The sequence below is a fragment of the Coturnix japonica genome, chromosome 2 (assembly GCF_001577835.2).
Source record: "Coturnix japonica isolate 7356 chromosome 2, Coturnix japonica 2.1, whole genome shotgun sequence".
In the NCBI taxonomy this organism is placed as follows: domain Eukaryota; kingdom Metazoa; phylum Chordata; class Aves; order Galliformes; family Phasianidae; genus Coturnix; species Coturnix japonica.
The window spans coordinates 122,202,453-122,274,541 of NC_029517.1; the positions used below are offsets into that span (position 1 = coordinate 122,202,453).

Consider the following 72,089-nt stretch of genomic DNA (forward strand, 5'->3'; position numbering starts at 1 on the left):
AGTAACACTCCCTGGATGATGGAGGAAAAGAAGGCTATGAAGCGCCTGCAGGCACCCAGCTCATGCCTTTATTCTGGTACTGGGCTCACCCCTGAGAGTACAGCCTGAATTTTCTGAGGCACTGCAGAGGTCATACTAACGTGCCTTCAGGTTGCATACCAGTATTTTTAATTCGGTGAACAGTGGAAGTGCCACGCACCAGCCGTATAGACATGACCCTTGGAAAGCAGCAGCACTATCTCTTCCACACCATTACTTTTTATTGCATTCACTGCTATATCTCTGCAAAACAGGGAGACAAAATGCCTGCAGAGCTATTTCCATTTTTCGAAAGAACCAGTCTGCTGCACCTCATGTGTGTGACATGGAGAACATCAGTCATTTAGAGCCAAACTGCAGCTGAAAAGGTCACAGTCACAGTGTCAGGTAAATGAAATGTTTAATTCAAGTAGAACATCAGTTACATTTGCAGTGGTGCTCAAAGTCACTCGTGTTTCCCTTCCTTTTTTCTTCCCTAAAGCCCAGCACAGAGTGGTGCAGCGTCAGCTGAATGCACTGTCACATTACACAGCCCCTCCAGAAGGTGCTTTGATTACTTTGGTTTTATTTTAAAGACTGTTAAACCAAATGCAGCCGTCTGCATCATGCTGTCTATGCTCTGAGAGAAAGGAGTCTGCATTCATGCTGCTTGTATGGAGAGCTAATATTGGGTGGGGTTTCATCTCATGTTTTTTGGTGTTTTTTTTTCAGTGAATGTGAGTATTCCAAGAAGATCTTTTAAACACAACCACTCAAAATGAGTGGTAAAGACAATGAAGAGGATGCATGAGACAGGCACAGCCCAGTGGCTCCATGGGTTGTTTATGGGGAGACAGAGAATTCTTTGCTCTGTGCTGACAGATAAAACTCAGCACCGTGACCCATAGACCCAGACTGCATTCAACCTTCTAGTTTCCTTTCAGTGTCCAAAGAGGAGCTGTAAGAAAGAAGGGGACAGACTCTTTAACAGGTCTGTTGTGACAGGACAAGGGAAAATGGTTTCACACTAAAAGGGTGAAGATCTAGGCTGGAATAAGGAAAAGTAATGTAGCGAGGCACAGGAACAGTGAGGAAGTACGGATGCTCTGTCTCTGTAGACATTCAGGGCCAGGCTGGACAGAGTTCTGAGCACCCTGATCAAGCTGTAGGAGTCCCTGTTCATTGCAGGGTAGTAGATGGCCTTTAAAGATCCCTTCCAACTCAAACTGTTCTGTGGTTCTGTGACTCTATGATTCAGTCGTGTACTTAACACTACTGTGGGCTCCAAGCTGAGAATCGATAAAATGAAAACATCCCCAGTACTGATAAGATCTGAATGGGGTGGTAAGAAATGGAATGCTGCCAGAGTGTGCAGGACAGCAGTGACCTGCAAAGCACCCAGCCCCTTCTGACACACTCACAGCCCCCAGGTTCCGCCCTCCTGGGTGACTGCAGAGGAGACGGCTCTATCACCCTCAGCTCCCCAGTTTTCTCAGGTTGGCTTTGCAGCTCAGCATAAACTTATGCCATCTTGTCACTGGCTGGTGAGCTGTGCTGCTTTCTTTGACACTCTAAGGCTGTGTGTTTCCTAGAAAAAAAAAAAAAAAAAAAAGAAAAAGGAAAAAGGCTGAGGAAAGAAGAACTGTAGCAGGGATTTGAAGGTTTAGTGATCCGCACACAAAAGCGCTCTTCTCTCAGGCATGCTTGCCAAGTTCCCAGTTTCAGCCTCTGATGCCTTTTACTATTAAATTACAGCCACTGGAGCGGATCCTAAATTGGTGCCCCTAAAGACAACAGCAGTTGCTTCACTGAATGGCAGGAGTCCTAATAGCAGCCGCAGCAATCACAGGAACAGCAAGATCTCTCTGCTGTCTCTTTGTGGATGTCATCTTGATTTAGGCTCCAAATGTCACTGCTGTGAAGGGTTCTTCCTTTGGTGTTTCTCCCTGCTAATGTACCCATAAAATCATCTTCTTTCCTTTCCCTTCATACTTCATCTATTTCACAACACTCCCCTCGTAGTTCCTCTTTGTATGTGTGCAGTATTTATGTGTTGCTGCTGCATAGGACGTGTGTTGGCTCAGGTAGAAAGACAGATCTGCTGCAATTGTGAATGTTCAGTGTGTATTTTGCATGGGACCACTCAGAGCAGAGAATCTATGTGCAGAAATTGAGGGCTTGGGTGATGAAGCTCTGATGTAAGAGTGCTCTAGAAGCCAGAAGGATCTTGCAATTAAAGAGGATGGGGAAATCATTGGAGTGGAGGAGGGCAGACTTCAACTGAGCACTTCTGGTGACCTGAAGGGCATTTCCATGTGAAATATGACCAGCGGTCATTGACTCCTGTACTCCTGCAGGGCATATCTTGGTCAGCTGCATTGTGTCAATGAAAACACTTTTGGAAATCCCTGTTGCTGTTTGGCTGCTTTTGCTCCTTTTCCCAGGCACTGTAAGAATCACTGAATAACAGAATGACTAGGGTTGGAAGGGACCTTAAGCCCATAAAGTTGCTGTGAGCAGGTTGCCACTCACCAGAGCAGGCTGCCCAGGGCCCCATCCAACCTGGCGCCATGGATGGGGCACCACAGCTTCTCTGGGCAAAATCTCTTTTATTACATACTCATGGGACACATTGCTGCTCCAGTTCACCTTTGGATTTAGGAAAGCATCACCTCCTCTACCAGCTTCCTGCATGTACTTAGTTGCAGCTGATCATCTCAAGGAATGGTCTCTAGGGCTTTTATCCATAAATACAAACCAAGATAAATATGATTAAGCATTTGTTTCTTTTGATGTGGCACACTCGGAAATGTTCATCATCCTGCTGATCCTGTACAACATAAAATGAAGTGGCTCCAAATTGCAACTATAAATACAGCTGCAAGAAATGCCCTAGAGTGAAGGCCATGTTAATGTGGCACATACATTTGAAAGAAGGTTTTCTGACTTCCATTCAACCTCTCTGAGCTGTTGTCCCACAGAATTGGTATAGGTCCCTCTTGTCCTGTAGAAAAGCACTAGCAATCCTGCCCATACCAGCAACCTCACAGCCTTCAGTCTGGGCAAAGTACATTATGAGTAACAGCAACAGAGAAAGCAGGAAGAAGACTCTGTGTGGTGGATGTGTCCAAGCTGTCTGTCTTCTAGTCTTGCATCAGGAAAGTCTCTGACTCAGTAGGAGGCCAGAGCTTTGTAATAGTGAAAAAGATATGAGTGTTGAACCTAGAGCCTGGGGTTCAGGCTCTGAAGATCTAGTTTATAGACTTAGGGAAGCTGAGTGCAGTAGACAAAAATTTTTCTTACCAGATAGCAGATCCACAGTCTTTATGGTGATAGCCTGGAGTTAATGGCATCGTATTAACATGACATTAGCATGACATTTCTGTCTTTTGGGATTGTATGCAATTTCCTTCCATAGAGCAGGAACTTCACTGTGTACCTAGGTAAAACATGTCTTCAGGGTGACAAGTAGTGACGCTGTTTGCCTTCAGCAAAACATCATCCTCAACAGAGTTTTGACTTTCCTTAAAACTGAAAAGCTTCTCTGAAAGTAATTTCTCCTATTTTATTTTGTTGGCCCAGGACATCAGACCTGGATGTTGGTAATACAGAAGTAGATGTCGAATCTTTCTGCCTGTATTCCACTACATTTTGTTGCCGTGTGACAGATGGTAGCAGAGGGGCAGTCTGACAGTATGGGGACAGTCATGGAAGTGCAGATGAAGCAAAAATGTGTCACTGAATTCATAACTAAATACTTAATTTCCTTAGTAAATTATTTACTTACATTCCTGGTTTCACCAAGAAATAGGATAAAATTGATTTTTACCGTCTTATTGCTGCAGCTTAGATCTATAGCAGATTGTGGCTAAAGGGCATTAGGGCACTCTTACTGCCGGGACGAGGAGCTGAAATTAAGCTAACAGGTTGCATTAGTCCTGGCATTACCACTGCAGGGTTCCAAGGCAGGTTACTCACCCCCACTAGTCTGGACCCTGGCCATTCCGTTAATGACTCTACAAAAACTTAGGCCAGATAAGAAGTTTGACCAAAACTGCAACTCTAACCCAGTGAGGTTGCTATCAATTGTTAGTGTTCCAATTGGCAGGGTCAGGCTTTGTAAGTAAGAACCAGCTGATGGATCACTTCTTCAATTGGAAAATGCAGTTGTGTTAAATTTGGGGAGTAGAGTTTGATTGCATTTTTCGAAAGGGAAAAAGTCCAGCTGGCCTGTTTTGACAGTGTCAAAATGCTCGTTATTTTCCATTTTTATTCAATAAATGAAAGACTGTGCACAGTAGGAAACATTTTTTTCTTTTTCTTTTTTCTTATGCATGATATTATCATAGTGAAAAGATTTTGTTGTTTTGAATCAGTCTGTCTATCTGGACTTCCACTGACTGGCAAGTTTCTCCATGTTTGCTCTAATATTTTGTTTAAAATTGAGGATAGTGCCTGGAAAGTTACCATTTCCTAGAGAACAACGCACAGGCTTTTTTTTTTAGTCTACGTCTACTACTGACAAGGATTGGAGACAGAAATTGAGAGAAAATGGAAAAGATTTGGAAAAACTAGATAATATTCTCTAAAGAACAATATTTATGACATATTTCTATTATTATGAAGGCTCTTCCTGCTCTGTCAGAGGCTGGGTGGATAATTTACCAGAAAGTTGCTACGTAGTAGTGAATAAATTTGTTTATCTAGTATTATACATATGTTTTCATCCTCATTTTCTATTGTAAGGTTTATATAAAATTTCAGAGCAATTTAATTGCCTGAACTTATCCTCGTATCTGAGCAATAACTACAGAAATCAAACCCAAAGGTGAATTCCCTACTGGAATTCAGATTTGGTATTCTGCCCATCAGGATTTTCTTTTATTCAACACTGGCATTGGCATCCAAAAGTTAAACAACCAAGACCAACCTACTTATTGTCAGTGGAGACAAACAGGCTCGAAGGGTCTACCAAGTGTGGACAATTAGTGCCGCCTTCTATCAGGAAGATTAAGTAAAAACATCTGAAATGTTCTGTTTTCCTGAGGAAAAGACAGGTTGTTTCAAAAGTAATGCCTCAAAATGGCAACAAAAATGTAATGCTATATTGTTGGGAAGGTTCAACCTCTACTGCCACGCCACCACAAACAGTCTCTGACATCATGGGCCAACATTCTGAAATAGGGGGCACTGAATATGAGGTTATGAGAAATACTGGAGCAGTCCTCATACCTTCTTTCTTGGAGGACACTTCAGTGATTTTTGCTTTCCTCAAACCTCATACAATGTACCTCCATTGCTTGTTTGATTTTGCCTTCTTTTATGCCTAACATTTTTTGACAGATTAAAGAAAATCTTTGGAGAATGATGTTTTACTCATAAAAGGGTATAAGCCATTTTTACACTTACACCCATTTCCAAACCTAACATAGAGCTTAACATAGCAGCTCCCCCAAAAAAGACCCACCCAAATTTACCATGAATTCCACCACACTCAGTGCTCTCTGCCTTCCTTCTCTGATTGAAGACTGATCTTCTCCTGCCCAGAATGTGTAAAGAACTCATTGCTCCTGCATCTTCACTCAGCAAGCTCCTCCTGCAAAGACATGACAGGTCAATGTCCTTGTGCTGTTAATCCACTGAACTAACAACTGAAACCTGGGAGGCTTTTTATCTAATTATAAATAAGCAAGTTATTAATGATTACAGTTACTCAGGCATGACTTTGCATTCCTCCCTTCCACCCTGCTACCTCTTTGGATAATGTTATCATCAAAAAGAAAAATCCTGATCTTGAAATGTTCTTGTACTCACAGACTTCAGCAGAAAGCTAACAGAAAATCTAATGCATGGTGACTCTCTCTTACAAAGAAGTTGAATTGTTTTTAGAGCAACTTAGTACCTGATAAACAATCCTCGCCTGAAATAAGAGCAGAGCCTTGCTTTATTATTCTCCAACATGCTGTCACAGACACAGGGAAAATGAAATTCGAATCCTCAAAGGTGAACAAGCACATCAAGGTCAAGGGGTTTTACTTGAATTTCTCATCTGGAGAAATATAACTGCTGTTCCCTGCACTGCTGCAGACACCTTTGTACAGTGACCAGATCAACCCTGTCTAAGTGCTGGGTCATTCACAGTGTGATGTGACCCGAGCAATGCTTTTCTAACCTCTGAGCATGGTACACTGACCAGAAGGATACACCATTGAGGGCCTGATGTTCTGCTAATCTTCTCAGGCATTTCATGCTTTTTCAAAGGTCACAAAGCCTGAACAGCTTCACAGTCATTTTACCTATCATTTAAGCACATGGTCTTATTTCACAGTGAATTAAGTTTTAGCTTTTTCTAGCAAAAGGGAAACAGCAATCATATGTGATCTTCCAGCATCTATTCCAGCACGTAATAGCTGAAGTGTGCTAGAAAGGTCTCAGTGAATGTGAGGAGTTTTCAGAGACCTTACCTAAGTTGCATGATTGGTCTGTGGGCTCCTCAGGTGATCAAGACAAAGAGCATCTGGAGAGCAATTCAGAGCAGGAACCTAAATTGGACCAAATTTAAGGTATCCATTCCTCTTACACTCCCACTGGCAGCCTAGTTCCTGAGTTGAAATTGCTTAAAATTGATAGCCTAGCTCTAACTTGAAAATCTCCCCATCAACATTTTCTTCCTCAGACAGTCCCTGCAGTTTTTTCTCACCTTGTCCATAACTCTGGATGGACGAGAGGATTTGCGCTGCAAATGATTCCTAATCTTTTTGAGATACTATGAAGATGCCATGTAAAGCAACCCAAGGACAAAGATGTCGCTACCAAGCAGCTCCCAGTCATTTATGCTTTCTCCTCATTGTTCAAGACAGAAGGTGGAAATGAGCAGCACAGTTTCTCACTACTTACTTCTTGTTGGCTCTGCAAACAATTTCACAAAATCTACCCTCATCATGCAGGAAATGGTGGTCCTGGTGTTTCATTTGTATGACAGAAATCAAAATCAAGAGCAAGCTCAAAGCCTTTATGTCATATTTTATCAGTGGCAGAACCAAACCAAGCAGAACTGTGGGGAAGCACCTGCCTTTTTGGCTGTACATATACCGATGTGTCACGTAAGAAAATCTGCTAAGTAGTTTCTGCAAAAGGTTGTTTCAAATAAGATATTTTAATGAAATGCCATAGAAAGTGGTAGAAGTAATTCTTAATGCATGGATCTCTTTTGTTCTATTATGCATTGATGAGGGAATTTGCATGATCATTAGGGGATGACTGAAGTTTGGAATCTTTTTAATGAATATTACATTCTCATCTATTAATGGGAGGAATGACAGTAAATTTTTCTTGTAGCAAATTTCTGCCATCTGTGTAACTTTTCCCTAGAGCATTACTAGGAACTTAGTCAAAGAAGGCACCTAAATAGTACAAGGGATGAAATTTCAGCAGAGTACAAAATGAAATCTAGCCAGCTTTCCATGCGTTTGATGTAACTGGTATTGCCTCTCTTTTCTACTTTCCTTTGTCCTATCTTTATTCTTTTCCTTTCTATCTCTTTCTCTCTATTATTTTTTCCTTAATTACACTACACTCCATAAAATTCTACAGTTAACTGACCCGTGGTTCTTGTTCCTGCCTTTGAGAAATGTCATCAAACATGTAACCTTCTTCAGTTATATTCACTGAAGTATACTTGACAGAAGAGTTAGCATGGATAAGCATATAAACTAAACTCAGTCAATTCTGCAATAATTTTCTACTTCCTAGGCTCTACAACTTTCCAGTCTTTTTTACAGTTTAATTAAAGGAAGGCCAGATGGACCATTCACCTCATTTTCAAGAGCATGATTATATTTCAACAAGAATTTCACATATATGAGAGAAATACCAGTCTGTTTCTTAATTGAAATCCATGTTTTAAAAAGATAACTGGTCTTGATTGAGAAAGGACTGAGCACCAAGTACTTAATCACAGTAAGTACCAAATAGAACTGTTTAAAAAATGTTTCCCTCCCCTTTAATTACTCTGAATTCTGAAATCAGTGTAATCTCTTTTCAGAATGCTTCTGAAAGCGACTCCCAACACAGGAGTTGTGATTTGCTTGAATTCACTGTAATTAAATCTCCTTAATTTAAGTCTCTCTTGTTATACTACTCTCTCCCTCATTGAAAATCTGTACTCATTATGAGACCTTCTGTAAAAAGAAGCATAATGAAAGAAGTAATCTTCAGGGTAACAGGGCAACACAGTGGTAAGCAGAATCATAAAGGCACCAGACAGTATATTTGAGCTGAAAATTATTAGTCTTCAGCTGAAAACTGAGGAACTTTTGGATTATCAGTATTAGATGATTCTTGTTAGAAAACCTTAACGTTTTCACAGAGAAAACCCCTTTTCCCTTAAATTCATTTATTCAGAAAACAAATGGAATCCATCTATTTTCAGTTATTTTAACTGTCAGTTTAATTAATTCTCAAATTTATTTTCAAACTTCAGTCTCCATCCATTTGATATTATTGTTACAGAGCTGCCTGTAATTTCAGTAGAAAGTTTATTATTTGGTGTCTTTCTTTTGTAGATGTTTTTAACTGTTCTGCAATATTCTTTGGCTTTCAAACATTAAATAGGATCATATTGTTTGGTTTCCTCCCTCTAGGTCACAAACCCTTCCTACAGTTTCCTTCTGAAATCTTTTTAACTTCTGAATTTCTTTATGGACTATTTTCTGTGAGGATTTTTCCAGACTTACTATCACTGTCAAGCACACTTCACTCTCTTCGAGTGCAGGAATACTTCTAACTGCTTGTCTACAGTGGCTTACTACTCTGTTATACACTGGAAACAACTCTCCTCCTCAGGTCTGTTCACAAAACTTTGTCAATCCTCCCTGCCTATTAAAATGGCTAAAATTCCAAATTCTCAGAGGACTGGAGCTAAGCAGGTGTGCGGTGCCTCAGCTATCCATGCCAATGGAGAGCTTGGTTGACTGCACGCGTTTAGCTCCAATGGAGAAAAGAGCGACCGTCATTACCCCTGCAACTACAGCTGGGCTAAGACTGGGAGCTCCACTGGTTTACCAAGGTTTACAATAGAGCTAAAAAATATACATTGATCTTAAGATGAGAATCAGATAGTGTTAAGAATGGTGTAACAATTCAATAAATCCATTGTATTTCTGTCAGTCTGAGCCAAGACCCAGAAGAGACGAGGTACTGAGTTGTACTGCTAGAATGTTTGCTAATCAGAGGAATTATCTATCTTGCCACTTCCAGGAATCCCAGACATGGCTGCTTCTTGTTTCCATAGTAGCACATTTAATGCAAAAGACTGAAGATAACAAAATATTTGATCTATGCTGAAGTGAAGTACCCAAATCCGTATGTAGCCCATCAAGATCATGATCTAATTTTCAGACACTCTCATAATCTCTCAGTTCCTGTGGGAAATGGAAGACTGGTTTGGAACGTGAATAGAATTTTCCTATTTTACTTGTCTTGCTCCAGTAAGACTTTATTTATTAAGAATACTTGTGCTGTTATCTGTTAATTATTTTGCTAGCGCTAGTCTGCTAAGGGTGGTCTGGAAAGCCGTATTCCTACTTATTGACTCACACATTTCATTTTTTCCTCACTTTTTAAAGACTATTTGATATAGCTATGACACTGATATTTTGTCTCATGTTAACAGAAATGGTCAACATGCTCATTTGCTTGAGCAGATGACACTGCAGATTGTCATTCTCATTCCCTAGTTCTGCAAATAGTTTTCTTTAGGCACTTAAGCTCAATGGCAGTGCTTTCCGTATGGAAAGATTAACTATCCATGAAGATTATCCCCAGAATCTGGTGCTGCAGAGGGAGTTCCTGCCCCCCTCTGAGCAGCATATGATGCTTGCAGGCTTTAATCAGTGATTAAAGTTAACGGAGAATCAAAAATCCTTTGTATTCAGTACAGCCATTCAGATCAAAACCGAGATACCTAAATTAAAGTGTCACATAAGAACTTGATCCAAGTACCTAAATATAGGTGCTTAGAGCTTTCTGAGATGTCTTTGTGGTCCTCTGGAAATGCTCATTTGGCCTTCAGCTGCAAATACCAAAAAGTAAAGTTCTGTTATAGGTCCTGTACTGTATCTTCCATCAGTGTACTGTATTTGCCAGATATCATAGGTCACCTTAAATGGCACTGGCCACCTATGTTTGTGAATTGAATGGAACCTGAATTGTTATTTGGGAGAGGAAAATATAGTTTATACAATCAGTAGAGGGATTTAGTTCCCACTATGTTGTTAGCTGGATCACCCTAAGTTCCACTGAGAATACTGTAAGAGCACTCTAGGAACCGACTTCAGAAACGGAAGTTTACTGGCAGATACCTAATTTTTAGGCAGCTCTTTCTTGAAGTGAGACTGACCCGCGGAGTCTTTGCTGTAACAAAGATGGATTCAGAAATGGAAGGCATTACCTGTGAAAATGGGAAGAATCCTCTTTAAGTCTTTGTCAGGAACTCAACAAATGATGCAAATATTTGACCCTCCCCCAGATGAGCTGGGCAGTAAGAAACCAGATGAGGTTTAACAAAAGCAAGTGTAGAGTCTTTCACCTGGTGAAATAATGCATGCACCAGTACAGGCTGGGGAAGACCTGCTGGAGAGGAGCTCTTGCAGAGAGGACCTGGGCGTCCTGGTGGACGACAGATTGACACATGAGCCAGCAGTGTGCCCTTGTAGCCAAAAAGACCAATGCATACTGGGGTGATATTAAAAGAGGCGTGTCCAGCAGGTGAAGGAGGTGATCCCCCCTCTACTCTGCCCTGGTGAGGCCTCATTCTGGAATACTGTGTCCAGTTCTGGCTCCCCAGTACGAAAAAGACAGGATCTCTTGGAAAGAGTCCAGTGGAGGCCACTAAGATGGTGAAGGGCCTGGAGCATCCCCTATGAGGAGAGACTTAGGGAACTGGGTCTGTTTAGCCTTGAAGAAAAGAAGGCTGAGAGGGACTTGATTCAGGTTTATAAATAGCTGAGGTGTGGGAGCCATAGTGGTGAGGCTGGTCTATTTTCAGTAGTGTATGGGACAGGACTAGGGGTAATGGGATGAAAGTACAGCATAGGAAGTTCTGCACAAATGTGCGCAAGAACTTCTTTACAGTGAGGGTGACGGAGCACTGGAACAGGCTGCCCAGGGAGGTGGTGGAGTCTCCTTCTCTGGAGATATTTAAGACCCGTCTGGACACCTACCTGTGTGACGTGGTATAGGGAGCCTGCTTTGGCAGGGGGGTTGGACTTGATGATCTCTAGGGGTCCCTTCCAACCCCTACAATTCTGTGATTCTGTGATTCTGTGATATTTAAATGGTCACCATGTCTACAGCACAGGTGATCATGAAAGGGCAACTTTCTCTTTTTTACCTTTGTGCCTCTGCTTTGGAAGTTCCCACACTTTTATCAGTGAGCAGTTGTAGAACAGAAATGATCACAGTTTTACCAAAGCTATCCTGTTCTTCTATTAACACAATTGGCTTAAACACTCATCACTGAATTAAAAATAATACGAACTTGATTGTGTCCTTCTGCTTCAATCGGGAATATTTTCCATACACTTGACAGAAAAGGACAATATTTAGTGGTAGAATATTTGATATGTTTCCAAAATTCACCTTCGAACTTCTTACACTATTAAAATCAGCTCTCTCCTGCTGCTCAATACAATTTGCATGAGGTGCTTAGGAGAAAATAACCTTGAATTGTCTTATTACTTCCATTCTGATATATCTCAAGGTGAGAGCAAATATGGATATAAGCCTCTCTTATAGCCATGTTACTGAATGACATTTCACTCAGAGATGTTCTTTATATTCTCCACTGTACAAAATACACAGAATTTTATTGGCAGCATCTCTTTGACAGATGTCACAACTGCCCCTGTTTAAACCAGCATTAAGACCTTAAACACAACATGAGAGAAAACAGCTGTTACCTCATTTTGTATTTAATGAAATACTAAAGTGAAGAACCAGAAACTAAAAATGAATTCTGAAGTGACTAAAATACAAATTCTGCATTACAGATGTGTAGTGTGGGGTAGTGAGTTCCAGAGAGTTATCCAAATGGGTGTAAAACTGAATAGTTTTCAAAATCAGCCAAGGATGTTCCAACCATTTGGGCCAAGACCCTACTTGTTCTCCTAACACCTCATTGAGTTTAACTGGTTTAATGACTGCTTTTTACACTGCTGTTTAGAAAAACAGCTAACTGTTTAGGAGCAGCTTTCCAAGGCAGCACCGTACTGATAACATGAAATGTCACTAAATAACTCCTTCCTAAGAACAGTAGTCCCTGAAACTGATGAGACTCTTATTTCTAGGAGCAGAAAATGGTGCCCTCTCTGACCTGTTATCTTTATCTTCATCAAGATAATTATCACAAATTGTTCTGCACTGTAGAACAAGAATCCCAAATGTTCCCAGGTACATGTGGCCATCCAAGCATTATTCTTTGCCCCTCAGATTCTTCCTTTCTGCACCAATTCCTCCCATGACATCCTAAATGAGAATTTCTGTAGCAGCGTGTTGGGTCCCTCAGAAGACTGATCATAGCGTTCTGTGACATCAGCCTGCAATCAAGACCTCCCACGCAGCTAATTGCACCAGCAGCAAGATTGTGAGCAAGTAGAGAGAAGTTTTCAATATTTCTTTGGAGCTGGTGCTGTGAAACTTGCTGCTAAGAAAGATAACAGCCTTCTACAAATCAGCAGGTTAGTGACCTGAATGGAAATAGCCTGGATATAACAGACCCAGTTCTTGCCTTATCTGATCTGATGGAGAAAAGGCAGTGGAGCTGTGCAGTCTGACAGGAGCCACATGTGGTCATGAAGCTGGGTCTCAGTATTCATTTTTGTCATTTATAATGCTTTTAATAACATTGAATTCCAACAGGGAACATTGCAAGCATAGACATATGCTTATGTAGCATACATTATAAGCTTATAGCTCATTCAGTATTGACATGCTTAGCTGTTATTAACGTAAACACATCAAGTGAATGGACCTGTCTAGTCATTCAAGAAAAACGCCTCAGAGAATATCTATTGTTGTTTCACAGAATGTGAAAAATGTCTGAAGTCAGCTTTGCAGGATGGGGAAAATGTTGCCTGCACAAATCTAATTACTATCACTATAAAATCTCCTGTTTAAAGATTGTCCTTTTATATTTATAGCTCCTGGGATAGTACAACCTATTTTTTTTTCTTGTGTGTTATCTGTACATGTAATCATCAGAATTAAAAGTCTACGCTAAGCATGATCTTGCCTGTGGTTTGCCACTTTTTATTTTCGTTTGTTATTTATTTCACAGGGCGTTGTCAGTGATTTCAGCTGAGCTTAGATGACTGTGATTTTTTTACTGTCATTGGTAAGCTATACACATTTTCAGGTTCTTCTGTACTTTTACAAGCTTACATTTAGTGACTGTAAGCATTCTGGCCTCTGCCATCCCAGCAGGATGAAAGGGAACAGCATCAAGTTGCACCAGGAAAAGCTCAGGTTTGATATAAGGAAAAGATTCCTCTCCAAAGGGATATAGGCACTGGAACAGACTGCCCAGGGAGGTGGTGCAGTCGCTGTCCTTGGAGGTGTTCAAGGGACATGGAGATATTGTACTAAGGGATATGGTTTAATGGTCAATATGAGTGGTAGGCTGGAGCTGATGATCTTTTCCAACCTTCATGACTGTGTTATACTTGATTCTGTGAGGTATTCCTTAAGTCTGTATTAAAGAATAACTGAGAAAACAAAATCAGTCTAGCTCTCTTACCAAGAAATAATTTTCCTGACACTGAATTAAGTACTCATAGATAAACAACTTCCAAGACAGTAAGAGTCAGAGAGCCACTGCTTCCATCTGTAACCCCTTAGCAGCAGTTAGAACACAATAGAAAGGGACATCTTCCTGTTTCAGACTGTGATAGCTGACAAGAATAACTAAGGGTAAAAATTGGAGGAATGTGGAAGGTATTAGAAATCCAAATTCAGTGAATTAATGCAAGCAGTATGAGCACAAACTCTAAAAGTCACTAAACTTTGACAAGCTTTGTGAAGCAACACAGTTCTGAAAGTAGAAAAATGTGTGTGAAGTGTGAAATAGCCCATAAGTTAATAGCTGAAATACTGCCTAATCTTTTCCAAGTTCCTTTACTAGGTCTAAACTGTCAGCAGCAGTGAGTGTAAATACAGCAGTTTCCTACAGCACCTGCGTTACTACCCTGATGTCAAGTGAGTGGAATTTCAGTAGGAAGAGTAAAATGTGGCCTATAACAAGAAAGCAAGGTACAGAGGAAATGACATTTAACAAAATATGGCAGAGAAATAGCACTGAGTGATTTTACTACAGCTCACAAATTCAGGCAGGAGGGAATTGCAGGGGAGTGGGACAGGCTCTTCTCCAGCATAACATAATTCACATAATCTCTATACTGAATTTAGGTCCCTTCTTACTTGGAATCATTTGCAATGATTCAGGCTAATTTAGACACTCAGCCATAAGTACGTGGGTCCCCTTGCATGCAACTTTCATGCATGAAGTGGCCAAAATCCTCTCTTGGAAATTCACTTGCTGTCCATTGGAAGGGTTTAGAAAATCTGATCTCTGGGGAAAACAACCTTTTCTGCTATGAAAATATAAACACTGGTATTTTGCACATCTTCTTACAAGAATCTAGCAGTTTTCTCTGTGCAGAAAAACTGGACTTCTAAACATGGAGTCCACAATACTCTGAAAGTCAGCAAAAGCGACAGCTGATGAATATAGCTCAAAAAGTGTGACACTGCAGACTCTATCCCTCTGCTGAGACCACCCATCCTGTGCTGAAAGGCTGAAATGCTCCAGCCTGTATGGCTGGAAAAACATTATTACCTTCAAGCACTTTTCATGCAGCTCATCAGCAAGTTACTCTGCCTGCCCATGTTGGAATCAATCATGTACCAGTTGTACACTGAGGCTATAGCATCAAATAAGTCCTGTATACAGATTTTTTTGTTCATAGTGCTATGTAAAGCAGTGTACCTTCATTGTTCGCCAAAATAGCAGTATAGCAAAAGAGGGATCAGCTTCAGTTCAGTCTTTGTCCCTCAAGTCTGATTGAGAGGCCATAGAAGTAGCTGGAGTGGGTACAGTCATTTCCAGAGGGCTCGGAGCACTCTTCTGGCTGTGTCTGGGAAGCCCTGAGTGGGCAGCAAGTAGTGCTTGCAGGGCTCTTTGTATTTATGGTTATAAACATAATCCTTCTTTCAGATGCTGCGATGTTGAAAGCAGTATAAATCCCCTCAGCTCCTATAAAGAGTGAGGCTGTTCTGTAAAAAGGGTTTGTGGTTTTTTTCCTTCCTGAAATACTGCAAAACATGCTTTGTTTTAAAGCAGTTTTTCAGCAGTTAATGGGTATTTATATTGACAGACTATCTATTGAGTATTGCAACTTCATGATTCCCAATTGTTTTTTCTCCTACAATGATATCGAGTTCCTTTTATTTCAGAATGCTTTCCAGAGAAGGCCAGTGTCATTATTCTGCTTTAACAGCTATAGAACCTGAAATCCTCAGAACTTCATCTCCATGGGCTATCCCTGGCTCGTCTATATTTCAGTTTGAATAGGTCTTAGCTTACAGCCTTGTCTCACAGCACTTCCCGGTGGATGTATATTAAATAATTCCTTTAGGTGCTTTATCTCTTCAGACAAGCTGCAGCAGATGTCTTAGGTGATGTGATATTCCACCTCAAACTCTTAATCTGTTTGCTGCATAGTAGAGGGAGTAGTATCTTCATTGGTAAGTGAAAAATGAATTCCAGGAAAGTCATAGTTACTATTCAGCTTACTGCCTAAATAGGAGAAAATGTTGCACAAGTTAGTTAGAAATTTAGTTATTTGATGTCCAAAGAGCTTTACTTGATCAAAGATAAATGTCCTCAATGTGAATTTTGCTCAGTGCGAATCTCTTTCATCTCTTCAGAGCTTCTGCTCTGTGTCTAGTCAAGAACTGGAAGAGGAGGTGATCACAGACCCAAAGATCTATCAGTTCCTCCAGAGTGAGAGTCCTTGGAATAGGCATTTTTATATTTGCTCATACAGTGAGTACATTTCTTCTCTCCTCCTCCTGGAATACCTGCCATCTTATTTTTTCTCCCATCAAAACCTCCAAAACAACTTGGGACCATTTATTTCAAAATTCCCAGTCAAAATATGCAACTATTTCATGCATATGTGAATAAATGGGTTTCTCTTAATGCTGAGAGAGGTATCAAGGTCTTGTGAGGGCTGTTGAGGTTGCAAAGCAGGAGCTTCAATGTTTGAACAGAATTTTGTTCTATATTGTGTTCTCTACACTAAATATGAAGGAAAATTCATGAGGAAAAAGCCTTCAGTAGTGCAGAAAAATGTACAGTTCCCCATTCTGGGAAATGCATGTGAGGACTAATTATGTTCAGATTTGTGTATGTATTGGTGACAGCCATTACTGATGGGTCAGGAAGTTTAGTTTACATTTCAGAGATGAAGAGTCTTATATGCCAACCCTGAAACAGTCATTTAAAATGCATCTCTATTAGTGCCTGATGCACTCAGGCCGTAATTAATTTGCTATCTCAACAGGTTTATGTGCTTCTAAATTAGTCCAGCAAGTGAAGCTTTCAAAGGAGAGCTTCAGTTCTACAGTGAAAAGCAGTGGAGTCTAGAGGATGGAATCTTTTGAGAAGGAGTAAAATTACTACCATGGAAACTAATAGGGCAATAACTAGTACAGACACTGTTCAGCTAATAGGGACTCCACTCTGGAGCTTAGCAAAAGCTGTGTATTTTCAGTTGTGAGATCAGTGGTTGAAGCTCAAGTAGTTCTCAAGCTGTAGTTGTGGTGTAGCTGGCAATAGGGGCTGTGCCTGTGTGGCTGGCCCTCAATTCCCAAGGGTGCCAGAGCAGCGGTCTGGAGATTCTCATCAGGTCCAGATGAAGATGCTGCTGCAAGGACCCTCTCAACAGAGACACCCTCTGCCACGTGGGCAGTAACCAAGGATGTTGTTTAAAGGATCTGAACATTACCTTATGCAAAGACCCTCAATCATTTTGTTTTTATTAAGTGCTCTGTCTGTGAGTGCCTGCTACTGAAGCAATGCTCCTGGGGCACTGACAGCATGTGCACAGCAGCCACCAAAGAAACAGGTTCACCCTCCTTCACTGTAGAGAGCAAACAGATCCTCTCACTTTTGAAACTCCTAGTATGGACTTCAGCTCTAATGCTAATGCATCTTTTATTATATTACTGAAAGTTAAGTGTCTTTAACAGAGACCTTCTGCCACCTTCTAGATATAATCTGGTGATTGACAGTGTCTTGACAGGAAGAAATGAATAAATTCTCTTTATGAATAGTTAAACTTGGATACTTTATATCCTAGGGGTCTATTGTAAGTACTCTATTTTGAGCAAGACCTCCCATGACCTCCTCAGCCATGTTGCTTCAGACTCTCCTCTCCTACTTCTAGGGGTCTACCTAAGAGACAGTAACTCAAGGCTCCCTCTTCAGAGAGCATTATGAAGGACAAATACATATCTATTTTAAACAGTTTGAAAGACCTTTGGTGACTGAGGTTACATGTTGCTAAGAAATTGATTAAATGTTCTTCAAACTAGACAGTTTTCTTTCCCAGCTTTATCCTCTGTCACACGTTGCCCTTATTCAGTTCTTGTCCTTGTCTTCTACCCCTCTGTACAACCTCTGTGATACCACCTTCCTTTTGCCTTCCTGTCAGTTCTCTTAGCTGAGTCAAACCCGCTTGATTTAGTCATCCCCTACAGAAAATGTCACTTTTCTTAATACCAAGGAAAACATCTTCCTCTCTATGAATATGAAACATCTAAATGAGGACTCTCTGTCAAACTGAAGAAGTATTGATGAGAGGAGAACTACTGAGCACTTTCCAGAATAACAGCCACCTTTCTGCCAACAGTACGACATCAATTACATCGTATTTAGATTATGATTCCCTATAATATTCTCTCATCCTTCTCCTGTACAGCTCTTTTTCATTTTTAAAATATATTTCTCTTTTCAAGTGTAACACATTTTCTGCTCACCTGTGATGTGTTTCATCTTCTTGATTTCAAATATTTTCTCCAATTTATTGCTTTAAATTCTAATGCTCCACCGTGCTTTCACTCCCCCTTTGCTCATTATTTTCACGTTTGAGGATCTTCATCCTGTTCTATTATTCAGGTCATTAGCGGGGATATTGAACAGCACATGTAATTCTGTAGGACAAAGCCTGTTACTGATAACAGAGTGCAATCTTAAAACAATTTGTACATTTATCTTTTAATCCATTCACTTAATGCTTATTTCATAAACTTCATTAAAACACAGTGGCCAGGTGGTTAAAATCAAGATGTGGTCGTGAGAATCTGGACTGCCAAAGTACCCGTTTAGGCAGATTTTCAGCAATAAAACAGCAAACAAGCTTTTTCTAGAAATCTCCTAAAATCTTTGGCAGAACCTTAAGTTGCAGTGATGGAAAACCTGTGGCAAAATAGGACTGACCTCCTTGGGCTTTACGTACCGATCTTTGTGCCCAAGCCTCCGTTACTCAGAATCATTGCTAAGGTTTTAGTTTGAGCTCTCCAGAATGTCTTTTTGTTTATTTTCACGAGATCTACTACAAATGAGCATCTCTCTGGGCATCAGTGTAATAGAATAGAATGCTGGGCACATACCTGTGGGAAAGTTGGGCTCAGTGAAATCTGGGGCTCTGGCTGCTGTTAAAGTTATTGCTGGCTCAAGTTACTAAATTTTTTAACTCCTTGATAAGTCATTCGAAACATAAGCTTCTCAGACTGTTTCAGTTTATTACTCTTCTTAAGTGAACTGATCTAAATTGGAATCTCCAGGGATCAATAGCTCGTTTTTATCACAGAGCATTTGAACTGTATCATATAGACCAGATAAATCATCTTTCACTGCACTAGAAAGTTATAAAACTGCAAATCTGCAAGATAAAACTACTGTAGATTTGGTGCTAGGAAAATGATAAGTTATGACTATCTCTATCTACCTACAGATATTTCTGATGTCAGGCTCAAGCACAGCAATTATTTTAATTGTAGATGTTTCCTCATGCTGCATTATGCATTTATCTCTCTTAAAGCAGACTCTGTAATTCTGTGATTCTGTGTTTACTAATACAATACAACCAACATCTCCTCATTGGGTAACGTAGGTGCTGCTCAGCTTATTTACATTGTTTGAAACAGTGAATAATGTATGTGAAACATAGAATCATAGAATGTCTTGGACTGGAAGGGACCCCAAGGATCATCAAGTTCCAACCCCCCTGCCACAGGCAGAGCCACCAACCTCCAGGCTGCCCAGGGCCTCTACCAACCTGATCTTGAACATCTCCAGGAATGGGGCATCCACAGCTCCTCTGGGCAGCACCTCAACGCTCTTTCTGTAAAGAACTTCCCCCTCACATCCAATCTAAACCTTCCCTTGGAAAAGGGAAAACATTGCCTTGTCCTGTCACTGTCTACCCTTGTAAAAAGTTGATTCCCCTCCTTCTTATAGTCCCCTTTTATAAACTGGAAGGCTGCAATGGGGTCTCCTCACAGCCTTCTCTCCTCCAGGCTGAACAAGACCAGCTCCCTTAGCCTGTTTTCATAGGGGAAGTGCTCCAGCTCTCTGATCACCTTTGTGGCCCCTCCTCTGGACCCTCTCCAACAGCTCCACATTTTTCCTGTACTGGGAGTCCCAGACCTGGATTCAGTACTGCAGGTGGGGCCTCACAAAGTCAAAGTAGAGAGGGACTTGGATGTGGTGCTGAGGAATATGATTTAGCCTGGAAGTATTGGTAATGGTTGGACTAGATGATCTTCTAGGTCTTTTCCAACCTTGATAATTCTGTGATAATTCTGTGACTTCTCTGTCCGTGCTGGCCACCTGTCTCCTGATGGAGCCCATGATACCATTAGCCTTCCAAGCTGCAAGAGAACACTGCTGGCTCACGTTTAGTTTTTCATCCAACAGGATGAAACAGGTCCTTCTCCACAGGGCTACTTTCAAGAGGTTTTTATCCCAGAATACATGAGATCCAGACCTAAATGATTAAGTACCTCCAATATGGAAGTAATCTGGACTGATCCCAGAATCATTAGATAGTTTACGGTGGTCAGAATCTGCAGAGCTCTGTATTCCACCCCCCTACTCAAAGCAGGATCTGCACTGAGATCAGACTAGATTGCTCTAGTTCGTGTCTAAATGGGGCATTAAACCCTTCCAGGATGGAGACTGTACAGCCCTGGTAACCTGATCCAATATCTGACTGTCTTCATGGGGGAAAAATCTGATACATAGCCTCAGTTTTTTTCTTTTTTATTGTTATGTCCCACGCACAGCTGTGAAGAGCCTGGCTTCATCTGTGTGACTATCTCCTCGTGGCTATTGGGCTGCTGTCAGGTCCCCCAGTGCTGTCCCCTCCCCAGCTGAGCCAGCCCAGCCTGTGCATCTCCGTGTCCCTCAGCTGAACTCACTCCAGATAACAGATGCCTTTCCGGTGACATTTTGCCTTCCAAAGATGATTGCTCTTTGATTTTCATCCTGCTTTAGTTCATGTATTAAGCCATTATATGCTGTCGGCTGATCAAGAACTGCCACAGTTAAGGTCATTACAGGAATTTCAGAAGCAGATGACATTGAATAAAACCACTTCAATTTTCTTTTATTTTTTTTCTGAAACATCTCTTTTCTTTTTCCCCCTATGAAAAATAACCTTGCAAACAAAATGTGTGTTTTTGTTTTGTTTTTTTTTTTTTGGAGCAATGTTTCAATTTTTGTTTTTGTTCTTTTTTTCAACATAGAATGTTCTTAAGCATTTAGGGGAGATGTTTCCCCCTCATCTTGCCTAATTCACAATAAGTAAAAATAATCAATGGATTTTTAACGTCTGTTTAAGGTATAATCCTTTATAGAAAATGAGCCTTACTGCAAAAGGGGTAAGTATGCCATGTTTCAGTGCAGAACACCTGATGTACTGGGGCATCTGCAGAGCCACATGAGCAGGAACACATGTAGGGTACTGGTGGGGAACTGTAGCCACTGGAACCTACAGTAAACTCTGTCCATAAGTCTTCTTCACATGGCAAGCTTTCAGACAGCCATCAGATTCAGATTAGAAGTTTCCCTATGTTTTTAGGTTCAGGAGTTAAAGAAAACACTGATTTGCAGGATATTATCTATCATTCCTAGTCAAAGTGTGGTCCAAGAAAGCAGTTACACACCTAACGGAAAATAAGGACTAATTTGTCATGACAGCTTCCAAAGATTTTCACTGTGTTAGCATTGTTTCTGCCAGACTTGCAGCACCTCAGCATTTTAGATGCTGCCTTACAAGGCTACCTATCACCATCTCACTGCATTGCCATAGCTGTGGGTGGATAACCACTTCTGTGAGTTCAGTGTTAATTGTTTAATATCCACTGCAACTTGTATACTTTAAATCACTTTAATTCATTAGGTCAGTGTTCCACTGTGGTCCATTCTGCACCAGCATTATTCAGTGTTTGCATTATCACTACAGACAGTGGCATACAGAATATGTTTATTAACTTTTTAGATGACCTCCATCTGGAAAATGTTACCTGGATGACTGCAAAATGAGATTAGAATTCAGAATGCTTTTGACAAATTGGATAAAATATTTAAACAGAAAAAGAATATGCAATTCAATCAAGCCAACTGCAAGGTTTTTATACACAGGCAGAGATAATAATCTACTCAAATATATGACCACACACATCAGGTAAGAACCAGTCTAATAGGAGAAGATTTGACTTGGAAAGGGTACATTTAGTAAATCACAAGGTGAACCAAAGTCAATAAGATTGTACTGTTTCCAGACAGGTATCTACTGCTGTGAGTTGTATGAGCAGCATTTTGTCTATGAGACACATGGTGGGAGCCTTTCTCCTTGCAGTGCTGGCATGGTCTCAGCTGGAGCATGCACCCAGCCTGGCACGGTGCAGCTACTGGTGTGTGTCCAGGGGATGCAATGGGCCAGAACCACTGCCTGGAGGAACCTGAGCTGCCTGCTGAAAGGGAGAGAACATGGAGACAGAATCAGTGCCTCCAGCACATAGAAAATAGCTGTAGAGGGTGAAGGAATTAATTCTGCGTTATGAAATCATGGCTTAAATTACAGTGAGCTTTAAGTTAGACACTAGGAAAAGTTTTCTAATAGCAGGAGTAATTAAGCATGAAAATAGACTGCATGAGGAATATCCAGCACTTGAGGCTTTTAAGAAGAGGCAAGAAAAGTATGTGTGAGCTGTATAGGAATGGACAACCCAGCCACAGGACTGAGTAGCTCTGGTTTCAGTGCTAGTGAACAGAGAGGACTGGGTTTTTCTGTGTGTAAACACCATGGCTGTGATAAACTGTGATCTGTAGAGCACTAGCACACAGATGGCCTGGAGCAAGCACTCCATTTACTGACGTTTGCTAACCCCAATAAGAAGGCTTGTTTTGACAGATAACACACAAAAATAATAGGAACACAGAGGACGGGGCATTACAACAAACTTGATTCTCCCCTTGGTGTGAGTTTAGCCCAGAGGCAATGCAGAATTCTGTGCTCAGCTGAAGCCTCAGCGTGATGGTTTGCACCTATAGGAGGAAGCTCTGACCTAGTGAGTAAACACAACCAAACTTTGTAATAGCCAGCATACTCGGGTGCTTTCCTGGCAGGTTTTGCTTAGGCAAAATTTCTCATTCATATTTGATAACTCTGGGCAACGAAGAAGGGAGGAAGGAGTTAAAGAAGGAATACTTTTATAGCAGGAACACCGATATATATTTTAACCAGAACAGCTCATACATAGTTATCCCAAAGATATCTGCAGAACCCAGATCCTTTGAAAAGAGGAAAGTAGGTCCAAATTTATCAACAGATTTTAATACTAGAAAAAGCAAGCACCAGACTATTTACATGTCATATTAAATGCAAACTTATCAGTATTTACCATCCCTGGTAACATCAGGAAGCTCAGGGACTTGATTACAGTCATCATGACAATGCTGTAATAAAAGATTATGAATAGTTTCTTGCTGACTTGGGAGCAATCTAGGAATCTTGTGTCATAAAATTGGCATTCAGACTCTTTAACTTTATTATACTAAAAAAGTTATAAAAACTCTCTTTGTAATTTTTACTGTGCTCTATGCACAGGAGAGCCATTATTTAACTCTTCATTTAATTTCCAGATGCTGTGTATGCACCATATAAAAGGTATCCAGAGAACCTAAGCAGGAAACAGGCTTATGGTAGGCAGCTCAGAGGTAAGTGTGTGTGGAAAATGCCATTAAAATTATAGCTTATCTAGTGTGTTTTGCTTCCCTAAACTAGGAATATTTTGACAATTTCCATGGGTTGAGGGCTCTAGGGCTGACATCCCTGCATCCTGCCAAGTTGGCTGGGAGTCCAGGAGGACAGTGCCCTGGGGGATCATGTATGTGCTGCAATGTGAGGTGATGAATCCAGGACCCTCTGGTGTTGTCTGCCATGAAACTCAGATGATGTGTCACACTGGGAGCCCCTGCAAGGGTGCATCACTTCATGCCAGAGTATGAAGCAAGAGTGGCAGTCTTTGGTGTCACAGGACTCCTGCTGCTCTTGGCCTTTCATCCTCCACCAGAGACAAATGGAGCACCACATTTAGATCTTCCATTTGCTCTCCAAAGTGTCAGAATCAAGTTCAAAGCTTGTGTGACTGCCTTGGACATCGTCCTTATGTCTGTGGACACAGTTGCCTGATGCTCCTTGCGGCAAGTGTGGCAACCTCTCTGTGACCCACGGTACTGCCAGCCTGGCCGTCACTCCATGCCAGACTGCATGCCAGCTCTGCAGCTAAATCCCTGTAAAACCCATTGGTTGCAGTGGTAATAGCCTTCAGTTCACATTGAGTGTGGACAAGAGCAGCCTCTGGATCTCATGTTACATATTTTTTGCAAAGAAAAGTTCAGAAGTTCTCCAGGAAAGAAAAGTTCTGGAGTGGTGACCCGCATGGCGCAGGAAGGCAGGATGTGGGCACTGTTTGAACAGTGGCGCACTCAAGAATTCCTGGTTGCTTGGTAAGCCTTTATGTAAGATGTCCCTACAAATGCTTTTACCAGGTTGCTCTGTCCTTTCCCTAATTCAAACTGCAATTATAAGGATGATAAAAGGAAAAATAAAAATATGCAGGCAAAAGATGAGAAAAAAAAAACACAACACAACAATTAGTTTTGCACTGGTGAGAAACAATGCAGACCTCATTGTGTCCTTAACAATCTGGTTTTCAATATATATTGTAATGTATGCTCATGACCCAAATATACTTGGAAGAGCATGACAACAAAATCTATGTTTGCAAGTGTAATAAGGGAACAAGCACAGTAAAGTTCCTGTTTTTTATTAGCAGGAGAAAACAATTAAAATGATATCCAGGTAGTAACTTAGGAGCCAAATGTCATAGTGCTCTCTTTTGCTGCCAAAATATGTGTACTCTCTTCCTAACAGTTTCTTTCCCCAAGGAAAAATAAATGTATCTAAGAAATACTTGTTAGCAATGCAATTACAGGCTTAATTCCCCAACCAACTTCAGACATCATAAAAACAAAAACAAGCAGAAGCCCTTTGCTTTCGGAAACGAGAGGAAAAAACACTTAGTGTTCAGAGAAAGATAATAATATATTTCTATAACAAAAGCTGACACACACTTTGACAATAACATTTGAGGAGTTATTAGCATTTGTTTTTCCACCACACTGTCCTTTTCTTTTAAGCTACAGCCTAGAATGAAAATCCATTTCTAAGGGCAGATTATTTGCTACCACAGAACAGGAGTTTTGGGACACCCCAGCACCAAAGTAGCTTGCTAGAGTCTCAGGAAAGCAAAGCAGTTGTATCAAAATAACATTTCTTGGCATTGCTTGTTTCTCAAGCTCTGGTCTGCCCAAGGAACTTAATCAGAGCTGGGTTATATGGGCAATGTGGATTCCACCATGACAGATGATACACTGGGAAGCTTATCCAGAGCATTTTTGAAATGGTGGCCCTAGGAAGATATGATAAAATAAATAGCTTAAATAATTAAAATAAAAAGAGATAAAAAGTGATAAACCTGATTATTTATTTATTTATTTATTTGTGACTGTACAGATTAAAGACATGTTCATATCATACCTGGATAAAAAATGTCCTTTAAGAGGTCTGGCATTGGGCATAGGACATTTGCAAAGTTTGTATATGTAGTATCTTTCAAGACACCCACACTGATGTCTAGACTCATCCTACATCTCCTCACACGTTTATTATGGGCACTGAGCCTGGGCACACCTGGTCTCTCACTATCCACAAAAGGTCTTGAGCTTTTTCAGAGTTGCCTGCCTGGGCTCTGGAATGGGTGTCTCATATACCATTTGCTTCACAAGGAGCCTAAGAGAATCTGAGCTTAGATACTTCCGAGCATGGAATGTGGGTTTCTGATACTCTTCTGTAGAAGCATTCATATTTGGTTTGATAGCAGCATAGACTTTTACTGTTGGAGGTAATGGTGTACACCACAAAATGGTTCCATGCTCTGCTCTTCTAAAGCTTCATTCCCAATGCATATCTCTCTTTGATAAGATAAAAGTAAGAAGTCTTTTTTTTTCTCCAAAAGCTGTTTAATTGGAAATAACCTAAGACACTATAGAGGACATCTCCCCTCAGAAGTGACATAGCCAGTACCTATCATAACCTATCATTCTCTATTCTTTTAAAATATTGCAGTCAAACCCAAGATAAAAACATTCATGTTTAAAAATTCAGTATTTTAAAATATTGAATGTTAACATCCTCGTAATGATTTTTAAATTGGCTCTAAATCAGGGCAGACATTTTCCTTACCATTGTCATTTATAAAAGGTTACTGCATTCCTAATTTCACAAGAAGAGAGGTGCTTTTTCTCACAGTTTGTCATTAGAGAAGGCCTTCAGCTCTGTATCCTAAAATGACTTACTGTAGAAGTACAGGATCCTTAGAGATGGAAGGGACCTCTGAGGGCCAACTAGTCCAGCTCCCCTGCAATGAACAGGGACACCACAGTTGGATCAGGATGCCCAGAGCCTGCTCCAGCCTTGCCTTAAAAGTCTCCAAGGACAGGGCATCAACCACATCACTAGGCAACCTGTTTCAGTGCCTCACCACCCTCACTGTAAAGGTGTTTTCCTTATATCTAATCTAATTTACCTTCACTGAGCTTGAATCCATCTTGTCTTCTTCTGTTACCATGGACCCTGCTGAGGAGTCTGTCCCCTTCTTTCCTGAAGCTCCCATTTAGATACTAAAAGACCACTATCAGGTCACCTCATGGCCTTCTCTTCTCCAGGCTGAAGAGCCCCAGCTCTCTCAGCCTGTCTGCAGAGGAGAGGTGTTCCATCCCTTGCATCATTTTTTGGCCCTTCTCTAGACGTCTTCCAACAGGTCTATGTCTCTCCCATAATGAGGACTCCACATCTGGATGCAATACTCCAGGTGAGGTCTGACCAGTGCAGAGCAGAGGGGCAGGATCATCTCCCTTGCCCTTCTGGCTATGCACCTTTTGATGCAACCCAGGATACAGCTGGCATTCTGGGCTTTGAGGGCACATTGCTGGCTCATACCCAGCTTGCCATCCACCAGTACGCCTAGATCTTTTTCAGCAGCTCTCAATCCTTTCATCCCCCAGTTTGTGTTGATAATGAAGGTTGCCTCAACTCAGGAGCAAAACCTTGCACTTACTAAGATTTGTTGAACCTCATGAGGTTCACCTTGGCCCACTGCTCAAGCCTATCTAGGCCCCTGTGTTTCCATGATTCTATGATTCTATAGATGGCATCCTGACCCTCTGGTGTGTTGACTGCACCCCACAGCTTGGTGTCATCAGAAAACTTGCTGAGGGTACACTCAGCCCCACTATTGATGTCATATTCCTGGAAAGGTTCTGTCCAAAGGCACTGGAGCTCCACATGGGTGAACAAACATATCCTCAATATAAATGCAAACGTTCTAATAATCAAGCCCTGATATCACAAGTACCCAGTGTCCCAAGTCATGGGGAATGAAGTACAGGTCTACTTAAGTTGATGCCAGGGAAAGGAGAATAACTTTGCTGATGATCTATAAGATATTTTGTGCCTGGTAAAACTGACTCCTTTCACTGGCATTTTCAATTAATAGAGGTTCAGAGTTTCCCTCTGTACATTTAAGCTTTCAGTATCTACTGTCATAATGGTAAGATTAGAGCTTCTATTTTTTCACTTTTAAAGTGTGGCTGATTAGGGTTGAAATGGTATGATATTCTTTCTTTTTACTGATGGAGATTTTGGATAATAATGGTAAGAGACTTTCATTTGCAAAAGTCAGTGTGATGTCTCACATGTCTGTATCGGATGCAAATTTGGAGAAATGTCCTTGACTGCTGTTGTTAGAACTGGCATGATTGGATGTGTGACATTTTAATGTAGATTCAGAAACAAACTGTATTATTACTGGAAGCAGAAGATGAATTTATTGAGATGGCCTGAATAACTCTACAGACAGCTGATGTCTCTTTCTTAATGAGTTTTAGTGTTTGCAAAAGGAGGAAACCCAAGGCTTTGTGGAAAACTGAAGAGATTTCTTTCTATCCTGCCTCACAGCCTGTTTGCTGGAAAGTATAACCTTCAGTGCTGACAACAATAAACACAAAACAAAGGTTTTGGGAGTGATCTGTGGCTTTGTTTCACTGTTTTGCAAAGGCTCAGGGCCCCTCTGCAAACTGATGGAAGCTCACCTCTCTCACTAACAGAAGTTATGTGCTTCCAGTGTTTGAAAGAGAAATAGTCTTTATCTGCAGTCTTCTAGGTAGATTACAAGATTTTCTTATACTGAGGCTGTTTAGGTTTGGTACTTTGGCGTGGCATATTAGAAAGACTGAGATTTGTTGTAAACAAGGTTACAGTCCACATTTAATCAGTGACAGAATGTTGGTGTTTGCTAATTTCTAAAGGAAATGTGAGTTGGGAAGCTCAGAGGGAAAGTGCAGTAATGGTGGCATTTATGGGTGCCAGCAGAAGGACTTACTGGGATGAATTATGAGCCTGTCTCATGTTCCAGGATGCACAGCTAGAAAAGCTGCTTTCTCTGTCTTTCCTTCTCTTTTGGCTATAGAACAAAAATTGCTATTTAATGGCATTTCTGTGGTGGAATGTAGTTTGGTTCTTCTGTTTTGGAATATTTTTGTAGATGCCCTGGGTCCATAGCTTTGTTATTGATAAAAAATTCTTCTCAGAAGAAGGTATATAGGAATAGGCTGCCCAAGGAGGTGGTAGAGTCACCATCTCTGGAGGTTCTGTAAGCAAAGAGTGGATGTGGCACTGAGGGACATGGTCTAGAGTGGTCATAGGCATGAGATGATTGTTGGACTAGATGGTCTTATTGGTCATTCCAACTTTAATGATTCAATGATTCTATGATAGCATTCATCCTGTGAGCTGAGGCTCTTCTCAAAGCTACTCTTGCCAGTCATCTACTTTGTCAGGCCCCAGTAAGTGGCTGCAACTTTAAAAAAAAACAAACATTAAAGAACAAATTTGTAATACCAAGAAAAATCTATGAAGCCCCAAAAATGAGCTAGAAAATCAATCTATTCCACCAGACTGGCTTTAAAGGTGTGTAGATCTGGGAAAATGCTCTTGAGTAAAGGACAGTAGAGAGGCAGTGATGATAGAAATTGTGGGGAAAAAAAATTGCATATTTCTATCATTTTCTGGTGACTGTTGAGAAGTACATTCAAGATACTTGAGCTCACAGGCTCTGGGGAAGTGCTGGCACAGCTGACACATGAAAGGCAATATGCGGATGCCATAAAAATAAGCTTTTCACGGATATGATGTACAGAGCCTTCTCCACAAAGGAACCTCAGGCAGGGTATGTGTACATATGTCCTGCAGGCTGGGCAAAAGGAGGGGAGATCCCTGATTACTGCGTACCAACTAGGCTACTCATGGCAAAAAATATAATAAAAAGCATTTGCTCACTGCACATTTCTAGTCTGTGTTCCACTACTTTCTATAAAGCAAGATGCTGGCAGCACCAGTACAAAGTTCACCATCAGCTTCACAGCCCGTGCCCAAGATGAGGCTGCAGTGAGACCTTCTCCTCCTCCTTGGACCAAACTCACGTGGAGCTGCAGAAGGAAGATTGTGCCAGTGAGGGTGAGGGAAGTGTGCTTTCCTTCCAATCTGAGGAAGCAGATGGACAAACTGTGTTTTGACTGTTTCCAGGCAAATCAGGCTTTTATTCCCCTTCTCTCTCCCTTTCAGCACGTGTAAATCAGTGTGCATGATGGGTCAGGGTCTGACCCTGAGTCAGCAGTGCGAGAGCACTTATTCAGCACGTGACAGGAATCATGTCACGCATGAAGGGGGAAAAAAGAAAAAAGAAAAAAGGGAAAGAGGCTCAAGCCCTCCAATCTTTCATTCTCAGCGAATTACTGTTTGGCGTGTTAGTGACGCCACTAGCAATAGGAAAGCTGCTTTCTCTTGCTGTGGGTTTATTGAGAAGATTATTAAAACTTTTTCATTGAAAACCACTTGGCAGAGACTTCTGAATAAGTTCCAAGGACGTTTTTGCCTGCATCCACCTCCAACGGAGCAAGTAGCACTTTTGGGGGAGAAAAAAAGCAAGCAAAACCCCAGCAACCTCATGGCTGCCAAAAAGGGTCCTGAGCGACTGTGCCTTGTGAGTGAGAGGGACACCAAGAGGTACTCCTTACCCATAGACAGGTAACGCAGCTCTGTGCTTCCTTCTCTGCCATTGCTTTATCTTTGTCAGAAACATGAGGCCGCTCATGTGCAGATGGGCCACCAATGCTGAAGTATGGGGAATTTCACTGCATGTATAGAGAACAGCTTTTACTACTTTCCAAATGTTTTGTTCAATATTTTTTTTCATTTCCAAACTTTCTTAGTAAATGTGTGATGTATTTACCATACAGCAGCCTGGTGTATCTGCACCTGTGATGGATTGAACTTATCTATTGCTGAAGCAAGTGTCTCCTGCTATGTATTTCATAAGCTGACTAGATTTATTGAAAGATGCAAAACCTCATGGATTACGTTACGGTTTTAGGCTGAATTATAATAGTGCTATTGACATCGTGTTTGATTCAAAGCTTCTTCATGCTTGAATGTCTAAATACTCTATTTGCTGTGAAAGAAATGTGAAGCTACTGGGGACTTGATCCTGCAAAACCTTATTCATGTGGATACTCTATTAGGCTTGAAGCCGGTGTGCCTCTCATGTGCCAGAGGTCCTATGAGTAAATGCCTGCCCAAGTGAAGAAAGACCCTCTGAAAACATAAAATTTGTTATAACTTGGGTTCAAAATGAGTACAAATGTCAATCATAAAATAGCTTTACAGTTAAACTTATTTTCATTCTTCTTCTTGACTCAGAGCAGCAAGCATTTATTTTTTTAACTATCTGTTCAGTTACAGCTTAGCACCTCTTGACATTTCCATTATCTCACTGGTTTTCAGGTTATTTGTTGCTTGGCTGTCCTAAGATGCCTGGGACAGAAACTTGGCATAAATGCTGTCAGTTCCAATGGAAATCCATTTCTCCATGTTCTTATACTGGAGTCACTTCCATCATATTTTAGTCATTTGAATGTCTGGGTTATTATTTAAATATTATTACACTCTCCAAAATGACTTTTATGGTAATATTTCTGTTTTTAAAAAATCCCACATGATTCTACAGTTCATTTTTTGTTACTGAAGTATCTCAGAGCCTTTTCAATAGCTTGCAGTTGTGTGGGCACAACTTCAGTGGCTGAAGTCCTTTGGCCCCTCTGGACACAGGGGCATCTCTGGACAAAACCTTTAAAATGTACAGGGAAAGGTGTCCTGAGGCAGAAATGATTGTTAGGAAAGGGAGGTCACCAAGGTGTGACATTTTTTCCTGTATCTCTTATGGCATTTTTTATCAGGTGAAGTTTTATTAACTGCAAGATCCGATTATTCATCCACATAGATTATCATCAATACATTTCAGGAACCATTTGGATTTGTTATGTCCTGCTGTGTTGTCCCTCCAACAGATATCAGGATGATTGAAGTCCTCCATAAGAACCAGGGCTTGTGAACCTAAGGCTGTACCTATCTTTCTATGGAGGCCCTATCTGCTTGATCTTCCTGGTAAGGTAGCCTATAGCAGATTGTCACTATTATGTCACCTAGCCCTATTTTCCCTTTAATCCTGACTCATAAACTCTCAGCTGCCTCCTCTTCCATCAATGGGGATGCAGCCTGCTGGGATCAAGCTTGCACAGACCAGCAGTGGGCAAAGCCTCAGGTGTCTTAAGCCGATCAGTAGCAGTAAGCTCATTTTAGCCTTTGGTATAAATTACCATATTTTTCCATTCCCTATGTGTAGGCTTAATGAACAGCTCCAGTGCTTTCAACAGAATCTATTTTGCACACAGATTGCTTCTTTCTTTGCCAGCCCCCAGTTTCTTTCTTTTTAATAAATGCCATTATTACAATACACAGGGAACAAAAAACTGTTTTTATCTCAATCATGTGAGTAGGAAATCTGAATACAGGCCCCATTCCCTGTTCACAGCCTGTGAGGAAGAGTGTTTTAGACATGCCAAGACTGTCAGTAGTCACAAGTGGGTTTGGATGTGCTGAGGTTTCCCTTGCCAAACTTTAAATGCTTAAAAGGAGCCTGTCTTTAACTGAGCTCTCTGAAAATCAGATCAGCTGTAGGCTCACAGGATAATTCAGGCTGAAAGAAACCTCAGGAGGTCTCTGGTCTGACCTCATGCTCGAAGTAGGGTCAGCTCAGATATCAAACAGGGTTGCTCAGGGCTTTATCTGTTCTAGTCTTGAAGATATCTCTTAGGATGTAGACTGCAAAACATCTCTGGACAATCTGCTTCAATACTGAATTATTGTCACAATAATTTTTTCCTCTTATATTTGGTCTCCATCCTCTTGTTTCAGTTCATGGCTGTTGTCCTCATCTTTCCTTCATGCAAATCAACTAAGCACTATCTTATCACTAACCTCTTAATAATCATTGGCAGGCTGCTACTAGGTTCCCTTGAAGCCACCTCTTCTCTAGGCTGGAACTTCAGTTCCCTCATGGCAAGTGCTCCAGCCTCCAACCATCTTGGTGGCCATCAGTTAATCTCTTACCATTTTATTGTTTTTTCACCCTGCACCGGTGTCTTTAAAACTGTACACAGTATTCTATATGTAGTCTCAAATGTCTGTTCCAAATATAGGCTTTTGCAATGATTCTTGCTGAATTTCATAGGTTAACTAACAGCTCAGTTGCACCTCTGGGTTGGAATTATCCTTCAGTTTGGTCAAGGTGTACTCTATGTCCTCCTCCAGGTTATGGATAAAGATATTAAACAGACCTCGTCCCAGGACAGATGACACAATCCACTTAGAATCATGGAACCATAGAATCATAAAGGTTGGAAAGACCAATAAGATCATCTAGTCCAATCATCAACCCATGTCTGTGATCATTCTAGACCACATCACTCAGTGCAACATCTCTTCTTTTAAAAACCTCCAGGGCTGGTGACTCAGCCTCCGCCTTGGCAGCCTGTTCCGATACCTTACCACTCTTTCCGAGAAGAATTTTTTCCTAATATCCAACTCAGTATCCAACTTCTCACCATTCTCCAAGAAGAATATTAATCACAGTTGCAACAGAATCTGAAGCTGAGCACTGACAACTTGCTGCCTTGTTCAAAAGGTGTCTATAAGTCAAATCAGAGGATATTCACTTTAGATTAGGCTTATGATAGTTTTCTACTTTATTGTAGCAGTTGATACAGTGGTGTGGGAAGATAAATTCTTCAGACAGTTAATAATTTGTTATGTCTGTTATTTATCAAGTGATCTAGATAATAACTTTTAAAAGACTAAGAAATGTATTGACCAAATTCTTCAGGTCCCTATGAATGAAGACAGGTCAGACTATTTTATTTCTTGCTGGTAATAGATCAGTGTAATGTTGAACAGAAATATTCAATATCACACTTCGTAAACCGATGGGTTTATATCAGATTGTGCCAGCTACACTGTGTACAAGATTTTGGCTTGATTTGCATTTCTGATTTTGTTCTTTATATGTCATTACAGTGTGATTTGAATACCATCAAACAAGTAAAGCTCAAAGCTTCTTGTCTCAAGGTTTTTGTTTTTATTTTGCTATAACTGAAATGCAAAGACTGGCATATGCAGAGCTAGAAAGACTCAAAGCTTTAACTGACCTTGGTCTAAACACATAGAATTACAGTGGAAAACCAACCTCTACATTTACTTCTGCCATTGAACCCACATGATGGAAATACAGTTTATTGCTCTTTGCTAAATCACCGTGACATCTATGCCACATTACTGCTGAGAGTCTATGAGGTACAGAAGATCTGAGTCTTACCATGTTCAACTAGGATGCATAACAGTAGCACTCTGAGAAAAGAGGCACAAAAAGGGCAATGCTGGAAGCAGGAAAGATGTGTAGAAACTTTAGAGCTAATCTTCATGTAGAAGCTTTTAACATGGTTTAAACTTGACCAGTAGTTATTCTTATCTATCAGTGAAGGCTTAGGCTTGCACTTGATTCCTGTCATCCAGGCACATACCACTAGATGAAAAGTTTGAAGAGAGCTTGGAGTGTCATCGGGTGGAGACTGATTTTCTATTATGTTTGTTTAGGGAATATTTTTTTTCTTTTTCTGTCTTCCTGCAAGTGATATGAAAACTCTTATTGGGTCCAATAAAAGCTTTCCACCACTCTTAGTGCCTTGTGGAGGTCAGTGATTAGGAAATAGGTTGGTTTAGGCCCTGTGGTTATCTCCTTCATACTTGCTTGCCATCTGGACAAAGCAGTGTCGTGGCAATCTCATCAAAACCAATGTGATTGCTTTTGGCCTCATGAAAGCTGGTATAAAGACACTGCAGGAAGAACTGTGTCTGCCATACACCATATACCATAGTACAGTTATTCCCATTTCATCTCAGAAAAAGAAGAAAATTAGCACCAAAATGTTGAGTGCTATGAAACAAATTAAATAACTCAGTCTCAGGAAACTGATGGTGGAGGCTGATATACGATACATATGATACCAATGATGCATAAAATCATGATTGATGTGATAAAGGTAAACAGGGAATGATCATTCAAAATTTATAACAGTAGAACTAATTCAAACATCAGGCAGACAGCTTAAGACTAACAAAGATTGCATTATTTTTATCTAAATAATAATTAAACTGTGTAACTAACCACATTTAAATCAGCCAGATTCACAGAGATGTAGATTTAAAGAATGGATGAGGTTGTCAGGGACCTCTGGGTCCATCTGGCCAACCCGTGCCCAAGGAAGGACACACAGAGCAGGGGATCCAGAGCCATGCTGAGGTGTCATTTGAAGATCTCCAAGGTGGAGACCCCACAGCCTTTCGGCAACCTGTGCCAGTACTCTGTCACCTGCACAGCACAGAAGTGCTTCCTGGTGTTCAGGTGGAACCTTCTGTGTCCCACTTTGTGCCCATCACTTCTTGCCTGGTAGTGGGCACTACTGACAGGAGCCTGGGTCCATCTTCTGCTCCTTCCTTTCAGGTACTGATAGACATTGATAGATCCCCCTGAGCCTCCTCTTCTCTTTGAGATGCTGAGAACACTCCCAGCTCTCTCAGCCTCTCCATACAGGAGAGGTGCTCTAGTCCCTTCATCATCTTGGTGGCCCTCTGATGGACTCTCCAGTGTATCCATATCTCTCTTGCTTATTGGGGGCTCCAGAAAACAGAATACACTCGAGGTACAGCCTTACCAGTGCTAAGTAGGGGGGACAGGTCACCTCCTTTGACCTGCTAGCCACATTTTGCAAAGAATACTATTAGCCTGCATAGCAGCGAGGTCACATTACTGGCTCACGTTCAATTTATTGTTCACCAGGATTTCCAGGTTCTTCTCTGTGGAGCTGCTTCCCAGCTCAGTGTGCCTTGAGTTGTTGTGGTTCCTGGAGGAAAGGTCTGTGAAGGGCTGTTAGGAGCAAGCTGTGGTTCAGCAAGCTCCCAGCCTCCAGGTTTGTGCAGCCTGGGAGAAGCATCAGGGAAGCAGCACTCCGGACATCTTCCTTGTTTTGTCTGTGTGTGTCCCCTTGTTCTCACAACAGAGTTTGGAAATGTGGCTCTGAACACTTTTGCTCTAACTCTGTACAGCTGTTGTAATTTTACAGAAGGAAATTTGCTCACAACAGATTTATGCACACGTGCTCAGACTCTCAAAACGAGACTAAATAAAATCATCGTAGGTGCAATTGCAATCTAATAGGCATCTAAATGTGTGCATATACGGAAATATTGCCTTTGTTTTGTGCCCAAAATACTGTGGGAGGAAAAGAAGAATCTGAATGGACAAGCTATAAACAAGGTATTAAGTGACTTAGAGATGTTCAAGATGAATGAAATGTTCAGTTGAAATCAGAGTTGTGTCAGCATAAGTGATGTGACTATGGCTTAGATAATTTTTATCTCTGAAGGCATTTTCATACCCTTTCAGACACCAAAAATTACTCTTGTCCCTTGTGACAGAGGTGCTCTCCTGCAGGAAGTGCAATAATTCCACATTTTGCTCTTGTCACTGGGGTTCTCATAGCAGTCTAGGATGGCAATTATTCTTGTCAGATCAAAGCACCCAACAGATCAAGTGAAAACAAACAAAGGGAAGTTACAATCAAAAGCTCTTGCTAATGATTTGTGTGGAATTTACAATATGTATTAATATTTTCTTCCCTCCGTATACACATGACTCAGTAGGTGCCTTTCTCTGATGTTTTCCCCAGCCGTCTTTTTTAAAGGAAAGAGAATTTGAAATGGAGAAAAAAAAAAAAATCAAAAATCTTTTAATCTGGAACTCTTGTTGCAGTGTGCTGAAGCGGAGATCTGATGCTCAAAGGCTACATCTTGCTCTAAAGCACTCAGGAGGGGTTTACAGATTGACATAGCTGATCTCTGCACCTTAAGCTTTTGATTCACACTTTTACAAAACTGCCTCTTAGATTCTTTTAATTAGTGGCAGGCTGGTCTCGGAAGCAAAAAATAAAATAAAATGAACAGTTATGCACCAGAGCTGGCAGGAACCTTCCTAACTTGTGGGGCCAGAAGCTGTTCTGTGAGTTCAAAGGGAGCAGCAATGCTCACCACCTCTGCCAATAAGGTCACTTTTACTTAGGCACTTTTAGACAGAAAAGTGTCACATTTATGGGTTTATGCTGCCTCCATTTGCTTTTGCATCTGCTCAGTCAGGTCTGTGGACAGTGTTTTCCTAGCCCTCAGCAGAACTCTGAGGTTTTGTTTTCTGATGGAGAGATCTGAAGATTAAAAAAGGGATGGAGGTCAGAAAGTGACCCACTTTGTTAGCAGCAAGGAGAGGATTTGGTGGCTCCAAAGTTGGCAGGGGTAATTTTGGCATCCCTGCCCTGACAGGCTGTTGAAAGGATCATGACTCATGTCGTTAAGATGATTTTAACATTCAGTGCCAGCTGATGAAAATCAAGTTAAGGGGAAATTAATTTTACATGCAAACTGCAGAAGAGCATTGGAAGTTAACTCCAGAGAGGGATCACGAGAAAGAAAACCTTGCATGCCCCGATCTCCTGGGGAGAGTGAGAAAACTACAGTATTTTAGTCAGCCATCTGGAAGGAATCAGTTTGTGGTACCTTCTGAGTCTAATTCATCAGCAAAAACATTGTGTGCAAGTGACACGGTGCACACGAGTCTGATGAATGCAGAGCTCAGGCATTGGAAGAGGACTGGCTGCAGGCACCCTGGCTGCCATATGGGCAGCCCATTCCCCAGATGGCTCAGCTCCCATTTATTTGCTGTTGTGGTGAAAATAAAGAAAAACATGGGGGAAAAAAAAGGACTGAGAAAACTAAGTGTCTCCCAGGCATTGGGCATTGCTCTTTCATGCAGGCTCCTGGAAGCAAACACAGGGAATCAGTGGTGAGCAAACAGAGACCACATGCTAACCTAGCTGGGAAACAAGCTGACTCAGGGGAACATGCTGAAGCCTTGGAACATCTCAAAAATATTTACAAATCCAAATTCACACTGATTATGTACAGTTGCAGGGCCTGACTGCCATGAAAGCAGACAAAGTGCTATTGATCGGATAGAGCAAGAGTATATGAAGAGCTGAAGAACCCAATGGGCTGATTCTTATTCATCAGTGGATGAAGGCTGTACGGTGCTCTGGTGAGACCAGTGGAGCAATTGCAGGCTGCTCCAATTGCCCAAAAGGCAGCTGGAAAGGTTTGTGACTACAGTGTCTATCTTTTCTTGACACTGATCACTGCTGACTGGCAGCCACTGCTGCAACTTCTTTTCAGCAAGATTTCAGGCAACTTTCCACTTCCATCAGCAGTACAGAAACACCACAGAAAGTCACAAAGATGCTTGTACTTCCCCAGAGCATGTGTCTCCTTCGTGAAGCTGATGAAACTGCTCTTCTAGGTCTTGAAGAAAAGTCTCTACTCCTTTAAATGGGGAAAAGAGGCTGTCATTACAAGGGGCAGGGAAGCAAATAGCTGGAATGTGATTATACAAACATTACAAATATCCATCTGGGCAGAATTCACCTTTGGATACTGCAGTGCACTCTCATGAGCAGCAGCAGCCACAAATGCTGTAGCTGGAGTGACATAATGATTTTTTAATTTATTTTTGTTTTCCATTTGGGTTCTTCTCAGTTGGGAGATACAGAAGTAGGACCATCCTTGCTTAACAAACCACCTTAAGGCTTCCAAGAATAAACTCTGGGATGCCCTAAAGCAAGCAGCACATGTGATGGTTGTTCAGGAGTTCCTGCAGCCACAATGCATCACGCCTCTGCGTGTCTCTTCTCCTATCCCTTATTTCCCAGGAAAGCCCTGAGAAGGACAGCACTGAGGTTTTGTGACAGATCAGATGTGGATGGGAAATTACCTTGGGATAAGATGATGCTATGAGAGCTGCTTCTGCTGAACTTTTCTCCTTTTCATGGCACAAAGGGCTCAGCGTGCTTTGAAGAATTGATTTCTTTGATTTTTTAAATGCCTTTGAAACCTTTGAACTAATATCTTCCATGCTCAGGCCCTGCTGGAAGAGGGAGAGTTTTTGTGCTTGAGTGGAAATTTGAGATAGAACAGTTCTGCGTGCAGAGAGAGGAAAGAAATAGCTTTAGTCAATTATACTAACAAAATAAAAGATTTAAAAAAATATATTTTTGCATTGTCTTCGTAATAAAGCTGTTGGAAATAGAAAACCAAAAATTCCCACAGAATTACCTCCATGCTATGTTGAACTTGGTTGGTATCTGCCTCAGGTATGACTTTCTGAATTTCTTGTGCTGAGCAGTTGGAGTCCTTTCTTTTCTGTCACCTTTTTCATTATGTGCACAATGTACACAAGCCAGAGAAAGTCACCCTCTGCTTCATAAACTGGTAAATGATGTAGGAGAGCCTGGAGAGCTTGGAAACACTGCCAGAGCTTCATTTCATGTGCAGCTCCCTCCCACAGAGTCCTGCTTGCATGAGCAAGCCTCCTCGATGAACCACTGTTCCCAGTGCTGCTTTTATCCTACAGAAGCATTAATTACATACTTTCTGGGGCTGCAGGGTTAGATGCCAGAATAACTGGGGTTTTTCTTTTTTAACCTTCTGTTCCTTTCAATCCCAAAGGTTGAGCTGGCATCAGAAGAATTTCAATGAAGAGAGGCAGCAGCGGGAAGAAGAAAATGCTGAAGCTAGTCAAGCATATCACTGTCATGGATACTCACAGGCCTATGAGAACAGGAAAAGGGAGCAGCACCAAGCACGGAGGAAGCTCTATACAGCATCAGTAATTTGCATCATCTTCATGGTTGCTGAGATTACAGGGGAGTATCTTTGCTCAAAGGGAGCTCAGTTGTATGCCCAGTACATCTGTACTCTTGCCCTTTTGCATTCACTCTGCCTGCAGTGACCCCCACTGCACAGAGGTGACCCCACCTGGGATCAAGTAACACCCCTTCCTTTCCACTCTTTAAAGGAATAATTTTCTTTTCTCTAGTTAAATTAACAAAATAAGGATCTGGGTAGGTCTAGGAGGATCAGTTAATGGCCTCAACTGTTCTCTCAGGTATTTCAGTTCAGACAAAAGTGGCTACCATGTCTCAGCATCATGTCACAAAAGGATTCTTAATAATTTAATTTCATTTTCTTGGAAAAGATAAAAGGATTTTGCATATTTATTCAGGCCAATGAGTCTTCAGCACTGGAGAGGGTCGCTTGCAGCAGGATTTGATATTAAATGCAAAAGTCCAGGGAAATCCATGGCCAGATTCACCATCTGCTTTTCCTCAGTTAAGTCAATGTATTTATACCAGAGCACGTTTATCTCTTAAACTGGCCTGCTGCTGTGCCTCTGGATCAATGGATGATTATTCCCTGTCTAATTAGCTTTCACTTCTTGACCTATCATCCAATCAAGCTTTTGTCTCTCTCCTGAAGAGTTTGCTTTCATTTTGTCTCCTGATCTGCCCTCTGCATTGCTTCTGTAATACTGATACACACATGATAGTTGATGGCTCTTTAATTTCCCCTTCTCTGTGGTGAGATAAGGAATCCCATGAGGAATCCCACAGGTCTTTGCCACATGTATCCCAAGGGTATGAAAAAATTAGCCAGAAAGGTCTCTGAAACCCATGTTTTTCCAGAGCCTGAATATGGAGCCCCATGAAAACAAAATAGAAAGTCTTTGTCTTCCTCACGAGTGAGAATTGGAAGCACTGGTGGTTCCAGACCATTCCAGTTCCATTCCAAAGACATTGCGTTTCTGTCTTCGCTCTTGGCTGCCAAACCTAGCAGAGATTTCTCTGTCTCTTTCTTTGCACAGGTTTCTTCTGCATGAAGCCCTCTTATTTGTAGGTTGTGTGCATTTTGCCTATGAAAATTGGTGCATGCCACTAATCTCCATGCAGCAATTTCCAGTGCCAGAAGAAATGCATTATTAGCAAAACCATGTAATCAGCAGGCCTAAGTTTGGTGAATGCAGCAATGCTAGAGGATAATTGGAAGGACAGATGATACGTTAACTAAATGTTTCATTTTGCTTAATGAATCATACAGCTTTTTTGTAGTGACAGCTTAAGTAACAGGCTTGAAGACCATTTTGCTTCAGACCATTAAACTTTGACAAACCAGTTATTAACAGCAGTTACAGACAGCAATCTATGGAGATTTTTGTAATTATGAACCACACATTTAATTTTTTTAATCACTGGGCTAGACAGCATGTGCCTGATGATTGACCAGAGAATGACTGGCATTTTCTACTGCTTTGTGGTATGCAAAGCTATAAACAGCCATGATGAGTAATAGTAACTCATAAAGGCCACTTGTTGGGAGTATTGATACAGAGCAGTAAAAGCCTGTAAGCATCACACAGGTTTTCCTCTTGAGAGCAGACAAGATGTCCCCCTTCCTTTTAGTTTTAGGGACAAACAACTTCTCAAGTGTTATGATGATAAACAAGAAACAAAGGTACATCAGTCTCAATGATGTTGATAAATTGTGTTTCAATGAACCCCTAGATATTTCCTGCCATGTTGCTTTTTTTTTCACTCAAACCATCTGTGCTGTCCCATATTGCTTTCCCAAAAGGGGCACTGCTGGCCCAGCCTGCTGCACAAACTATATCAGAAAGACGACTGCCTTCTCTTCTCCCAATTCAATTCCACTGCGATCTCCAGAGATCTGGAGATATCAGTCAAGCCAATGACACCCTGTGTACAGCCCTGATACAAAAGTACTGTCTAAGGATTTTTAGTGGCTAAGGACCAAATATGAATTTCAAAGAATTTTTTTTCCACTTGGATAGAGAAACAAACCTAGTGTGTGTTATCATGTCAAAAAGGAACATAAAGACTTGACCAAGTTGCTAAGAAAAATGGACTGAGATCTCAGAAACTCACCCAAGGCATCAGTTATGGCTGCAATACATAAAAAAATAATTTCCCAACATTTTTTCAGAGACAGCAGGCTAGAAGAAAGCTTTTGTAAGGTTGTCCCAAGAACATGGAAATACATAATCTAAAATGCAATAGGGCTTTGCAGGCAGCTCGTGCTCTATGTGTTTGTTTGCTGAAAGCCCTGGCTGTTAACATCTGTGCTCTGTCAGACAATCCTGCTTCCCTCTGCTGTGTAGAACTGTTTTCCACCTGTGAAAGAGCTGTCCTGCAAACAGTGAAAGTCTGGTCTATGTAATGACAAAAAAATTAATGCTCTTTTACATCTGCTTATGCTCTGGGAAATCCTCATGTCATTGAATTTACATTTTACTATGGGGAACGGGATGCAGCAAAATTCTACAGTCCTTCCCTTTCCCTTCTGGGGGGTGACTCACAGGCAGCTGTAAGTGGAATGTATAGGGAGGCAACAGAAGAAACAAAATAAATATGTTCCTTATACATGTGATGAGCATTTTGCTGGGGTAGCATATCACACAGCATAATGCATTCCAGTGTAAAATCTGAATGTGAGGAAATCAAACAGGTAGTGCATCTTGCTGGCATGAAGACTTTACATCTATGAGGAAATGAGATTTGTCTACATGTCCACTAGACAGTGGTATTTTGCTGAGGGTTTGAAAGAAGCGTTTGGGGTTTTACAGTTTTTTTCAGGATTCATTTATTTTCATCTGGGCTCTGGTCAAGGGAAGTGAGTGAGTTGAATTTAATTAAACTGAAGAAGGACAGAAATACATTGTCAGATGCAGAAACTAGATGTTTTGTCTCTATCATTTCACGATTCCCATTATTTTACATCTGTGATGAAAACATTCCCCTGCTACACCGAGTTGGCAGGACAGCTTTCTGCCTGTGGTCTGTGTCTTTTCTTGAAGCCACTGGCAGCTGGGATTCGTTTAGAATAATCTTCAGTTTCTTTGGCTTTGCCTTTAGCCCTGAGACATGGTTACAAGTACTTGGCAAAACAGCACTTGGCTTGCTGGGTAAAAGAAATGCGATTTCAGAATTCACATGAAAATCACCCTCCTCACTCCCAGAGTAAAATGACATTCAGCCACATTTTTTCAGCTCCAACAGCAAAATTAAATTGTGCATTACAGCTGCAAAATGGTAGATTAGTCCTGCAAACAGGACATTTTTCTCCATGCCCTTGCTAATATGGCTGGTTGTTTATCACAACTCTTACGCTGGAAACTTCCCTTTTATTCCTATTTTAATTTTGCCTGTGACAAACAAAAGGTTTGGCATCCAGTCATTAGTTGTAACATGCATCTTTCCTGTTATAAATATGAGAAATAATTTCATAAACAACATAATATTGACTTTTTGTGCATACATACAATTTCAGCAATCTGAAATACCACAGTGGAAGGGTACTGGAAATGTGATGCCTAAGCCTGGCTTTCACCAATAAAGACATAAAAGTAGTTTTAGTAAAGTAGTCCAATAGTAATATAAACACAGCAGTTGTGAACCACAGCTCTTATCCTTACGACACTCAGTTATGTATCTGGGACAAATATCTTTTTATTAATTTGTACCTTTCAATGCATGAATAAAGTACAAAATGAAGCAATCTATGAAGAGTTTTGAGTCATGGGTACAATCCGTGAAAACAAAATATACCCTAGATCCCTTGTTTGATCCAGTTGGCTTCAACACCTGAGCAGAGCTATGACAGGGACATGTTCATCCCACAGGTGGGCAGATCGCTGGCAGCCTGGCGGTGATGAGCGATGCAGCGCACATCCTGGTGGACCTCACAAGCTTCCTCATCAGTCTCTTCTCACTGTGGCTGGCCTCCAAGCCTCCCACCAAGCAGCTGACTTTTGGGTGGCACCGAGCAGGTAGCAAATGGGAGAACTGCATCCAATATCCATTATCATAGCCCATTTAGTTTCATTCTGTGATAGTTATATAGTTATATATATATAGATAGTTATGTTTCTTGCTCGATTTCCCAAGTGTATTTCCAGCTTAATGTGCAGGTGGGTGCCTTATCAGAGGAGCTGAGAGCAGTCAGGTGGGTAGCAGTCACTGAGTACTGACTGCTAGTCTTGCAGCTTTCTGTGGCACTGGAAGCATTTTGCCTCTTTTCTCAGACTGATAGATTGGCTTTGTCACACAAAACTGTATGACAGGGCTCAGATTTAGCAGGAGCCACCTGAATGCTTTGGGTGTACTAAGCCAGGCAGCAGAACAAGTCAGGACAGCCGTCCTACACAATCCTTTGGGTATGCGGCTACATTCAACAGCATGGTTAGAAGCATGGCATTGAATGAGGCTGATGAATGCGTCAGACTTACCACCACATAGGAAAGTTCTCTTCAGCTGCAATTTCTTTGCCTTACAGTCAAAAGTTTCCCAAGCAATCCCGTGGTATCACATGCTGTACTCTGCTGGTGCTAGCAGTCCTGAAGAAATTTAACAGAATATTTAAAGTAAAATATTTAGTGCTATAGAACTGGTCTGGAAGATTTGCTGGGATTTTGCTAAGCTTCTATGTTGAAAAATAATGTAAAGATGACCTCTAGCACTTACAGTGGTGTAGACAGTGGTGTAGTACATACACAGGTACAGGCACATTCACAAAGGCTGCTGGCTCCTAAATAGCTATCAGCACCTTCCTCTGGGCCAAGTTTGCAAGGTTTCATTCTGCAATTTCGAAAATATAAACACCACAAATATTAAATACCACTTTTCTCTATGATGTCCTTTTAATTAAAACTAGACTTCCTGGACATTGCAGTTTCATTCATTAATCATTGCTTTTAGACAAAATAGTTATTGATAAACATCTGAGGCCTAGACTGATGCAGAATTTGTGTCTGTCATGAAAACATATTCAAAACTGTACACTGAGTTTTAGCTGCTTTCACAGATTATCAGCAGAGGTCTGTGCAAGTGATTTGTTCTATATGACTCTCTACTTCTTTACTGTTAATTTTCATTTCCCTTGAAATTGTGTCAGCTGTGCTCATAAAGTGCTGCATTTACCTATTCAAGTCACATGGCAATTACTAGTTCCACATCCTGTTAAAAATATTCTGCACGTTCATATAAACATCCCCAGACCTTGCCTATGGCAGTTTAATAAAAGTTGGCCTTGGGGACTTCGGATTTACTTGAGCACAACTCAGAGCCAATAGAGACAAAATTGAATTTTGCTGCCCCGGGGACAAAAAAAAATTATTTTGTCCTTATCACCACTGGTGGCATTGGTTGGAACAAGTCTCAGGAGAGAGGAAGGAGGGGCTTTGCTGGCCTTGTTGGGGGCACTCATTGGTTTTCTGCATTGTGAAATGAAGAGAAGTGGACAGAAATAAGGGAAACTGTTGGAGGGGGTTATGTCTTCCAGCAGGTCTGAGTGAGCCATGTCTCTCTCCTTCCCTCCCACATCTACTCCTCTGACTGAACTAATCTCACTGTAGAAGGAGGGCTGGTTCCTCAGCCCTCACAACACATTGGCTGGGCCAGGCAAGTACACAGGATGTAAAAGAATTGCTCTTTTATTCCTTCTTCCCATTCCTGTTCCTTTTACTCCACCCAAAGCTACTGAAACAGTCCTTTTCAATTGCTCCAAGTACTCCATAAGCTTCACACTGGGAAGCAGACAAAAGAAGGTAGAAAGGCCACCATGTGCATAGGGTTGTCCAGGACAGCCACTGGATTTGCCTATGACCAAAATATGCTGTGGCCCATTCTTTCTGTGCACCTATATGTTTAGACAGAAGTAACTCTCTCGGCTCTCTTTCCACAGACTTGGAATAACTAACATCAAACCCTTCATAATTCTTGTGCTTCTGTTACCATTTCTGTTAAAATTAGATTTTTAAAATTCATAGAAATTCTGGGAGCTTTGATGGCTATGATAATCATTTGGATGGTGACTGGTGTGCTGACATATTTGGCTATCATGAGGCTGCTACACCCCGATTATGATATTGATGCCGCAGTGATGCTCACCACCTCTGCTTGTGCTGTGTGCGCCAATATCCTGTAAGTTACCTTGTTTTCCATTCCAAATAACTTTAGAACAGGGAATCTGCTGGTGTATTTCAGTAAAAGACGATGGAGAGATATTGATCTCAAAAATACCAAGTTTGCAGTGAGTTTTATGAGAGTATGAATTGGGTAGAGAAGAGAGATCCCACTGCTCTACTACTTTCTCTTTGCTGCCAAACTGAGGAGGGAAATTACAAATATGGAAACTCTATGAAAAAAAATATATGTATATATGTTTCTATCTCATATTTTATTAGACATCAGAAGATTCAAGAAATCTATAGAAAATCAGTTCTCATTAATTCCCCTGCTCATAGACTTTCCTGTTTGTATGCAAAACAGTGAAAAAATTAGCAATTATCTGCTTAGCCACTCTGTGTTATTACCTAGTGTGTCTGATTGTACTGCTTGGCATTCAGAAATGAAAGAGGTAATGACGTGTGTGATGTCACTGCTTTCAAAGACACAGTAACCTCAGAATTTTATATCTTTTGCAGACTAAGCCTGATTCTACACCAGACTGGACACGGGCATTGCCATGGGGCACAAGCCAGGGAAACCACACCGGCCCCTCTGGAAAAGCCAGCTCTGAGCAATGCCAGCCTGCGTGCAGCCTTTGTGCATGCCATTGGGGATTTATTCCAGAGTGTTAGTGTGCTAATTAGTGCACTTATCATCTTCTTTAAGGTTAGTTTCATTAGTTCACTTGCTCTCCTTGCAATTAAGGATAACGATTTTTTTTTTTTCACAGCATTGTAAAACTGGGTTCTGTGTAAATATTTTCTGTGTTTTAATGATACACATTGTAATTTAGTTAAGGACAATTATACTCGTTCTTGGGAATTGAAAAGGCTATTGGGAGTGTCACAGTTTCTTGTTGGTGTTTAAACTGAATGAAGGATATTTTTATGCCTCTCTCTTTATTCACTCGTAGCACCTTCACCCCCTGCACTAACTGGCAAATGAGGTCGACACTGATTCTGTACTAAAAGAATGGAATGTATTGTTCTTCCAGATTAACTAATTAAAAATGGCAATAACCAACAAAAATGAAATTAACAGAGTGTTGTGTTCATATTTTTTAGCCAGAATACAAAATAGCTGATCCAATCTGCACGTTTGTGTTTTCCATCTTTGTTTTGGCAACCACCATCGCCATGTTAAGGGATATTTTGATTGTGTTAATGGAAGGTAGGACTTGATTCCAGACTCAATGGTTATATTTCGTTTCTTCTCTCTGTCACTCCATATTTCTTACACTTGCTCACAAAACCATAATAGAATGCCTCTCTATCAATTTCCAACTCTCATAACTGTGATCATGCTGTAATTCTAATTAAAATTTTAATCCAATCTCTTCTCTACCATTACACTGGAAAAATTACACACTCCAATTTTTGTAAAAATTGGTCTATTGGTGTTTAATTAACAAACCCCCAGTGTATTCCTAAAGCTTTAGTTTGCCATAACATTACTTTATATCATCCCTTCAGCAAAGATGTCTACTTGCTTTGTTCACTGTGTAATTCCTTTACCCATGTGAAATACAAGTCTGCCAAAAAGACCAAAGAAAAGAGAAAGGCTGTTCTTTGAACCGTGTCTGTAAAACAGACAGGGTGCAAGAGACAGAAGTTTCGAAGATTTTCAGTTATGCCCATCCAGAAAAGCAAGCCGATGGAGCTTTCCAGTCACGTTTGTGTGCAAGGAAATAGACAATTCCCAGCACATCAACATGAAGGCAACAAGAACTATACTCAGTAATATTTAATCCTGCCAGCTATGGGTCTGAACATTTGATGTGCAAGGCCAAACGTCTGGAGCAAGTCACAGATGCATGTTTTTGCCTTCCTTACACACTGAATAATGCAGTGCAACCTCTTTCTCAGCTATGAAGATTTAAGCTAAAAAGGAAAAGTAGCTAAAATAATGCAGGTTTTGAATGTATACGAGTTACTCAATGTGACAATCTGCATGGCTATTTAATTCTCTTTCATTTTTCCCCTACTGCTGCTTCAGGAAAGGAAATTTTCAACGTTGTTTTACAGTAAAGCTACATTCTAGTATTGATCTTCTTTCAGTGACTGTGAGATAGTTTACATTCGTGTAGAAGTGTACCTGGATAGAAGGCAGCAGCTGGCTGTATCTTGGCTGCTGACAAATCAGAAGATCTCTTGATTACTGAAAAACTAGACTACCGAGGAGGCCTGGCAGCCCTGAGGTACAGGGATCTCTTTCTCAGAGCAGTGATTGCCAGATGCTGTAAGCAGCGCTCACATGCAAATGCTTTGCTCCTCTGTGCCACAAGCCTCTTCAAGCTTGAACTCCAGGGAATTCTGTGAAGCCAGTCTCCTGCCTCCTAAGTAGCATATTTCTGCCCAGAATTTTCCAAAGAGAAATTGGATATTGGAGTTAGTGGCTTATTAGCATCAGTTATGGTATGAAAGACCCAATTAATCAATACTATACTTATCATTTTTATACTTCATAATTGGTGTCATTGAAAATACTTTGTCAATTTACTGATCCAGTCAAAGCATGATGAATACAGTTGTTCAAGTAGGCATAAAGGTGCACTTTTAATATTCCCATGTCTCATGACAGGGAAGACCCATAATTCAATTCTTTGGGCAAATTTGGACTGAACTCTGAATTTCACGTTGCAACTAGCTCTGTCATATGGGTCCTCGTTCTGAATAAGGGTTGTCATTGTCATTATCATATTTTGTACAAAGGCCCATCTAAGAAGACAATCACTTATCTACTAATTAACTAGACCTGTAATCTTGTTTTGTCTAATTTAATATTCCTGTGGCAAATCATTTTAATATTTGTCTTTGCCTCTCCATTAACCTGATGCTTCCTGATGCTGCTCAGTCATTTATGGAGGACAAAATTCCTCAGAGGTGCTCAGGTGAGGCCATAAAATCAGCACTCACAAAAGACATCAGTGCTGAATTGAGACATGATCTGATTAAATAGTTTACCTCCCTATGCAAATAGGACCAATAGAATGCCTCCTAACATGTGCATGTTTCATTCCATAGAGAAGTATAAAACAAAGGATAGAAATGAAGTTTACACTGAAATCCAAAATAAATGGACTTCCAAAGGCAGAGTGTTTTAATAAAAATTGTACTTATAATTGAAAAAAGGTTCATGATGCGTTTCCCTCTAATGATTATATTTCTTCCCTCTTAAAATTTGTTTGCTTTTTCTTTCTCCACAATTTCTAAGGAACAGAGAAAGGACTTTCTTACGATGCAGTGAAAACAAGAATTTTAGCAGTTGAGAAAGTGGAGTCTGTTCACAACCTTCATCTTTGGTCTCTGACAATGAATCAAACGATTCTATCTGCTCATGTGGCCACAGGTCAGTAAATTTCTGTAAACAGGGAGGAAGTATTCAGCAGCTGCCTGGGAAAGGTCAGGTACTTCTGATTGGTACCACTGGCTGTATGTCTGTTGCTTGTTAAAATAAATGTCATCATTTTAGTGGAAAAATAAGAAAAGTAAAATGAAAAGCTTTCAAATCCTCCACTCAGAAATCCTGCCAAAACAACAGGGACTTGTAGTTAACATAAAACTTGGAACTGCCGAGGCTGTGGAACAAGGAGGTAAACTACAGCATTCTTTAAATAAATTAAAAGAATTAGACCCAGACCAGACTATTCTCAGAATATCAAATTGATTTTGGAGTTGTTTTGTCAAATGTGAAAACTGTTGATTGCTATAACAAAAACATACAGGGCAAATCTGCATTCCTGATGCCTCTCCAGCTGTAAAACAGTCTCTAAAAAATAGTTTGGAGCATAGGGGTAACTCCAGGGCAAACATTTCTTCTTTAATGATATCTTATTAATAATATATTTATCCCTGTTGACAAATTGCCCATTATTCACATCAATTTTCTTGTCTGTCTGTTTGCTTTTTGCAACCTGTACCTGCTACAGTTTGTGTGAGAAAACTTCACTTATGTAGTGTTCCACAGGCAAAGTCCCCATGAAGTCCCACCTTCCCTGGAAGAGAAGGTCTATTCCCAATCATTTAGCACTGCTATTGCTCCCTGACTTGGTGAACAAATCTTTTGACCAGAACTTACCTTCTGCCAAACTGAATTTCTTTGATGCTTAAAGGTGGGTCTTGCCACAGTTGCATATTCTAGCCACATTCAAATGAACAAACCTTTGATGCCATGTAGAGGGATGGAAAGGGCAAGAGACATTGCTCAAAACCAGCTGCTTTGTGGAAGTGCTAGGCTGTTTGTGAATGGTTTCTGTCACTCTAATCTATTACACTGTATTCAATTTGTTTGTTTTCTGCTTGCTGTCTATAGCAGATACTACGGACAGTCAGAAGATTTTGAAAGACATCACCCAAGCCCTGTTTGAGCACTACAGCTTCCACTCTATCACCATTCAGATTGAATCAGGAGAGGATCAGAAACAAAACTGTGTCTTCTGTCAGGAGCCAAGGGATTAAAGGAAGCATTATGTTATGCAAAATAATGACCACTCTTACAGGTCAATGAAGACTATGTGTGCTGGTTATTTTCAATTGATTAATAATAAATGGTAATTAACTGAACTAAAATGCCCTGCCACTGAGAGCAGTTCATGGACCATTATTTGTTGGTATTAGGTCCATCCATCAGATAGATTACCAATCCATCAGTGGCTATCTTCAATTACAAGTGATTCTAAATTATTCCTCACTGGCATGACAGACTGGCACTAAAGCAACACTGAAGAGTCCCTGTTTGTAATCACAGGTAACGAAAAACTAATCAACCTTCAAATTACCCACAGACTAATTATCAAAAAAGGTAATGAAATGTAAATTTGGTATTAGCAAAGCTCAACACTGTTAGTCAGGATGAAGGAGAAAATTTAAGCTTGCATGAGGGATGAAGAGATCTGGAAAACAAAGGCATGCTGATATGTGCTTTCTTTGCCTTCCTCCTCAGATGTGCACCATATTCTGCAGTATTTATCACAAGAGGATTAATTCCATTCAAAGTCGGCAAATAGTTCTTCATTGCATGGCTACCTCTATTTAATTTTTCAGCTAGCCCTCAGACAAACTCTTCTACCAGACACAGGCAATATTCTACACTACTGAGACAACCTATAACTCACATTGCCCAACACAATGACAAACTGTGATGGAACATTTGGAGCAGATTGTTGGAAGTCCTTGTCACAAAGTGCTGCTGGATTGTGGCAATAAAAAAAGACCAAGTGCTCCTAGAAAATGAAAATGTAATTAGGACAAAAAAAGACTTAGGGGACTTTGTGAACATTAAGTCTAACACCCTTTGTAGTAATGTCTGTGGACTGTAACCCATTAACACTACATCTCTGAAATCATATCAGATAATTAAAAATCCTTTGGCACGTCACACAGTCATTCGCTGATCAGGGAAGGGATATACCTGCCCTTTGGGAAGCAAATTCTTTTTTTGCTTCCCAATTTCCTGACCAAGGTATATGTTAAATCTTCCTCTTCAACATGCTCTATGGTCACTATAGAAATGGAAACCAGAGTTTGTCTTGCTGCAGTCCTTCTACTTTTGTCCAACTAACTGAATAACTCTCACTTGTCAGCAAAAATAATGCTAGCACTTGAAAATGTATACTCAAGTTTTCCTTTGCAAAACAATTTCAGTTCAGCTCTTGACCATAACAGTGGATCTTCAGCGTCCATGCAGAAATAATGTTTTCCAGCTCCACACTTCTTGCTTCCTCAGCTGTAGGGCACACTTTATTAACAAGTTCCTTAAACATAAGGTATGTGAAACCAGGTGGTACTGAGTTCCTAAGCTGGCAGCTGGAAAGAGCACCGAGGTATTAAGCATTAAGGTATAAAAACTTATTCCTTTTTATGGAATTCAAGTTCTATTTGCAATAGGTTCACATTAATTTTCTACCTTATCATCCTAAAAAGATTAGAACTTATTATTAGGGGCTTTTGGCTATGGATAATTCATAACTATGTGATGAGAGACCAATGCAATAAGCTGGCAATCATTACCTGTTAAGGGGAAAAACAAATTACTCTGCTTTGTGGAAGCTTCCCGGAAGATCTTGTTAGATAAACCTCTCAGTGAAAGCAGATAAGGTATTAAAATACAACACTCATTAAGAATTTCATGAGTATCTCATTATTTAGTGGCTTATAAGAACAAAGAAAACAGCTGTGGTATTCAGTACAACGGTAAAGTCAATTCTTGCCCTTAACATCTGAAACTCCCAAAGATAAGACATAGATAAATCAGATCACAGTAAAAAAATTTGGAATGAAGAAATGAATTTTAATTTGGCAAGTTTTTCTGCTGCTGTAAGTTAGCATTTTTGCCTCGTAGCAAAACCATGTTGATAGGTAACATGTACATCATCTTTATTAGAAGGGGAGGATTCTTCTGGCATTCGCAGAAGAATGTTTTGAGTGAGATGAGGATACAGACCTGGACATAATGGGGAATTTGAGGGCGCAGTTGCATTGTCAAGGACAATATAAATGTTAATGAGTTGGTGAAAGAAGCATCCCCAAGAGATACAGATTCAGTTCTAAGATTTAAGTTGAGATAGAGGTGAAAACAGGAAGTTTAAAAGCAAGTGTTTATCTTAGGAAACATTTTAACCACAAAAGTGACAAATTCGACCAAGAAGGTAAAGTTGGGCAGCAGATCTGTGGAAAAGCTGGGCGGAAGCAAAAAAATGATTCAGCAGCCAGAACAAGCACTGATGAGGATATTGCCCAAATGAATTGAACAGACAGGGAAGGCTTACATTACAATTTGGGAAAAAGTGATGAAACGTGAAGACATGAGGAAAGAAAATGTTAGCCCCAAACACTGATCCTTAATGAAAAGAAGGAAAAAGATGTAAAAGAAGGTGTGAGAAAGAAATAAGAAGGCAGCTGCCATCCAGTATAAGGTTGTTTTCAGAAAAAAAACATCGGGCTGTCTGAAATTTCTGCAAAAGGCCACAAAATTTAGAGACAATTTCTAGGCTTTTCTGCTTCTATTAAGTTTACATTCTTTTGATCATCTGCAGAATCACTGTAAGAAAAATGATAAAAAGTTGTTTTCTCTACATCTGTTCTTGGAACTATTGTGTAAAAGAGAAGTATTTATCAAGAAAGCAGTCTGTTTCCACATCTATGTGTATTTTGGTGGAATTCACTTCACATGGACAAGTTACTGGCTTACTGGTAACACTGAAATGTTAAGTACATGAGTATGTTCATGTCTCTGTAAATGTTAATGTAGCCCTTTTACAGCTTGTAAATTATATAATTCTGTAACCACTGAGCAACCCTCCCTATCTTTCCTTCTCTACAACCAAAATCTCACCTAGAGCTTGGAGGATGAGGAGTTTGTAGGAGATCAAGGTGTTTTGAGTAGACACCACTTATCTGACCAACACAAAGCTGAACTATCCTCATTCAGCACTGACAAAGGACCAAGGTGCCAATATTGCACTGAGATGCTCCCCAAAAAAACAACAGAAATACTTATAGTGACTCGAAATGGAAACATGTAAGGTGCAAACCTGTCCTTAGCACCACAGGAATAGTCCCTTTCTGTAACTATCATCATAACCATGAGTGTTTTCTTTCCTGCTGTAAAGCTGGCATGCTATACCAGTCTTTTCTCAGTGCCGTACTCTCAGCAATAATGCACATATACATTCTTTCTTCCTTCCCTCCGTTTTCATCCCCTTGGACCGTTGTCCCTCACTCCTCTATTTTTTTCCCATTTTTCTTTTTTTTCTTTTTCTGCAAAGCCTTCACTGTTTCCCTATTCAAATTCCAATGCAAACATAACATTTTTTCACCTATTTTTTTCTGCTTATAGCCTCTCCTATTTTTCTTCACCCTGTGTGGAGAAGAAAGAGGCTGCCAGGAGGCTCCATGTCTGCTGAAAATATGGTATGAATAATCTTTTTTCATTTGACTTTATTTTAAGCACAGTTAATATGGGGTCCTAATAAAAATCTTACAGGCATTGCACGTTAGACCATGTCAAGCACAACGACATATTTAGTTTGTATTGAAGTTATTTATAAGTTTAATATCCAAAAAGTCATCTGCACTAGCTCCAGCTTAAGGTACTCCTTCATAATCTCAAGCCAGCTGATAACGTTCAGCTGAGAAAATAAAATCCTTTCCCACCTGAGTAAACACAATTTAATCAAGAAAAGAATTAGAGACATTCAGTTGCCTAACTGCCTCCTGAATCATCGCCTTCCCCAGGTCATTCAGCAGAACTTCTCACTGCCAGGACTTTGTGTCAGTTTCTAGCAAGAACAGACTGTGTTGAAGAATGCTTTGGAGAGCAGCCCAGAGAGAGAAATGGCTGCAATGGAAGTACAGGTTAGATATTAGGAAACATTTCCTCTCAAAAGGAGTGATGAGGTATTGGAATAGGCTGTCCAGGGAAGTGGTGGAGTCACCCTTCCCTGAGGATCTTCAAGAAAAGGGTAGGTGTGTCACTGAGTGGCATGTTCTAGTGTGATCACAGGCACAGGTTGATGGCTGGTCTAGGTGATCTTAATGGTCTTTCCAAACTTAATGTTTCTCTGTGATCCAATACAACAGGGGAGTTTTAAGTTGGTTAAGTTCAGATGCACGTTCAAAGCTTTCCATCACAGCTGTTACATTGCTGAGAAAGGTGACTGCTTTTCAATGAAATCTTGGATTGTCACTTTTGATTTAAAAAACAAAAATAAATGAAAAGAAGGAAGGAACAGAAGTTAAAAGGGCTGTTTTGTAATACACTTCTGCTGATATCGGAGGTGCTTTACCTCATGGTTTGCATCCTTCTGTAGCAGCAGGGCTTGCTAGCTTTGCATCCCAAACTGCACTGTGGTCTGCTTTGACACAGTGTGCTGTGTCAAACACCTTGCCAAACACTACAGAATAAAAGAGAATCCATTTATTCTGGGGATTGGGGACACAAAACATCCAAGGTATGAATGCCATGACAAACTGTGAAAGATGTCCTGCTGTGACAGATGCTATAGGACTCCTTGCACGCTATACCTATGAGCTTCTTAGCTATTGGGAACAACCATCAACCATTTAGGCTTTGTGAAGCACTGATTTTTTTCTTTTTTTTTCTTCTTATTTTGTTATTTCCTGCTATGTAGTTATATTCTGTACTACTTTTCTTCTTGGAGACTGAAGCTGACTGGAACTATTCACATAGCTTCTGTCTAAAGGAGAAAGAACAGGAGTTCATTAATCATATCACAACTTGCTCAGCCACAAAGAGACATGAGCACTCTGGACTAGCTGCTGGACTAGGCAGTAATTCTGATGTCAGAACGCATGGAACTGGTGTGCTTCCCAGCAGCAGCATGCAACCCGGATCTTTAACTTTTGGCTCCTGCCCTACTTTTTAATTTGCTGTTAGGGAACTGTAAGAAATACTTTGAAGGATGCACTGTGCTTTGAAGGATGTGGTGCGCTTTGAAGAAGCAGCAGAAACTACTGATGAGCTTATGGGGACGTCGCATCCAGCCCTCCTCTGCCACAGAGGTTTTTTGCAAAAGTGGTTCCTTTGTAGGAAGCAAGAAAAAATGATAAGGGCATAAATGGGAATTCCTGTGGACTTCAGTGCTATCACAGTGCCAGTCATCTGGGAAATGCTTGGGAACAAGCTGCAGAGCTGCAGTCAACCTACAAAGGGGTGCAGCTCCCCTCAAAATGCATGAGCAGCAGGAACAACTCCACGGGGTGCCAGCGGGAGGAGAGTGTGAATGTGAAGGGAAATTTAACAACTCCCTCTGCCCTTTCAACTACACTTACAGAATTAAATGCAGAATCTAGGATCATAAAAATAAAAAATAAAAAAATAAAAAAAAATTTAAAAAAAAACAGAAAAGAGAATGTCTTCTTTGAAAGAATAGTTTCAACTTTCTCTGAGTACTTTCTTCACTGTACGTGTTTTTTAGAATTGATCAGGCACATTCATTTCTACTGTGTATTATCAGAAAGTAGCTGGTCATCCATTAGTCTCCTGCTGAGTTTCAATTGCAAAGATATAACTGAAATCTGGTATTAGCTGTGACAGAGAGGTTTAAGAGCCACACAGGATTCAATATTGTATAAAAGACATGAGTCAATAAGGCCTTTCAAAAGTGGATTAATGCCATTAATTCATATTCTTGAAGCATGTAGGTTTTGTACCAGGTACAGCTCAGGTTCATACAAGAACATGAGCCCCCCCAAAAGTTCTACTCAGCCTCGAACAGAGGACATCAGAACACCACCCTGTGAGGACAGGCTGAGAGAGCTGGGGCTGTTCAGTCTGGAGAAAAGAAGGCTCCAGGGAGACCTGAGGTCGGCCTTTCTCTAAAGAGTCAGTAAAGAAGAAAGGAACAGGCTCTTTAGCAGGGTCTATCATGACAGGACAAGGGAAAATGTTTCCAGACTAAAAGAGGGGAGATTTGGATTGGACAGAAGGAAAAGGGTTTTACAATAAGGGTGATGAGGCACTGGGACAAGTTGCCCAGAGAAGTAGGTATCCCATCACTGGAGACCTTCAAGGTGAGTCTGGACAGGGCTCCAAGGAATCTGATGGAGCTGTAGGTGTCCCTGTTTATTGAAGGGGAGTCAGCCTAGATGGCCTTTACAGATCTCATCCAACTCAAATGATTCTATGATTCTCTAAGTTTTCTTGGCCATACTGTGGAAGAAGAGATTTGCCTTCCCTGAGCCCTGCAGTACATCACTCCTGTAGTGTCCAAGCAGACATCCTGGATGATGGCAACATGGTTAGTAAAGGAGACAGAGAGGAATGAACAAAGTATTTGCCTTCAACCAAACAAAATATGAAACTTCTTGTTTTTATCGTGTCCCTTCCTTTTTCTAAAAAAATAAAGAATGCTGCAGACCTACTCAACCATGCAAACATTCTGAGCCCCGTCTGCAAGTATGAGTCACTTTTTTTGACTAGAAACAAGAACAATGAATTTTTCATGTTATGATTCACTAAATGGATAGAGGAGATACCCTGCCATGGAACAATAAATTTAAGCTTAAATCCCGAGGGTGGGGGAAAAAAAAAAAAAGATTTTATCTTTCCTTGCGGAATTTTTCAAGAAACTTTTAAATTTCCCCAGTGTATTTTAAGTCTCAGCTAACACTGTGCTATTCCATGCTGTTTTTGCCTAAGAATACTTTATATATATTATTCTGTTTCTTTTCACTTACATAATTTCAATTCTTCTGTAACATAGAAATGTCTTCTAATCAGACCCAGGTTACTGCAGTTGAGGTGACCCCCAGCTGTTCTTCTTAGTATTAAAAAACATGTTTCCTGCAAGGGAGAGTTACAGAAGGAGGGCATGTTGCCACCACTTTATGGCAAGGAAACAGAGAAGATCAGCCCTTGCTTTCCACATACTGTCAGTGCAAACTTTATTCATGGCACATTTCTCACTTACCCAGAGTCACAGGATCCCTCAGGAGCCCATCTGTAGCTGGCCATTAGTGGAAGTGATTTAGGCAATCATTTTCTTTAAGGTCTCAAGTTTGAACCCCAAATCCTATGGAATGTTGCTTTTCCCTGTTAGAGGTTTATCTAGTTGGGAAGTCCCAGAACCAAGGGGTTCTTACATTGTCTCCTGTGACACTCTTTCTTTCATGGTAAACCTACTTGGAAACCACTTGGGATTCAGCCAGAGAATGAGATTTCAGCTCCTTGGAAAAATAACCTCTGAGTCTTTATAAGGATTCCCCATCATGCAGCTGTCATTTATAAAGAACCCTGGGGATAAAATAATCTGCACAGCCACTGCACAGCATCTCATTTACAGCTTCCACCAAAATACTGATTTAAGTGAATACTTAAACTCTGAAGAAAACACTTAAAAATCAGTAGAAATATTAGCTATTAAAAAGCAGCAAAACACTAGGAATTTTCTTTGATATTTTTTTTTCCAATTTATATAGCAAAACATTATTGAGAGGGAAAAAATGTAGTCAATACGGAGTAGCATTATAGCTAGCTGTGCAGCAATTTGATGCTCGAAATGGATTAAGGTGACAGGAAAAGTCAATGCAGTCTTAAATTAAAGGTGAGAAAGTCAATGAAAAGTCAAAGCTGGTTAGGAGTCTGTGAAGTAACGAAGGCTACAGCTCTGTAAGCACAAAGTGCCTTCATAACCCCACCTTATGACTAATTCTGTGTTTTACATGTTCCTTCAAAGAGGTAAGTGAGTATATTTGTTCGCAGTTTGAACCATTAAATCACTGGATTGCATTGGGTTATTTCAAAGAGGATTCGCAAAAGGGGGGATGTCTGCTTTTGTGTACTTTTCCTTAAAGAATAAGCAGGTAGATTTTCCCCTATAGGTTTCATTTTTACATTAGAAATATAGATCCTGATTCTTTCTTTTCTTTCTTTTCTTTTTTTTTTCTTTTTTTTTTCTTTTTTTTTTTTCTTTCCTGAAAGAACCTACAAAATAAACTAATAAACTCACTCAGAACAAACATGCTTATGACATTACTACTACCAGAAGAAAATCTTTTATTTAAGGGGGATTTCTTTTTTACTCACAGTTTTAGCTTGAATTGTAGCTTTGCTTTTTTATATTAAAGCAAACGATAAGGAGAAAAATCCTCTTCATTCCAGAAACACCTAATCCTATAAATCTCTGGGGGTTTAGAAACCCTCCAATATATGAAGAAAATACAACCAAGCATTTCCCTTATTTCTTTTTAAAAGGTAACTTTTGTCTCTGTTTTTTTTCCTAATGCTGAAAACTGAGAACTTCAATAGCCCCAAAGTTCTGTCCACGGTCTCTGTCCTTGATATCCAGTATGATTTCTGCCTGAGAAATCAGACAGAGCTTTGTCTTGCTTTTAGCATCTCCCAGGTGTGTAACAGGACTTGAAGGAACTTGCATCTCATGCACTGGCTGATGCTGGGTGACAGGATGTTTTTTCATTGCAGCTCTGTTTGGGTTTTGCTCTTTTGATGCTTTTGCCACAGTACGTAGAACAGCTGTAATAGTTGTAGACTGTGTGTAATCTGCTGAAATAGTATACTTAACAAAGCTCCTTTTCCTAAGCACAGTCTACAACATGAAAATGTGTGATGAAAGTAAATGACACCAAACTGGAAAGAAGTGTCAGTCTGCCTGGGGGTAGCAAGGCCCTGCAGAGGGATCTGGAAAGGCTGGATCACTGGGCTGAGGCCAATGGCATGAAGTTCAACAAGACCAAGTGCTGGGTCCTGTACTTTGGCCGCAACAACCCCAGTCAATGTTACAGGCTTGGGGCAGAGTAGTTGGGAGACTGTGTAGAAGAAATGGACCTGGGGCTGTTCGTCAACGCTTGGCTGAACATGCACCAGCAGCGTGCCCAGGTAGCCAAGAAAGTCAACGGCATCCTGGCTTGTATCAGAAACAGTGCAACCAGCAGGAGCAGGGAAGTGATTGTTCCTCTGTACACAGCCCTGGTGAGGCCATAGCCGGAGTATTGTGTTCAGTTTTGGACCCCTCATTACAAGAAAGACATTGAGGCCCTGGAATGTGTTCAGAGAAGGGCAGAGAAACTGAAAGAGCTGGGAGTAGAAGTCCTATGGAGAGCTGCTGAGGGATCTGGGATTGTTCAGTCTGCAGAAGAGAAAGTTCAGGGGAGATTTATTGCTCTCTACAACTGCTTGAAAGGAGGTTGCGGCGAGGTGGGAGTCAGCATCTTCTCCTGGGTAACAACAATAGGATGAGATGTAATGGCCTGAAGATGTGCCAGGGGAGGTTCAGGTTGGATGTTAGAAAAAATGTCTTCTCCAAAAGAGTGGTCAGGCACTGGAACAGGCAGCCCAGGGACGTGGTGGAATCACCATCCCTGGAAGTGTTCAAGAAATGTTTAAATGTTGTACAGAGGGACATGGTTTAGTAGGAAAATTATTGGTGGTAGGTGGATGGTTAGACTGGATGATTTTGCAGGTCTTTTTTAGCCTTGTTGATTTTAGGATTCTATGATGCTGCCCTCAGTCACCATAGCCAGAAAAACACAGGATTTTATGACATGTAATGTCATGAAGTATACCTTACGTCTTCCCTTTCTGCAGAAGATCAAACTTTCTGACAAATATAGGTGATAGAAATCTCTGCCATCACAGAATATAGAAAGTGCTGCAAAACAGTTAGCATGCTGGGCAGGAATTCTGTGGCTGCCAGTGTTCAGTTCTAGCTTACAAACATATCCTTTTACTTCAAGAGCAAGAGAAAAAAGTTATAATAGTTCAGATATTTCACTGTAGTCTTGCCATCTTCACTGGCTCCTCTGGCGGAGGCGGTTAGAAGCTCAGCTGTGAATGGTATTGACTTCCACTCCAGCAACCAAAGAATTCAATGCAGTTTGTATTACTTCACATAGAAAGCCAGGAGAGAGAGTTTGAATGTACACATTATTAAGACTCGGCTTTCTTGTTTATTTGTTTTCATTGTTCTGTTGATCATTAATAAGATTACAAACAGTAAGGACAATGAGACATAGGCACTAGTTTATTTATCTACTTTTCTTGTGGAGGAATATGTGAAAGATGTTGAAATAATTTGAAGGGATAGTGTTGCTCTCTAACAGAGAGATGCATACTGCTATTTATAGGTGAACAACAAGCAGAAAGTAATTGAAGTGGTAACAACCACTTTAAAATCTATACCTAGCTCTTTTTACAGTGAAATAAATCCAGACTTTCTGCTAATTGTAGGTAGTTCTTCAGCAGATTCATGGTAATGATCAACTTAGTTGATTTGTTTCTGGTTCCAAAAACATCATAAAATACAGTATGACAGCCTCAATCATTACATGGATCTCTTTATGAAATCTATATTGGAAGTATATCCAGTCTCACATTGTTCATTCACAGCCAGCCCTAGTGGCCTCTCAATGCTCAAAATGCTTTGGATATCACTGGGTGATAAATCTCATGGTTCAATAGTGACATTAAGCCTGTTTTCTTGTCTGCTGCTTTGGCCTGTTTTCTTGTCTGTTTTGTGACTGTTCCAAAAGGCAGAGGAAAGAGACTGGGGCTCAAGTGTATTCTTTGTGTTTCAGACTCAGAAGATACGGTGTTTTTACACCGCCTCCATTGTGATTTCACTCTGAGCTCAGTAGGGAATTGCATCCCACTGCCTAAGGGTGTGAGTTCACCATAAATTCTGATGTGTTGGTCAGCAAACCCAAAAGACACTGACTGGAGAGAGTTTTGCAAACTGGGGAGCCATTCTAGGATCTCTACTATTCTGATAGCTCTTAACACCTAAAGATATGGACTGTTCATGAAGGTTTTTACAAGTTTGCAGAGACTTACTTAATCCATAGTTTCCATGGAGGCTAATAGTACTCCTCAGAAAACTCTCAGAATCAATCTAACTCTCCTACACAGATTTGCCCTACTTAACTAAATGCCCACTTATTTTTGAAGTTTCTTTGCCATGCTTACCACTCACCTGCCACACGGCTACCGTTACAGTCTCTTGCATCAGCTGGGTCCAAACAGCAGGGTGTCAGAATCACAGAATAATTAAGGTTGGAAAAGATAACTTAGTTCATCTAGACCATCCATCAACCCACCCCACCACACCATCTATAAGTTTCCTAAACACCTCCAGGGATGGTGACTCCCTGGGCAGCCTGTTCCTGTACCTCACTGAAATACAGAACATCTTTCTGCTGGGAATATTTCACTGTGCCTCTGTGGCAACAGAATTATCCAGATCAAATTGTGGCATCAAAAGGAGTTCTGTCTTACATCCTCCAGGATTTAAAAAGTCCACATGAGCCTGAGAGCACTGTTCTTGGATGGGTATCCAGATGATTTGGCTTTGAGAAAAATAAGTGGGGTTAGAAAAGCTGATTACTGAAATATTTAGCAATTTTGGCAGCTTAAGGGGAGAAAAAGAAACTGAGGAGAAAGGACATTGCATTTTTAATGGGATGTTGCTGCACTGAATACATTTTTGCAGGGGTTTTAAAGTTCATGAGTTTTTGAAGACTCAGGTCTGTACTTCTGCTAATATAGTTCACATTCAACCTTGCCTTCATAATCAAAGCAAAAATGAATGAGTTTTCAGCCCATAAATCCATCACATACACATGCTGTTCTAATCTTCCTTGAACACCAAGGGAATTTGTTTCTCTACCTAAATCCCTAACACAACATTACACTGATAACTTGACAGCTTACATAACAAACACCATTTGGGCTTGTGACTGTGTATAGGGAGTGTGAAGAAAATAATAAAATAAGAAGTAGCTCATATATGAGGGGAAGATGCATTGTGAATTATTCTACTCTACAAATATTTTCTTCAGCAGCAAGCATGCCAGTGTGGAACAAGATGAAGCACTGAGATTAACCTGAAAAAAAGAGTTGTGCTGAGTTCTTAAAGGAAAATCTAGCCAGAAAGCTCTCAGGCTTTATCTGTTCCCATTAACTTCACTGATATATTTTCCTCAGACTTCAGAGGAAGTGGACTTGGTCACAGGATAGTTCTTACAACTTTATTTTATTATGTTTCAACCAAATGGCTGTAATAAGGTTCTCTGCTCCTCTTGAGGTCCTGAACCAGCAGCTGCAGCTGAAACATACAGTGTGTCATTAGACTTTCCTAAGGCCTTACTCTTTTACTCAAAACAAACCCTTTAAGGAGTATGACACATAAAGTGCCTTTATGCTCCAGGTGCTGGATCATCCGTAGCGAACTTTCAGTCCCTTTCTTCTGACTAAGTGTGGTCTCCCAATTAATGCTCAGGACTGTACATTCCCAAACAGACCATAGAGTCATAGAATCAATACGGTTGGAAGAGATCTAAGATCGTCTAATCCAACCATCAACACATCCCCACCATGCCCACTAAACCACATTCCTCAGTGCCACATCTCCAGCTTTATTGAGCACCTCCAGGAATGGTGACTCCATTACTTCCCTGGGCCGTCTGTGCCAGTAACAGGTCATAGTGGTACTCAGTGGAGCAGAAGCTGGAAGCAAGAATTTTCTTCCTCATTGCCACTCCAGCCTGTCAAATCTTTCTTGCACTGCAAAGCCTGAAGTGATAATCACAAACAATTCTGTGGACAAAGGAATCATCCATTAAGGAGTAACTAAAGTTCTCAGTAGAAACTTTGTTGTCTCTACATTTATTTATTTATTTATTTATTTTGTTCTTTCATTGGGAGATATCCATCTTAGCACTCAGACTGTAACAGGTTAAGATGAATGTTGTGCACTTTGCAGTACAGACTTCCAAGAAACGCCAACTTTAGTGATGAATTCTCAATGGGAGCTCAAAGTCGGGCTTTAATATAAAGTTTAATACAACAATGAAAGCAACCTACATCAATTCACTGAAGTTGTTACTCTAATCCTCTTATGTGAATCAGCACTTCTTCCTCAGGGGACATAACATGTGTGCAGAGCTTCATTATCGCCGTTCTTCCAAGCTTAAATAGGCAACCTACCCACAGATGAGGGAAGAGCCTTTCCAGTTCCAAATTTGCTGAAGGGACTGGAAGGCACTTGATGTAGCACACATGCTGTGTTTGATTTTATAAAGCAGAAGCTGATTTTGGAGAGTACCTGTTATGAGGATTTTGGCTTTTCTCACTGCTAGCACTTTCATCAGCGTACATCCTGCATGTAGCAAGGTCACTGTTATGTTACAGCCCCAGAAACACAAAAGGAAGTAGGTAAGGATAATCTCTCTGAGCATCCTGCCACAAGTGAGAGCTAACCAAACACCTAGGTCAGCTTTGGTAAACTGTATCTGTTGGTTAATATTTGGTTTTCATAACCTTTTCTATTACACTGCATTCTGTAAATGTGAATGGTTTCAACAAGCCCTTTGTCTCAAACATAAAAACATCTCTGTGGAAATGCTTACCTTTTTAATTTTAAGGACATATTTAAAGAGTTCCCCTGAGGAACTCTGGTTTACAGCTGAGCCCCAGGACAGCTCTATGCCTGCTGTTATCTTTCATGAATCCAACAGATTTGGGTTTTGATCCCAATGTAAAAATTCAGGCTATCAGTAACAAAGAATTATCTAACATGGTTCTCATTTCTAGATGAATTGATAAAATTAAAAGAATGCTGCCCATTAGCTGCCCAATATATCTCTTTTATTTTTTAAAATCTTGGTTTCTTTGTTTTAAGATAGATCACTTATTCAATAGAAAAACAGTTTCATCCACGATAACTGAGAAAATTGGCTCATATTTTCTTTTTTATTTCCTTTTTTTATTTCCTTTTTTTTGTAGTTTGTTAGCTATATTCAGTATTTCCAGTACTGCTCTGTGCACTGACCCCTACCTCATGGGAATTTTCTGTGTGCTTTTATTCAAAGACTAGTTCAAGGATTCGCTATGGCTCCTGCTTTTCTGTTTTCTTTTCTTTTTATTTCCTCTCTTGGCTCTAAGAGGAAGGCAGCTTCACTTCAGAGGGTGGTGATGTGAACTGCTGGAATCTCAAGTAGGATGACAGCTGACCCAGTGGGTAACTGGTGGTTTGGTATTTGTGATGGAGAGGAGATGGCAATTACTTTGTTCACAGGATCAGAGCAGCTTGTTTCGTGCTGCTGAGATTCTAAATGCATAACAAGTAACATAATATAACATAATATGATGTGCTTTATCATTGCATCTAACCATCACTGATAGGCAACAGCATATGACAAAAGCAGGGCTTTGCTGTGGATTATACCATGGAGCTATCATATGGAGGTGGTTTGGGACCCTGGCACCATGGACTAGTTTTGCTGATTCTACCCAGAGGACTCCTGGAACACGTTCATTGAGGGAGGAAAATATATTTATGTGCCATTTATCAGCTACAGGAAAAGGGAGAGAAGGGCATATCACCTTTCTAGTGTCCCTTCTGTACCCTGTGACATACTGACATTAAACAAGTTCTGTGGCAGATCTTTTCAATTACAAACTCTTGGGCTCCTAGAGTATTCTGGAAAACTATTAAATCTTTGTTGTGATCAAAATGTGACCAAGTTATGTGTTTGCTGGCTATTTTAATGATCTGCTGTGCAGCTAAGCAGATACTCATGTCCCCTAGGATGCTAAATTATGCAAATCATTTTCAATTTATATTGAAGAAAAAACAACAAATTCATTATGCAGAGTTTTCTTTCCCTTCCAGCTGTGTCTTGATACTCTCGTGAAATGAAATCCTACTAGAGGCTATATGGCAATGCTAGATACCCAGAAAGCTTTCAGCTTCTGAAATGAGCTGAATCAAGGTAGAATCCAACCTAGTATTCTGGAGAGGAGAAGGGTCTCTCCACCAGGGTGAACAAAGGTCTTCAAATCTACAGAACTATATTTTTGGGAACAGTCTCAGTATAAACACCAAGTATGACCAGGTCTAAATATTAACAGAGCAAGAAATTCACTGTATATGAACTACTGATAGAATATTATAACAGGATCATACAATCATACAATCATAATGGATTGGGTTGGAAGTGACCTAAAAGACCATCCACTTCCAATCCCTTGCTGTGGACAGAGACAATTCTCACTGAGTCTGACTGCCCAGGGCTCCATCCAAGCTGGTCTTGAATGCCTCCAAAGATGAGACATCTACAGATTCTCTGGACAATCTGTTCCAGCACCCCATCACCCTCCAAGTGAAAAACTTCCTGCCTTCATCTAATCTAAGTCTCCCTTCTTCTAGTTTAAAGCCGTTCCTTCTTGCACTATTACTGTCAGGCAGCGTAAGAAGTCAGTATAACCTCCTGTTTATAAGCTCCTTTTAAGTACTGGAAGGAAATGAGGTGCCCCCAGACACTTCTCCAGGAGGAGCAAGCCCAATTCCTTCAGACTTTCTTTCATCAGAGAGGCACTCTAGTCCTCTGATCATTTTTATGGCCCTTCTCTGGACATACTCCAACAGCTCTATGTTTTAATTTTGCTGGGGGGCCCTAACCTAGATACAGAAATCCAGGTAGGACTTCATGATGGCAGAGCAGAGCTGGACAATTACATCCCTTTCTTTTCTGGCCGCTCCTCTTTTGATACAGCCCAGGATACAGCTGGCCTCCTGGGCCACGGGCACACACTGTTGACTCACTTCAAGCTTTTCATCCTCCAGAATAGTCAAGTCCTTCTCACGGGGCTACTCTCAATGAGTTCTTTCAATTTGTACACATATCGGGGACTGCAGAGACCCAGGTGCAATAATTTGTACTTGACCTTGCTGAATCTCATGAGATTTTCATGGGTACATCTTTCAAGCTTGTCTAGGTCTCTTTGAATGGCATCCCTTCCTTCTGTTGAATCAACTGCATTATTCAGCTTGGTCTCATCAGCAAACTTGCTGAGTGTGCACTCAATCTCACTGTCTGTGTCACTGATAAATATGCTAAGAGCACTTGTCCCAAGACAGACTGCTGGAGGACCTCACTCATGACTGGCCTCCTCCTGCACATAGAATCACTGACTGCAACCCTCTGGCTGTGACCATCCAATCATTTAATTTTCCACTGAATAGCCCAACCTTCCAATCCATATTTCTCCAATTTAGAGATAAGGATATGATGTGAGACCATGTCAATGGCCTTGAAGAAGACCAATTAGATGACGTTGGTTGCACTTCCTTGTCAATTACTCCATCACAGAAGGCCACTGGATTGGCCACCATCACCTTCCCTTTATTGAAATCAAGCTGGCTTTCTTGGACCACCTCCATGTCTCACATATGCCTTAACATGTCTTTTAGGAGCATCTGTTCCATGACCTTCCCAGACACAGAAGAGAGGTTCACCAGCCTGCAGTTCCCCAAGTCATCCTTTCTCCCTTTCTCCAAAAAGGGAGTGAAGCTTCCATTTCTCCAGTCATCAGGGATTTTGCCTGACAGCCACGACTTTTCAAATATGATAGAGAGTGACTTAGCAAACATATCAGCCAGTACCTTCAAGACACTGGGATGCATATCATCTGTCAGCATGGACTTACTTGTACATGTTCAGTCTCATGAGGTTTCAGACTTGCTGTTCTCATACAGTGGAAAGGAATTTGCTCCCCCTACTCCTGCCTAGAGATTCAAGGATACAAGAGATATGGATGCCTGGCAGCCAGTGAAAACAGGCAAAGATCTCAGTGAGTACCTCAGTCTTCTCCATGCTAATTCTCCCTTTGTATTTATAAAATGATTTTTCTTTATTTTGTTTTATTTTTATCTATCTTGTTATTTTTTCACATCCCTCACCAAGTTCAGTTCCATGTGAGCCTTGGCTTTCCTGATCCAACTTCTGCACATCCAGACAGTGTCCCTGTATTCTTCCCATTAGCTCCATCTCAGAACAAGAAAGATAAAGGACCCTCTGTGTAAGTGCTACATGAATGCTAACACCCTCATTCTCACAGTTAAGAAGTTATTCTACCTACTTAAATTTGTAGAGAAGTGAGAGGCAGAAAGAGTATGTGATTATCATAGAATCATAGAACAGCCTGGGACCTCAAAGGTCATCTAGTTTCAACCTCCCTGCTATGTGCATGGCCACCAACTACTAGACTAGGCTACCCAGAGACACATCCAGCCTGCCCTTAAATGCCTCCAGGGATGGGGCATTCACAACCACTCTGGGCAACCTGTGGAGTCACCACACTCTGTGTGAAAAAATCCTTATACCTAACATAAATCTACCCTGTTTAGTTTAAGACCATTCCCCTTGTTCCATCACCACCAACCCATGTAAACAGCCATTCCCCCCACTCTGTTTATAAGCTCCTTTCAAACAATGGAAGGCCACAATGAGGTCTCCCCAGAGCCTTCTCTTCTCCAAGCTAAACAAGCCTGGTTCCCTCAACCTTTCCTCACAGGAGAGGTGCTCCAGCCTTCTGATCATTATCCAAGGTCATAGTCAAAACCTATGGCACAGATAAGAACTAAATCCTGATAGTTAAACAATGAATTCCATATTTGAAGTGCAAGATGGCCCTGTCTTAATTATATAAACAGGTAGTTGCATGACTTTCTGATGTGAAAATGATTTAATAAACCTGGCAAATGTGGTACAATTCCATGTTTATTGTATTGAAATACCTCTCAGATTTAACTGCACATCCCAATCTGTCCTCCATTCCTTTTGCTGGCTCAACAAAATGTCACATAAAATTTGTCTGTGAAGTTAACACATTAAGTATTTATTGATCTCAGCATGTTACAGTCAAATATGACCAGTGCTTTAATGAGAGAAACAAAAGGTCATTTACAATACTCATACAGCAACTGCAATGAAATACAAAATATTGGCTATTGTAAGAGCAGAATAAAGAAAAAAGAAAGTATTACAGTCTCAAATCCAAATTGAAAATTATCATATTTTTTTCTGATGTGCTTTATCCTAAATAACAAACATGTTATCTTCTATCACTATAAAAATCCTTGCCCATATTCACCTACTTCTAGCAAAACAAACATGTTATATTCTATCACTATAAAAATCCTTGCCTGAAATCAGCTACTTCTAGCAAAAGTTACTTCACTTCTAAACTACCAATACAGAACAAACAGAGTCACTGCTTTGTCCTTTTCCTGGACAAGGTATCAAAAGGAGATTAAAATGAGCTTTCAAAAGAAATCTTTTTTAATGGAAAGCCTCTCTTGTCCTTGGTTCCCTGGGAAGCCAAGCCTTGCCTTCTTTCAGCATTAGCAGAGAGGGAAAATCTGCAGGTGAAATCTTTACTTTTCTCAGGGAAATGTCAAAATACTGGTTGATTTAAGGCCATAGTTTGACTCCTAGGGCAAGAGAAAGATACAAGAGAAAAGCAGCCTATAACTAAGATCTCTGCCTTACAATGATGTCTGCACCTGCGTCTGAAGCTACATGTTTTTGCCAGCTGTTTTAGATGACTGGGAGGGAGTAGCCTCTCTTGTTTGATAAGGAACCTCCTGCTAGACTTCAGATATCCTTGCCTTCACCTATCAAAACTTTGGAGCTAGGAGTGGTGTAGTACTTACTGACTTGCAGACTCTTGAAGAGAGAAAGCCTGAGGGTAAAGCGGGATAATTGCTCTTCAGATCCTAAGCCTTCACAGAAAGGCACATTAATTTCTCTTTTACAAATGGTCAATTTAATTCAGAAGAGACATGGCCTAGAGGGTGTCCTGGTGACACTCAGTTTTATATTTCTACCTCAGAATGTGTTTGAGAACCTCAGGAAACATCTTGATGAGGATGTGGTAAATGACAGTGAGGAAACAACAAATTTGGGTAAGATCAAAGAGGACATGAAATACTGATGCTGTTTTATACTGTCGCTGTTTCACAAGAGCTAGTGCTGGAAATCTGGGCAATGATTCAGAGATACTCAGGGTGCAGTGAGAATTAGGGACTTGATTGCCTTTTGAAGTGCTCCTTCTCTCCCAGCAGATCCAAAATGGATTCTTCACTTAGAATCCTAGAATCCTGTAATGAACAAGGACTTCCAGAGCCAGGGTCCGATCCAGCCTTGCCTTCAAAGTCTCCAGGGACCTGGGCAACCAGTTCTTGTGCCTCACCACACTCACTGTAAGACTTTTTCCTTTTATCTAACCTAATCTACCTTGACTAAACTTGAAACCATTTCCCCTTGTTCTGTCACCACAGATGCTGCTGAAGAGTCTGTCCCCTTCTTTTCTGTAGCACCCCTTTAGATACTGAAAGGCAGCTATCAGGTCACCTCGCAGCCTTCTCTTCTCCAGACTGAACAGTCCAAGGTTCCTCAGCCTGTCCTCATAGGAGAGGCATTCCATCTCTTGGATCATTTTTGTGGCCCTCCTCTGGACATGCTCCAACAGGTCTATGTCTTTCCTGTACTGAGGACTCCACATCTGGATGCAGTACTCCAGGTGAGGCCTCACCAGCACAAAGCAGAGGGGCAGGATCACCTTCCTTGCCCTGTTAGCCATATTTCTTTTGATTCAGCCCAGGATGCAGCTGGCTTTCTGGGCTGCAAGGGCACACTGTTGGCTCATATCCAGCTTACCATCCACCAGTACCCCCGAGTCCTTTACAGTGCTAAATGCTTCTATGCCTCAGTTTCTATTGGTACTGGATGTTGCCTCAATTCAGGTGCAAGATCTTACTTTTGGATTTGTTGATCCTTGTGTGGTTCACTTGGTCCCTCTGGATTGCATCCTGACCCTCTGGTGCACAACTCTGTGCACCCTGCAGCTTGGTGTTATCACCAAACTTGCTGAGGTTGCACTCGTCCCCACTGCCAACGTCACTGATGAAGATATGAAAGAATATGGATACCAGCACAGATCCCTGGGGGACTCCATTCATCACTGATCTCCACCTAGATACTGACCACTGACCACCACTCTCTGGACTTGATCCTGCAGCCAGTTCTTCATCCATTGAACAGACCACCCATCAAATCCATAACTTTCCAATTTGAAGATAAGGATGTTGTGAATGTGATACTGTGTAAAAGGCCTTTCTGAATCCAAATAGATGACATCAGTGACTCTTCCTTTGTCCATTGTAGCAGTTACACCATCATAAAAGTCCACTAGGTTGGTCAAGCAGGATTTGCTCCTTGTGAAGCTATGCTTGTTCTACTGTATCACCACTCTGCCTTCCATATGCCTTAGCATAGCTTCCAGGAGGATCTGCTCCATGATCTTCTCTGGCACAGAGGTGAGACTGATGGGTCAGTAATTCCTGGGGTCATTCTTCTTTCCCTCATTAAAAATGGATGTAATGTTTAATTTTTTACAGTCACCAGGGACTCTGCCTGTTGCCACTACTTTTCAAATGTTATTGAGAGTGGCTTGGCCACTGCATCAACCAATTCCCTTAGGTCTCTGGGATGCATCTCACTGGGACTCATAGACTTGTGAATGTTCAAGTTCCTCAAGTGGTCACAAATGCAAACTTTACTTACTGTGGGAGGGATGTTGCTTCCCCAATCCCCTCCTACCATACCAAACATTTCTTTGTGATGAGCAATTACCACAGAAGAACAAGGCAGTTGTAAAGTACCTCAGCCTTCTCCTTGTCTGTTGCTACCAGCTTGTCTGTGTCACTCGGGTACACCATCCTGGACTTTCCTTTTCTGATTAAGGTACCTGTAGAAACCTTTCTTCTTCTTCACATCACTTACCAAGTTTAGATCAAACCGGGCCCTGGCTTTCTTGAACCCATCCCTACTTAGAGTTCCTCACCACATTCTGCAGAATTTCTCTTGTAAGGGCTCCTTGGGAACATCAGTAATGAAAGGAGATGCAAGGTGTTTTGGTGTCCTTCAAGCTCCCTCCTGCCAACCCTTGTCCTACCAGTTCTTTAACAACTGCTGTAACGCCATCAAGTCCCATGGCTCATCTTGACGAAATGCCCTGGTGCAGTCCTTGATGATTTCCATCTCCCTCAGCCCTAGAGACAGCAAGTGAGTGATGAGTACTTTGTCATTTCTTCTGACAGTGAAGATGTCAACACAAATAAAAGATTTTCTCATAGCAGCTGGGTTGTTTAAACTTTAATAAACCTTTTATCTTAGCTCTGTCCTCTGCCTGACCCTGTCTGTAGTGGCCAGGCAGAGGGGACTCAGGACTCAGTCCTGATGCCGGCAAGCAGATGGACCTCAGTGTTTTGCTGGGCTCTGAAATGCTGTTCTTCCAGTAAAATTCCAACTGCAGTGCATCAGCATGGCTCCATGAAGGACACAGTCACCCTGAAAAGCACAGCACAAATAAGTTCTCCAAAAAACAACAACAACAAAACAAAACAAAAACAAACAAACAAACAAACAAAAAAAACCCCCACAGAAATGTAAAAATACATATTTATCAAGGGAGTTGAATTGTCTTGAATTGTCTTCTTTTCCTCCAGCGCATCACTGCCTTTCACTTCTCCAAAACTCAATTGAGGTTAAACCACTACTGAAAATAGGGATTGGGCCATTTCTGACAGAGTCATAGAAATCACAGAATAATTTAGGTTGGAAAGACCTTTAAGATCATCTAATCCAGTCATCGACTCATCCCCACCGTGCCCACTAGACCATATCCTTCAGTGCCACACCTACAAATTTCCCAAGCATCTCCAGGGACAGTGACTCCACCTCTTCCTGGGTGGCCTGTTCCAGTGCCTGACCGCTCTTTCAGAGAAGAAATTATTCCTAATATCTAACTCTCATCCTATTGCTGTTACTTGAGAGAAGACACCAATCCCCACCTCACCACAACCTCCTTTCAGGAAGTTGTAGACAGCAATAAGGTCTCCCCTGATCCTGCTCTTCTATGACTGAACAATCCCAGTTCCCTCAGCTGCTCCCCATAAGATTTGTGCTCCAGACCCTTCACAGCTTCACTGCTCTTCTCTGGACACACTCCAGGGCCTCAATGTCTTTCTTGCAGTGAAGGGCCCAAACCTGAACACAATACTTTTGTGGACATGTAGGCAGTTAAAAACTTCAGCAAAGGCACACAGGAAAAAAAAAGAAAAAAAAAAACAACTTTCTGATAAAGAAGAATATTCTTATTTGATCTACCCTAAACTTTCTGTGACCAGTAAAAAGTTTCAGACAGACATTTGGAAAGGTAACTATATGGGCAATGGGCAAGGTTTATATGGAAATAAGAATATGAATCTGACAGAAGCTTTTCATGCCCCCAGTTCTGCTTGCTGTAAAAGTGCACTCTGTATTATTTATTCCTGCAAAGCCAAAGTCAGATTCCTCACACTTTTCAGTATATGTGGTGCTGACAACTGTCAGTATTTCATTCATTCTCGCAGTAGTTTATGGTTTACCTCTGGAAATTTACCTCTGAAAATAAGTGATGCAGTGCCAATCTCAGCTCCTGCAGCTCCTTTTATTTGAAGGTAGCTACAAGGTCCAACCTAACAGTCATTGGGAAATTTGGAAATGTAACACAAATGCCGCCTTCCTACCAGGCTTAAGAATCAGGTAGT

The 72,089-nt window shown here is 40.9% G+C and overlaps 1 protein-coding gene across 1 annotated transcript; it reads left to right on the top strand.

The window, feature by feature from the left end:
• The first annotated feature begins 29,565 nt into the window (after positions 1 to 29,565).
• SLC30A8 (solute carrier family 30 member 8) lies at positions 29,566 to 54,959 on the top strand. Its single transcript, XM_032442889.1, has 8 exons — positions 29,566 to 29,855; positions 38,826 to 39,034; positions 42,853 to 42,999; positions 44,998 to 45,151; positions 45,655 to 45,844; positions 46,243 to 46,348; positions 48,392 to 48,526; positions 49,490 to 54,959. Exons 1-8 carry the CDS (start codon positions 29,776 to 29,778, stop codon positions 49,633 to 49,635), a joined length of 1,167 nt encoding a protein of 388 aa, XP_032298780.1. The 5' UTR covers positions 29,566 to 29,775; the 3' UTR covers positions 49,636 to 54,959.
• Positions 54,960 to 72,089: the final 17,130 nt, after the last annotated feature.

What these genes read in the sequence shown, in the direction of transcription:
- SLC30A8 (XM_032442889.1), top strand. Translation starts at nt 29,776, where the DNA reads ATGGCTGCCAAAAAGGGTCCTGAGCGACTGTGCCTTGTGAGTGAGAGG. An exon ending in CACTTATCATCTTCTTTAAG is followed by an intron (nt 45,845 to 46,242) that starts GTTAGTTTCATT and finishes CATATTTTTTAG; the next exon opens with CCAGAATACAAAATAGCTGA. An exon ending in ATCTGCTCATGTGGCCACAG is followed by an intron (nt 48,527 to 49,489) that starts GTCAGTAAATTT and finishes TGCTGTCTATAG; the next exon opens with CAGATACTACGGACAGTCAG.